The sequence below is a fragment of the Capsicum annuum genome, chromosome 4 (genome assembly GCF_002878395.1).
Source record: "Capsicum annuum cultivar UCD-10X-F1 chromosome 4, UCD10Xv1.1, whole genome shotgun sequence".
NCBI classification, from domain to species: Eukaryota; Viridiplantae; Streptophyta; class Magnoliopsida; order Solanales; family Solanaceae; genus Capsicum; species Capsicum annuum.
In genome coordinates this window covers 38,319,108-38,391,196 of record NC_061114.1, presented here as the reverse complement: position 1 = coordinate 38,391,196, position 72,089 = coordinate 38,319,108, and the positions used below count along the sequence as shown (strand labels likewise).

Here is a 72,089-nt window from a genome sequence, read left to right as displayed (position 1 = left end):
ACTATAAAAGGCAAGTAAATCCTCAAAATCTTAGTACCAAAAGTTCACATTGCACATATATTTATCCAAGTAGAGCTAAAGTTCATACTATCATCTTACACTTCCAAGACTACTCAAATATAGGTAACAACTTTTACTCCAACTCTAGTTAAAAGCATGTTCTTGATATTTAAAGTTGAAAAACACTACTTAATATAGCCTGAATATAATACTACATGATCACCTCTGAAATGTATGGAGCCTAAATTTATAAAAATTAAACTTTTGTAAGATTTATGATTAAGAATACCTATTATCATATCATGGGTGGGAGTGGCACTTTTGGGTCGTAAGTACCATCATAGGTTACAGACCTAACGCCTTAAAGTTTTACAGCTTTGTCTAACACTTACGAGGGCACCTACGACCCCTTTTAGTGGCACCTATGACCTGTAGGTGGGGTCGTAGGTACCCTGCCCTGGGTTTTTTGATTTTTTCCAAACTTTTTTATTCCCTTCTTTTGTTTCAACCAATAACAACAATTTTAAATTATGATGACACCGAAAGCAGCCTAGAAAAAGGGAGTTCAGTTGAGGCTTTGTGATGAGTCACCAGAATAGAGTGTCTCCGTATAGAAGTGCACCATTAGCCTAAATACCACTTCAGTGTCCCCATAATAGCCCAGGGATTGATCTCTGAGACATGCTACAGCTACAACAGTTGTGGCATCATTAGACACCCAGCCTACCACAGCATCAACTCAGTCGGGCATTTAACCCACACCAGCACAGGTTAGGACCCAGATGGTAGCACTTAAACTTATTCCCAGGCAAAGAATAAAGAAGTCTCAAACCTTACCACCATACTTTCCTAACCTAAGGAGGGAAAGGGTGATTCTGAGGATGGTTTAGAGGATAAAGTAGATTCACAGTTTGGGTCCAAATAGGAGGTTGATTCTATATCAGCATCAGGGTCTGTAGAGGAGGAGGAAGAGGATCTTGACTCTTAGTAAGAGAAAGAGTTGAAGGATGTTTCAAGATCGGAGAGTGAGTTGGCTTCTGGCTCGGTTGCACCCCGGTTTGAAGAGGGTGAAAGCTGAGTCCCATAGGAGATTTCTTCATCATCACCACAGGATGCTTCACTGATTTTACAAGAAGCCCAACCTCCTATTTCACCACCCACAGCACCAGGGTCTGAACCTTCACAAGTCTTAGCTGTTCCTATAACTGGTATAAACTCGAGATGGTATATAGAGGGGATATAACATATCTTTGATAGGTACATCCTTATTATGGAGCATGGTTAACCTAAGAGAAGTATTGCAGCTGGGAGGAGGATTGATTTAATGAGGCTAGTAGAGGCACAAAACCTGCGGGCCTTTTTTGACCGTTATCAATTGGGGTGGATGACTCCGCCCTAAGGATCATATAGCCCGGCCCTAGTTTGGGAGTTTTGCCTCTTATGCCTCCTTGATTTATTTAATTATTCTACGTGAGGGTAGAGGTGTAGAGAAGTGATAATGCTCAACTTATTCATCAATTTAAGTACAAGTCGGTCATCGTCAATATATTTACCCAACTTTAGAGTCGGGGTCGAATCCACGAGGAACAATGTGAGTGGAAATCGAGTTAATTCAAAATAGTTGATACTTACTAAGTTCAAACCGGTAGTACAAAGATATAAAAATAGAGGGTGAGAGAGGTATCAACACTAATGATTATTTTTGGGTTTTTCTAGTATAAATTTGGAGATACGAATAATTAGAGTTTAGGCAATTAGGAATAGATCTTGGGATTATGCTTTCATAGGAGAAACATATGCATAAGTGTGTGATAATTTGATGCAAATTCTAAGTGTTGTGATGTGGTAGGCTAGGTTGGAAATCCTTGAGGCTAGTTCATCAACAAAACCCCAAGGGTGTCACTCATTAACCCTTTAGAGCTCCTAATAAGTGCTTCAATCAAAACCATCTAGTACCTCAATTAGATACCCCTATTGCTAGGATGGTGCCCTAAGTATAGTCAACTTCACAATCACCCTTATATCAAAGTGAAAATTAGTCAACCATGCTCATAAATTATTTATTATTGCCTTGGTTTCCACATCCCTCTTTCAAGGATCATGTGGGTTCCTAAAGTTCACCCAAGCCCCTCTTTCAACAATGGTTTGAGCTTTCAAGAGCTTGGGATTTTCATCCATCAAACCCATTTGGGTTTTTGAGGCTTTCACCCACAAATCCCAACCAAGTTACTCAAGCAATAGTAAAATCCAACATCGCTAACTAATAAATGCACACAAAAATCACATCTCACACATATTTACACCACATTCTAGCATAATCCCAAGAGAAAAAACTAGCTACTTATAAGATAAATAAATAAAGATTTTACCCAAAATCTCTATTGATTTGATTTGAGAAAATCTATGTGATGTTTAAACTATGAGATCCAACAAGTCTTCAATGGGAGTTCACTAATTCTTCACTTGGAAGTGAATCCAAAATATTCTTTATCCAAAATTTATACAATATTTTCTTCTCCAAAAATTGGGGCTACAAACGCTAGAATAATATTTGAAATTAGGGAAGATGGAATATCATCAATAATAGGGTTTGAGTTTTCTTTTTGTCAAATTTGAGATCATCCACGTGCATTGATATTTCTGCCCTTGGGCAGCACATTTCCGTTTTGCCGTGATCCCATAGACTTGGCTGCGACCACGGCGACCGCAATCGCGATCAGCTCCCATGACTGCAATAGGTTGACCTTCTTTACTGACTGCGATTGTGGTCCTCAGACTACAACCGCGATAACTGAAGCCATTTTTGCTCCAGGTCTTCAGCTGCCCTTTCTTGCTTTATTTTGATAATTTTTATCTCCAATCCACATCTCTCTATTTAATCAAGTATGTGCCTGTAAAATATGGATATTAGTGTATTTAATCACAATTATGTCTTATTTATTCATTTATTCAAAACACAATAATGTGCATGAATGTTGAGTGCAAATGAGTGGTAAAATCACCACTCATCAAGAAGCCCCAAATGGATTATACTTTAGTCTGAGAGTTCAGACTAGACATTTATACGATGGCCATCTATAGGGTATTATTTGGGCTAGATTATGTGGTACCAGCATCATAGTAGAGTTTGAGTTTAGGATAAGACTGGTGCAGGATAGACGTGCTGTGAGGGATGCAAATTTCAGATGACAGAGGCTTGACTTGGATAGGCAGATAGCAATCCAAACTTTTGACTTAGGCATTGATGCCTGTTAGATAGAGGGAAAGGGGGAGATAAAGAAGGTAATGCAGTATTTTATAGCAAAATTTTGGTGGATCATTGTACAATTTAGGGTGAGTTCGACTGTGTCGGATGATATTGTTACATGGGAGAGAGCCACATTGGTTACAAATCTACTTGCGGTTTAAGAGATAGACTTTGTAACACTGATCTAACTAGAGATTCATGTCAGAGCTTTTAGTGAGACCACCACTCACCCTTTTCATTATCTTATCCAGTAATTATGTGATGTGACAAGTGTGATGGCCATTCTAGATGTTGGTCATAGGATTGAGGTAACGATCATAACAGATATAAGTTTGATCAAGGATCCAATAAACCTGGTCCTTACATAGAGATCTTAGCCACCTCCTACTATGATTTTAATCCATTTTAAAGAAACTTTAATTCTGGTCGAGCCTGTAGAGAGGCCAGACATTGGTGATGATATTAAGATGGGTGAATAGAGAGTTGATCTGGAGATGTATACTAGGGGAGAGTGCCTCGACTACATCTATATCATCCCTAACATATAATTTTGATTTGGCTAGGGCATCCACTTCCCTCCTTCACCCTATAGATACTAATCTTATTCTGGTGCTGTAAGAGTTTCTATAGTGTTTGGATGAAAGGAAGGATGAGGTGACCACCCAACTCACTAATGTAGACGCTCAACTTTCCATATTGTACACACAGATTCGACCTTGGGTGCGTACTACTCTAAAGAATACCGAGGCTCAAGTGAGAGTTGAGATGATAAAGTTTAAAAGAGAGTTGCATATACTGATTGATATCTTTGAGGGTTGGGTAAGTGAACAGTTTAGTGAGGTTCAGGCTCTAAATTTATCTAGGATTTAGGAGAAGATGGCCATATTACGTACAGAGGTACACTCTCTTGCAGAGAGACAAATTTCGATCATTCCTCTGATTATTCCCTTATTCACAAAGTCATTGCCTCCACATCTATCTATAAGATTTGATCTGTTTATGGAGGATGATATATTCTCGGTTGTTGGGACCACGAGAGATCGAGAGGAGGAGTTATAAGACCCCGCCATACCATTTGATTAGGCCCTAAAAATAGATGCCCATGAGTCCACGGTGACCACAGTAGTTGATGCATAGAGGCACACTGAAATAGTTTTTGGCACCTCTTCTAACTGGGCACCATCTCCTGTGGCTACACCACCTCATGCCCCAAATAAGGCGAGTTTGCTACAGATGCCTAGTGCATCCCAGATATGTCCTCATTTCTTTGTTTTATATTATAGCTATGCATTAGGGATAATGTATATTCCTTAGTTGGGATGGGGGTGTACCATATTTAAGGGTTTTTCTTGTCATGTTTCTTTTCTTAGTAGTTGTGATATTATAGCAAAATTGACATTTGTAGGTTGTTTTGTGTTTGTGTAGTATGTATGTTATGTGTTGTTTATGCTTAACTAGCAGAAAAAGAAGTGACTTAAGGAAAGTTGATATATTTTGTGTATTTTGAAGTGTTTTGAGAAGAAAATGATACTTCTCCAAAAAGTTTTATGAACTGTGTGATGTACTTGTATGCGTGACCATTGTGAATCTTGTTATGGCATTAGGAATAGGGACAATAAACATAGCTTAGCATTTACATGAACTGGATAGGTAGTAGTTGGTAATACATCCATATATTATGTGTGTGATATTCTTACTTAGTTACCTTTGTGCATTTAATCCAGAAGTTGCCCGATTAATCTTGCCAAGGTTGTAGGATAGTTGGTTAGAATGTGATCATTAGTTATCTTTTAAATTAGTCTCTTTTTAGTCTAAATGACCATCAAAATGTGAAAAATATCCCTTAATCCCTGATTTGAGCCTACATAGACCTATTTTCTTGTTTTTACTTTCTTCGTTTAGTTACAACAAACCCTTGTTGGTCCTGGTCCCTCCTTAGACATTATGCACCTCAACTCAGGCAAATCGCCTAAGTTGAGGGTGGCTATCATAGGGGTGCTTAGTTAGAATTGGGTATGAAGAAGGGTTTGAATAAGAGAAAAAAAAGTAGGGTTGGATGTGGTAAAAAAAGATAAAAATTTGAAAAAGAGAATAATAAAAAGAAAGAAAATATTGAAAAATAAAAGAAGAAAGAATAAAAGAAACCGCACCTAACCTAAATAAGCAATAAAAGAGAAAAGGGAGAAATAAGGGAGAAACAAAAGAGAAAAAAATTGCGGTTGAGAAGTGGACCCCAAAAGTGATTATAATATCAAGAAGGGTTTGTCACTATTTCCCAAATGTATCATACCAGCCTCCAATCCTTCATTACAAGCCAAATCAAGTCCTATAATGATCCTAGTCTAACTATCCAAAAAACTACGGTAAAGAAAATAAGGGCAAGCTTATACTCTATGCACATTGATTGGAACTTTTTTTGTAAGTATGAGTGTCGTGTTATCATCCCCACATTGATATGCATGATTATACTGTGAGAGTGGGACTTCTTTGTTATGAGGGTATATGGGTTGTGTTGCTAGCTACTTATTTGTTTGGATAGTGTAACTTGCGTACTTGCTTGGTTTTTGTTGCTAATGTAATTCCATCACTTGATTTATTTGTGTCACATTGTTATGCTATATAGATTTACATAGTTGGTTTAGAAAAGTTAAAAATAAGAGGGGGTGATATGTTTTGAGCTGAAATTAAGTTGGCTGTTGTAGGTACCTTAGTTTTCTCTTGGTTAAGCATCGTGTTGTGGTTTGTTATGTGTTTGTTGCCTGAGGACATGCAAACATTCTATGTTGAGGGTATTGATGTGCCATGGTTTTGTGGCACTTTTGATGCTAAAAACCAAAAAATATGCAAGTACTTAGGCCTGTTTTGTTAGATATGATGTGTTTTGTATTTATTTTGCAGGAAACTAGGTTTTGGAAATTAAGAAAAGAAAAAGATTTGAAGTGTGTAGAAAGCCCTTCATACAAGACCACTTACGGGCTGTAAGTGACACTTACGGCCACCGTAAGTGGCCTTAAAATTGTCAAAGGAGATAGTCCTGAGAAGCTGAAAGATGGAAGTGATTTTGACATTAACGGGGGACACTTATGACACATAAGTGCCACTTATGACCACCGTAAGTGGTCATGTAAGTTTTAGAAGTTGAAGGTTCTGAGTTTCTAAAAGTGAAGATTTTGCCTGACAATTATGAGAAAGTCAATTACAGGGCATAAGTACCACTTACATTGTCATAAGTACCATTGTGGGTAGCATCCTAAAGCTCTGAAGATTTTCTATCACTTACGACCCACCTAGGGGTCCGTAAGTACCATTTATGGCCCGTAAGTGGGTCCGTAAGTGGCCACCAAACCAGTATTCCTTATTAGTTTTGATTAGGACTTTTAGGGTTTTGATGTATTCTATAAATACCCTTTAGATGTTTTTGTATTTTTATGCACTCTTTACATTCACAAACATATATTGATTCTAATATTCGACTTTTGATCTTGGAAATTTGTGTTCTTGATTATTTGGTTGATTATTAAATTGTGATTCTAGGTTTTCTTCTTAAATTATTGTGAGATTAATCTTATGCTTTCTTTTATGAATTCCATGGATATTTTTGCAAACATGAGAGGATAAACCACCTAACTAGGGTTGTGGGAACTCGGGCGCAATAATGAAGTTGGAGAAGTGTGAGGTCCTTCTAAATTAGTGTTTATACATGTATTGTGATCTTCTTTGATTTGTTTGCTTTCTCAACTATTGCAGGGGTTAAGAGCTTGCTTGTATTCGAGATTATCTTCAAAAGAGAGGTTGATATTAGGAAAAGAAGATTGCAACAAAAATTCAAGGCTCCCAATTCTCTTCTAATTAACTTGACACCTAAAAGGAGATAATTAATCTGGAAAAAAGACAAAGGGTTACTAAGGTGACACTGTGAGACACAAGGTGAAGAGTGAAATTCACCAAAGGCATTCACAAGATGATTGGTGATACATATCTTATCAGATTTTGCATGCAGAGCATTGAGATAGTCGGATTGTGCACGATAAGTCTACGAACTTAGGAAGCCAGGGGAACACAGTCCTCATATTCATCTCAGATTGATTTCAACCGAAGCTACCAAGAATTGTTACTAATTGATACTATTCTTACCAAATCCCCCCATTTACTTTCCTGCTTTATTCCGGATCCTTCAGCAAATTCGTGAGATATATTTGTCCTATTCCCTATGGGTTCGACCCAAACCTCTGTTGGGTTACTATATTTTATAGCAATCGTATTGTTCTTTCTTTAGAGGTATAGCTTGGGAAACATCAAGCCTCGGGTTTAACAGGTACGGCATATGACTAACCAAACCCACCACCTGGCTGGTCTCCTGACCTACCTCCTATCCTAGCAGCTTGAGAACCTCAACAAACATCTTTGGTTCTACCCCTACGACCATATCTACCATCTTTATTTATATGATGTACCATCCTAACTAGAGAAATACTCTGAGCTAAAGGAATAATAGCTCTACGATTGGGGAATTTTCTTGAGAGATAGCAAAAGCTCCATAACCATAACATGCCACAGTCATTGCACTAAAACAAGAAGATCTGGCCGACCAAAAATCACCACCATGACTAGCGTAACCAGAAGAAGAACCCCTCAAAGAATACCCATAACCCTGGCCAGGACAATTATTAAAACTAGACTGGCCTCTATTGGTAATCTAAAGTGTGGCCTGGATGGGCCTACTAGATTGACCCTAATGCTGATACGTCTGACATAGAGGATACCTACCCTGAAAACCACTTATTTTGAACTGTGAGCCACTACGACTCCTATTGAAGCTATCCTGATATTGCGCCCTTTTATTGTTTCCCCTTTGGGCCTTGCGATGCATCTCCTCCATAACCTGAGGATGATAAAAAACCTCAGCAAAAGACCTACCCATAATAGCCAAACTCTATGTCGACATGTAAAGAGGGAGTCTAAATCCTCAAATAAAGCAACAAACCCTCTCATACTGAGTAGTCGGAATAGAAGTAGCATGCCTAGGCAACTAATTAAATCAAGCCTCATGCTCCATAAAAGTAATGGAGCCCTGCTCCAACCTTGAGAACTGATCTCTCAGATGATCCCTAAGATGACCTCTCCACCAAGGTCAAGCTACCAAATCCAATTAACAAGTAGTGTAGTCCATACTATGAGTTTCAATTAGGACTAAACTATGGAGCCTATCCTCACAAGCAATCAAGAACTTATATGCATTCTCGCCCAGTGCACCAGAACACCAAGGAGGATCCAATATAAAAAATCTACCCAACATCTTCTACTTCTCAGCCGACATATAAGGTTAGGAAACTACTGACTGAGCAATTACCGTCTCAGGAGGGACCTCAATTATGGGAACCACAACCACAGGTTGCGCCCCTGCCTATGTACCACTCTGATCTATAACTGTACACCATCATACGGTGAACCACAAACCAATACCAAAAGCTGAACCAAAGCATCCCTGAGCATTAAAGAAGAAATAAACCCCAATGGAGCTTGGGTTGATCCTTAGACCACCGCTAGCTGGGGCAAAAAAATCTGTGGCTCAGGAGAAGGAATAGGGTGTGGTGAAAGCCCTCTATCCTAAACCCTAGAGGGGGACATATACCTAGGTTTTCCATAACCTCTAGGTCATCCATGAATAATAATAGGATACTTAAGCTTGGTCTTAGGACCCTCATTTCGTGTAGTGATAACACATGTCCTAGCCATCTGCAAAAGCGTGAAACCAAAGGAATGTTTTAGAAACTAACTCAGACTCTAAGCTCAAAATAAGTGAAAGAAGTGATGAACTCTTAAGAATGTCCTATATCCTCCTAAAGATGAGAACAGATGTCATCGTTCTGATCTGCAGGACTCTACTAGACACTTGCTCTTGTACTAATAATATTGGTGATCCTAGGCTATGATTCCAATTCGTCATGACTCAATTTATGGGTCATGATGGAACCTACTTTATCCTACCAATAGGTACAAACCATATCCCAAAGTGTAAGCAATGGGCTAACTTGGTGGAAAATGGCCTAAAAGTGGAGAATCAACAACTAGAAACTTAAAATAGTAATAAAACAGTCATAATAGTCTAATAAATAGATAAAGATCAACAATCATCCTAGACCTAGTAATGTCGGTACAAGATCTACTACAAATGAAACATGAGTACTAAAATAGTCAATACAATCCATCTCAGAAAACAAAAGACTATATATGGATAATATAAAGAAAAAGGACAACTCTGACTCCAAAAGCTCACCCAATCTTTGAAATCAACCTCGTACGAATGTCACTTAATCAGCAGCTACTAGTGCTCGAATTTGCATAAAAAAGGTACAAAAGTGTAGTATGAGTACAAAAATCACAGGTACTCAATAGGCATTATCGGCCGACTAAGCTAAATCATGAACTAAATATGATAAGACACAAGATAAAATAATCTAAGCCAAGGTAAAAGAGAAAAGCTGGAAATACGCTCCAACATTGTAAATAAATAATCAGAACAAACATAATGTAAAAGAAATCGTAAATAATACTACAAAACTGCCTCTATAAGCCAGTAAGTATGGAAAAGTAAATAACCCAACGGGGGCCCCCATAAGCTCAAAGGATATTATCAAAGGAAAATAAATGGCCAAAGGTCTATAACTTTACTGAATATCAACTATAACTATCAAACCATCCATACCATATCATATTATGCCCAACTCTCAATACCGGATTCAAACCGAAACTCGTATTATCATCACCATAACATCCTCAATAGTATCAACGTCATACCATTATTTACTGGACTTGAATTAAAACTCATATTATCAATAAACCATACCAATAAACCATATCAATAAATCATATCCATCAATCATATCAATAAACCATACCTATAAACCAATCAATAAACCATACCTATAAACCATATCAATAAGCCATACCCATAAACCATATCAATAAGCCATACCCATAAACCATATCAATAAGCCACACCCATATCTAGCATATGTGATAATTATACTACAAATTAGATTAATATATAAAGAAGGTAATCCTAGTCTACCTAGACGCTGAATAAAAACCTAAAAAATCTACTAAATCACTGATTTTCCCTTCCGAGAAGTTTCCATAAAGTGCCACGCTATCAAAACCGCAATCTACATATCAATATGAGAATAATGATACCTATATTAAACTATTGTACTTTGGGTCCCAAATTAAGTAAAACTATCACGTGGGGCCCATTTATGAAATCACACTTTCAAAACCAATACAATGTCCCTCTATGCTCAAGGAACATTTGCCCTTAAAAATAGGTGAATTCGGAGCTCTAATGGTGCTACACTCAAGTCACTAAGCTTTTAGGAATTTTAGAAAAAGATGGAGAATTAAACCAAGAAATTGATGGAAGATTACCAAAAATTCAAAGAAGAAATTCATAAATTAACTTCACCAAAGCTCCAAAATCACCCAAAAATAATTCTCCCAAGTTTTTCCACTTTTTAGGGTTCCACACACTTGAATATGAAAGAAAAATAGAGAAAATCAGGCCAAGTGGGATCTTTTTACCCCTAGCAGGTATGCGGGTGTCGCTTAAGTGGACACTAGGCCACTTAAGCAGCAACTGGCATTTACACGGGTACTACTTAAGCGGTCCCTTGACGCATTAGTGGCTACTGCTTAAGGAGTAGAGGTTCCACTTAAGTGGACCTTTGTTGGGCCGACCTGATCACTTATGCAATGGGTCAACCATTTTAGTGTCCCCTTTGCTTAAGTTGCCCAAAAGGGTGCTTAAGCGGTGCACCAGTATCAGCTGAAACTTGAAATTTTTTCAAGTCTATGCCAACCCCTCGGAAATCATCTAGAATCTCGTATATGCAACCAAACTATGCTACCCTATAATTCAATGTTCTGGACTCAATGGAATAGTCAAAATTTCCATTCAAGGTTGTTTCGATAAAAAGTGAGTCCCACACCCATGTGCCATTTTTCTTAACTTTCGATCAGTAGCAAAAAATGAGTTCGAGAGCCTTGGGACCTGAACCAAGGATCTACCTAGCCTAAAATTGAATTTAGTTGTTGGAACTATTAGAATTGTTATACGAGGTCATTTGAATAAAGTTTCTGCCCGGTAGTCAATTTGAACCAAAGAAGGTTTCAAAACAGAAAATCGGCTCAAAAAAATAAATGAACTCCTTGGTAACCAAACTGTATGTTCCAAAAAGTAATAAATGACTTGAGGCAGCTATAGGAAAGCTCTACACAACAAAAATGAGAAGAATTATAGAAAATGACCTGGAGGGTCATTGGAGGTGACTATTTATAGGGTACAAGGACTACCTCTCAGGCAATAGGAGAGTTCCACTTTAAACCTATAGTACAACAATCAATAAACAATGGTCACTTGACATTGAGCCGTGGGAAGGTTCCAACCCAATATTATCTGTCTGACGTGGTTTAGTCATGGGTAGCTTGTGCACCTGAGTGTCTGATATGTTATCCTTATGTCTGACCTTCTATGTGTGCTCATCATTGTTATTAGTCTTGAGCTACTTTATCTTTGTTCGAGAGGACATTTTCTTATTCTGATTTTGTCCTTGAGATAATACAAAGTGTGGGTCGATTTCAGTCCTACTCGACTTGCATCGGCCCAATCGATATTTAGGGCATTTTACCCTATACAACCAAAGGTTTAAAGTTGTAAATTGAATTCAATGATTAAGTTCTAATATTCAATAAGTCTTGTTATAAATCATAGGAAATTTTGTTTTAGAAATTCGGTTGAAACTCCAAATTTTGCTAAAAAATTATTTCACCCATTTTATGTTATGTTGGACTACGAAAAAAGTTTGTGAAAGAAATATCAATGTATGGTTTGAGTAACTAATCTTAAACATAATGAAGTTTGTATAGATATAAAATAAGTCATCAAGAATAAAATAAGAAGGGCGGAACCCATCGACAGGCATCTAAACTTGCAGTGATCTTTAACTTTGGCTCCTAAAATAGATGGTGTTCATTTTTGGCACCTCAACTAGCATTTCAATGTGTCACTTTGACACTTTTTGCACAATCAGCAAATGTATATGTTGTGCGTGTATTACACGCACTATGACATGTAAAGGAACCAATTATAAGAGGACATTTGTCATTTTTATTAAAATAATTTTTATATAATTAACTTAAATAAAAAATATTAATAACCCCACCCCCACCCTATATTATCTTCCTCAACAACCTTACCCCACCCCATATCATATTTCTCAACCACCCCACTCTCAAATCATCTATCGCCACCCCTACCCCCACCTCCACCCCTAAATTGTCTTCTTCCACCCTTCCCCTCCCTCACCCACCCACCCATCCCTTCTAAATTATCTTCTCCAACCCACTAATCCCCGCCCCCAAATCCCCATTGCAACAACCCCATCCCCATCCCCACCCACCTACCTGAATTCAACGCCGTCCCCATCTCCCACCACCAGTAATCCACAATTATCTTTTTAGAAACTACACTCAAAAACTATTTGCACTCATATCTATTCCGTTTATACTCTTCTTGACCCTTAGACCTCTCCTGGGATAAAATACCATATAATGTTAAAGGACATGATTAATAATTGACAGTTGCACACAACAAAATTAGAAATGATTTGGGAACGAGATGTATAAATAGGATGCACACATAGTGCATTTACAAAAAATTATCCAAATCATAAACCATTCCATAAAAAATAAAGAGGGTTGCTCTTTCATTTATTTGTTTCTTATTAACATATTTTTGAGCAAATATACAATTCTCAACTTTAACAAATATTGTGAATGATTCAATTCTAGATACGCAATCTAAGGGATTGGAGAAGACGACTGAGGGTGGGGTAGCGGGAAAAGGGTAAGCTGGAGAAGACAGATTTGGTGGGTTGTGGGTAATTATAATCTTTTCTTATTATTATTTTAGTTAAAAAAAAATTCTTGGTGATGTTTTTTGTTTTAATTTATTTTAGATTATTTTTTGGAAGAAAAAAAAAAAGCTTACCGCACTCGATATTAGATCAAATTAATGAATGATATCAACTTTATTTATATGAGGGAATTTTTATTAATTATATGACTAGTTATTATTCAATTTTATAAATCATATTACTAGTTAAATCAATTTTATAAATTATATGACTAGTTAAATTTTTATTTTAGATTTAATTTAGTTATTGGTCATCCAATAAAATTAATTAAATTGAATATTATTTGCAAACCTAATTCATATGAGAAAGGATGAACCCATAAATGTGTATTTAATTTTAAAATTTCTTCCAATAATTTTCACCATTAAATAAGTTTAAGATTGATAAAGATGATGGATAAAAATGAAGCAGAATGTATAAATTAATGGGGGTGAGTTAATATATTACTTGTGGGCCAACTTGGATGCCCTATCAGCCAAAAAATACGTCTCACATGCCTTCAATCAAGTGTAATACACGCACCTCGCCAGTTGTACAAAAGGTGCCAAAATAACATAGTTAGACGTTAGTTGAGGTGTTTAAAATGAACATCGTCTACTTTAGGTGCCAAAGTGAAAGATTGCTGCAAGTTTGGGTGTCTGTCAATGGGTTCCGCCAATAAAAAAATAGATCATAAATGAAACAATTCATAAAAATCGGATTGGAGGGAATACTAAAGAAACACTACAAATGATTATTCTTCTAATCGAAAATGTTCAAAATGGCATGCATTACAAAAGTTATCAACCTAGTCTCACTCTTTTAGCCTTCACTTCTCCATCGTGCAACCTAAGATAATGTTGGGTAAATATGTCAACATCACATCATATTAGTCTATGAAGTAAAGTAAAGTTGTATTCACAAGGCACACAAACAATACCATTTACTCCTCAATCCCAAACAAGTTTAAATCACACGATAACACTTCTCGAGTAGGAGTTTTGAAATTTCTATTTGCTAAAAAAAAGGCCAGAAGATTTCAAGATCACAAAAAAGAAAGTAGTCGCAAAGTAAAAGATATTATTATACTTCATTGAATAAATATTTTGCCATTGCACAAGGAAGTAAGGTTTGTGTACACTCTCCAGACTCCACCTGTGGAATTTCACAAGTATAATATTATTGTTAGTTGTGGAATTTCACTAGTATAATATTGTTGTTAGTTGTAAACAGATGCCAATACTCAGAAAAGAAAAGTCCAAACATATTGACAACCACCTAAACTTGATACTAATTTTTATTTTGGCACCTCAAGCAACCATTATTCATTTTAAACACCTAAACTAGTGTTACGATGTGTCATTTTGACATGTTTTACACAATCAACTATAATATATCATGTGAGTGAGTTACACTCATGGATGGTGCATAGTGTTGAATTAAATGATGACATTTGTCATTTATGGCCAAAATAATTTTTAAATAAATACTTTTGATTAAAATAAAAAAAGTTTCCAATGCATCACTCACACTTGGCTTCTTTTGCCTAACTACTTATAAAAAAAAGGTTTAAACACTTCTAATAATTTTGCAACCACTCACCCACTCACTCCATCTGCCAACCCAATAGTCTTCTCTAATACCCATCATCCTCACTCCTCCAACCATTTTTTCTTACCCTCATCATCCTCACACCTCTACTTTTGATGTAATTATACAAAAATTAAGTTTTATGGAGCTCATCTCATAGAGCAGAAATTGTTATTCAGGGATGAAAATTTAAGATTCTAGCTCAAATAAAGAAGAAGATTAGAGATTAAGGGAATTGAAGAGAATCATTATTATCTTGGATGATTCTAAAGGATGCAAGTAGTATTACTTATAGTTAAGAATAGGAAATAACTACCACTAACTAACTAACTAACTACTATTTGTAATACAACTACAGTGGTAACTAACTGCTATAGTAAACTACATTAATAATAGTTTTGGGAAATAGTAAAAATAGCGTAATGCATTTGTTTGCACTAATAAACTAACTAAATCAACTACAATGCCACTTGATCATCACTTTCCACTTGATCAGTTGTGTCAATACCCTTTTCTAAAGTATAGCTTGTCCTCAAGTCTAAAAAGAAGGAAATTTATGCTGCACTTCAGATAAAAATTCCCAAGTGGTTGTTGCACATAAATATTTTTCTATTTCACCATTATGTGAGCAACAATTCTTCTGTCTCTCTTGACTATTCTTCTGTCTATCGCCGCCTTAAGCATAGGAAAATAGTACTAGATAAATTGAACACAGGAGGATGATTGATGGTAGAGGTAATTTCAAGACAACTCTTTAGTTGAGAAATATAGAAAATGGGATAAATCAACACATCAGCTGGAAAGAAACATTTGTAAGCATCAACACCTATTTTAGCATCAATAGGATAAGGCCCAATATACTTAGGTGCTAGCTTAATTAAAGGTCTCTCACCCGAATAAATTTGTCAAATATGACTACAACTTTAAATAGACCCAATCTCTAACTTGAAAGCTCCTATAAGAATGGTGTCTATCAACTATGTCCTTCATTCTCTGATGAGCCCTATGCATATGAAACTTTAAAAGTGCTATGATAGCCTTTATTGCAAGTAATGACCTATCCATCAACTTAGAAGAAGATTCACCACCTAATTATGGAAGGTGAAGAAAAGGTTGTAATCCATACAAAACCTCATATAGAGTACACTTAATAGTAGAATGATAAGAAGTATTCTACCACCATTCAGTGAAATAAAGATAATAGGTCCATTCTTTAGGCTTATCAAAATAGAAGTACCTCAAATACGTCTCTCGATATCTATTCACAACTTTAATTTGACCATCAATTTGAGGGTGATAGGTTGTACTTGCCTTGCAATAAACAAAATCTCTTACAAAAAGGTGCTGAGAAAAATAGGAGCTCTATTACTAGTCAATGTATAAGGCATTCCATATAGATATAAAACATTATCTAAGAAGAATTGAGCTACTATTTGAGAAGTATAAGGATATTAAAAGCTAAAAGAAATAATTGTATTAACTCAATCTGTCTATAAACACCAAGATAACATCCTTGACATTAGACTTAAGCAACCTTTTAATGAAATCTAAGCACATACCAGTCCATACATCATCAGGAATAGGCAATGTTTATAACAACCGAGGGTATGCAAAAGCATCATACTTGTGTCTTTGACAAACATCACAAATATTAATGAAGTATTTAACATCCTGAATAAGAGATTTCTAAAAAATAGTGATTATAATATTTTAATGGTAGAAACCATGCTTGAATGACCTTCTTGAGTACCACAAATAAATAATATTTCTTCGTAGTTGAATATATGTTCCCACGACCAGCCTCCCTTTCCATCTGTGTTGATCATTGCACTAAGTAAAAGTTTTAAAAGGTTGAATTTGTTATCTAGTAATAAGTGCCTAAAATGTAGGTTCCTTGATCTGAGAGTCCTTAATTTTTTTAGCTAGAGAGTCATTTGGGATTAACAAGGAGATAGACAATAGGTCTACATATGGATTTATAGACAAGGTCAACCGCCTTGTTATCCACACTCTTCTTATACTCAATGACAAAATCAAATGCCATAAGCTTAGAAATGCCAACCACTTAAAAATTTATATGAATGTTCTGCTCTAACAAGTGTTTCAAAGACTTATGATCAGTTTTAATGGTAAACGGTTTACCTAACAGGAAGTGAGACCATTTAGTAATAACAAAAGAAATAGCCAATAACTCTCTATCATACACAGGCATAGCTTGGTGTTTGGGGGCTGAAGACTTGCTGATATAAGCAATAGAAAGACACTATTGCATTAATACAACACCTATACCTTTATCACTAGCATCAGCCTAAACCATAAAAGGCTTGGAATAGTCAGGCATGGCTAATACAAGAGCACTAACTAATGGTAGTTTTAACTTCTCAAATGTTGTAGTAGCTTTATCACCCCATTTGTAATTGTCTTTCTTGAGTAACTCATGTAATGGTTTACAAGTAGAATCAAAACATTAAAAAATATTTTGTAGTATCCAGCGAACCTTGAAAAAACCCTCAATTATTTGATATTATCTAGACTAGGCTATTATTCAACTACTTGAATATTTTTTTGATTTGTACTCAATCCTTTTGCATTGATGAAATAACCTAAATGTTCAACTTTAGGTACTTTAAAGGCATATTTAGACATCTTGGCATATAGCTAAAATGTTGCATTAACTAAAAAACTGTCTTAACTTGCTCAATCTTGTCATTTATGCTTTTATTGTAAATAAGAATATCATCAAAGAAAACTAGTGATAACTTCCTAAATAAAGGTCTGTAAATTAATTTATAAGGCTTTAAAACAAAAAGGGAGAATTGATTAATACAAATGTAATTACCAAGAACTCATAGTGCCCTTATGAGTTGTAAATACATTCTTGAATGTGTCCTTGTCATACATCCTCAACTGGTCATATCCAGCTCTAAGATCAATCTTAGAGAAAACTACTGCACCACCCAACTCAATATTCTATGATAGAAATAGGAACTTTTCTTTGATAATAAACTAATTCAAATCTTTATAGTCAACATACAACCTCCAACTACTATCCTTTTTCCCATCCAATACTACAGGTGATGTATATGGGCTATTACTTCGTTGTATGACTCATTGATCTGACATTTCTTGAATCAATTTTTTTATGATGCCTTTATTAACCCCTGTATACCTATATGGTCTTTCATTTACTACAGTAGCATTCTTAATTAAGGGAATTATATGATCAAAAGGCCCTTTTATGTGGTTGTGTAGGCATCTAGAAAAATTCTAGTATATCCTTCTATTAATAATGATAATTCAGGAGCAAGTGATTTACTTTGAGTAGCTTGAACATTGTAACACTACATACTTCTTTCTGATCTTAATATTAAAAACATCATATAGAATTGAGTATTCTCAACATCAATCTTGCTTATGGTCTTGGTACCAGTAGATTTCAAAGTGTTGTTTTATCCTCTTAGTCCATGTTTTTTGCCATTGTACCTGAACTCAATGGTTCTTTTTGAAAGTCAAACAATATTATTCCTAGAGTATTCAACCAGTGAACCCCTAGGACAATATCCATGTTTCCTAAAGGAGGAAATAAGAAATCTAATGCAAATATAGTGCCTTGTAATAGCCACTATAAATTCTTGCATACTGAAGTTGTTTGTACCCTATTTTCATCAGCAACACTGATTGATTATGTCATTATTGTAGTAGTTTTATAATCCAACCTCTTATACACCTCTTGATCAATAAAATTTAGGGTATTAAAAGTGTTAATTAAGACCTATAATAGCCTCTTTTCATAATATCCAGTCACTCTTATGGTTTGATATACCGCTACTCAAGTGAATGCTTATAATGAGATAGCCATTAACTTATCCAATTTAACTCTTCCTTCTTGACTGTAAACCTCTGTTGTTTCTTTCATAGTTAACTCATCTTTTATGACATTTACCATGAAAAAATTGTCTATTGATTTTACACTTATGATCCTATAGACATGTTTCTCATCACAGAAGAACCAAAGACCCTTAGCCCTCTTCTCATCCACCTTTATTGCAGGTATTTTCCTCTTATTTTTGTTACTGTTTAATCTAGTTGGAGGTTTGTTACCACTTAAATCCATGGGATTCTTGAAAGTGTTATTTTCTACAAATGGCTTTTGGATTTTGGTAGTTTATTTTGAATAGGAGTATGCAATATGGGACCCTGTGTGTACCTTACATGAGCCTTTAATGCACATATCTAAACTTGAGCTTCAAATACAGTTTCTTGTAATCTTGTAATCTTGTAAGCCTATATTAATATTCTTGGTTCCTATATTATAGTAGCTTTGTTTAAGTCAGGTTTCCCCCCTCCCCTACCCAAGTAACAATTAATAGCATTTTCATTTGATAAATTCACACATGTTAACAATTTATCAAACAAAGCTTGATATTCTTTCACACTATCAGTTTGAGTTAAATTCTTCAATTCTTCCATAGGGTCTTCAAATTCATCTCCAAGTTTTTCATTCAAACCCAGTATAGACTCAGTCCATGAAGGTTCTACCCCCAGGACTCCTAGATTTCACAAAAGAACTATGTCAAGCAATGGTCTATCCCTCTAAATAAATTGTTGCTATCTTGACCCTATGCTCAAATGAAGTTTCATCCACGAGAAAGAACTTATCAACTTGATACAACAAAGTTCTAAGATCTTGGCAAGAAAATTTTCAATTTAGAAAATTCCACCCTAGAACATTGAATGAGGAAGTTATCAAAATTGTTGTAATTATCCTTGCGCCTAATCTCTTACTAAAATTCAACAAAACAAGCCCTATTGTTAGAAGATTAAGCTCTTCCCTGTTCCTTATCCTTTTCTCTATCACCTATTCGATTCATGGCCTCTTTGATTTCTTTTAGCACACTTATTAGTTCTTGAGTTATTATCTTTCATGGTGTTCATTTCTTTCACCAATTTCTGCAACAGCTCTTGAATTTGTATTAATTTGTCATTCATTTCTTCTGAATTCCTATATCGACTCTTATTTTTGAAAACTATCATGCCGAGAATTGTGAAGCTATGATATCAATTGGTGAACTTGTACGAAAATTAAGTTCAAGGAGTTTAGCTCGAAGAACAGAAATAGCTGATCGGAGATGGAAATTTGAGATTCAAACTCAAATGAAGAAGAGGATTAGAGATTAAGGGAATAAAGGAGAACTGCTATTATCTTGGATTCTTAAGGATACAAATAATAGTACTTATAGTTGAGAATATGAGATAATTGTTGCTAACTAACTTACTACTAATTGGAATACAACAAAAGTAGTAACTATAAGTAATCCCACACCTCGCCAAACCAAATATGGCGACATTGGAAAACGTCAATGGCATACATCAAAAATAAAACTAAAATAAATTTCAAATCCATTAAGTGGGTACACAAGTTCAAGCTTATTCGGAGCTTTCAATCATGTATTCATATTTTTTTAATTAAGTGGGTACACAAGTTCAAGCTTATTTGGAGCTGTCAATCATGTATTGATGTTTTTTATTTGGATTTGATTAATTATCATCTAATGACTTTCAATTCAAAAATTGGAAGAAATTTTCACAATCCAATTTAAGAATGGGCAAAATTAGAGAAACTCTTTTTTTTTTTGAAAAAAGACAACACTAGCTATATGTAAGGCAGCTTGGGATTTCATTATTGGAGGAAATTATTGAATTGCATTTAATATTGTTTAGTTTTTTATGTTAACTCCAAAATTCATCTCAATGCTTTTGACCATTGATGAAGCTTAAAATTGGGAAAAATAATGGGTTAAAAATAGGGAAGAAGAAGAAGAAAAAATAAAATAAAAATTGGCTAAATAAGCTGTTAGAGTTGTGACCTGAATTTTGTTGGTCCGGGCCTAAAATTTTCACAGTGCGACCCATGTTTATGATTTTCAATGAGGTTTGTGGTGATAGCGTACTTGGAGCCCACCACTGGTCTCGATGGGGGTACACGGGCGAAGCCCCACAGTATTGACCTTTATGTTTTTGGGCCTAGGTCTTTTTTGTACGCACATACTATATAAGTGAAATTTAGTGGGCTGTTTTGGGTCATTCAGAAAAATACACGAAATTGAGACATAGTCTCCTCATTGTACTCCTTTCTATTATAGTGAAACTCCTCTGCCTCTGTTCGTGGTTTTCCCCGCAAGGGTTTCCACATAAATTTGTGTGTTCTTATTTTTCTTTCTGCTTGTGGTTTGCTTTATTCTATTTGAATCATAACTATCACGGCCCGATTTTTAAGTCATGATGGCACCTACCATATCTCACCGATAGGTAAGCCACTACCGTAACCCGAAGCTATGGCAATGGGTTACCTCGGTAAGAACGTCCAATATGAACTCCATATATGAACACAATATATAACAACAACATTTCACAACTAAGGAAAACCGATATTCAAACACAAATCTCATGACCTAATAGTATTAATAGAAGAGCTTCTAAACATGATAAGAGGAATTTACAATCCCAGAATCTAAAATATCTTAAATAATCTCATACATTTGTCTCGAAAGTAAAAGACAAATAACGATATAGGGGAAAGAGGTAAACTCGATCTCCAAGAGCTCACCCTGTCTTCGAATAGTCAACTCGCACGAACTAGCTCAACGGCAGCAACTAAAACCTGGGTCTGCACCAAAAAGTTATAAAAGTGTAATATGAGTACCAAAATATGGGTACTAAGTAGGCATCATCGGCCGAATAAGCTCAAATATAATGTAAAGATAATATAAAGTAAAACAATGATCTTAAATTCAAGGGGTAGGATCGGACCTGAATCTGCTTTGATACTACTGTAACAATATCTATACTACTAAAGCAATAACATGACACTATTTCAATATACTCCGTAATCACCATAACAACTGTGTATCATTTCAGAAGCATACAACCATATACATAATAGAAAAACATCTACTTGTGATAATCATTATCAACTATCTTTAGAACATATACACAAGAACATACCACGACGTCCCATACCGCCGGGAAGTACACAGAAGAGAGCATAATAAAGAACTCATCACGACGTCCCATATAACTGGAGAGTACATAAAAGAATACAACAAATAATATCATAAAGCACAACTACTCCATCAATTTACCAAAAACCGCGGGTAGCACAACCCCGCCATGACTCATTACCGAAATGCTCTTCCAAATAACCATACCATAATTCAACATAAAGAAAGAAACTTTGTCATAACATAGGTATGTAATCATTAATTCTATAATTCATTGATAAATACCACAAATTCCATACTAATTAACCTTATTTTTTCAAAATTCAAAATATTACAAGTCTTAAAATCACTAGTCATCAAATTGGGGAAAGACTACTAGCCACCCATTGTATAGGTTATTCAACTCTCATATGGCCATTCTTTAACTAGAATCATCATGACATGAGTTATCAACTAAGCCATCTCAACTTCACATGTTAGGAGATAATTTAACTAACCATCACGTAATACTAAATCCATCATCATAAGCATGTCACAACCTTAAGGACTAGTTTCCATATTTTAATCAAGTAAAGTCCAACAACTAGTTTACTAGGTTTTTATGTTCCAAATAATAATCAAATATTTTAGAAGTAGCTAGTTATCATATAAGCCACCTTCCGAGGCAAGATTTCATAATATAACCTCTTATTCAAGACAAGTATATATATATTAAGCTAGCCCTTGAATTGTTTTATGCAAGTTTACATATAACGCTAAGCCTTAACTCAATATTAGGTATAACTTTCCTCTAGTAGCTAATTTAGCATCAACAAGGGTCACACCTCTTATATAGTGATTTGGAACAAAAAACGAATAAAAATCTACCAAGAGAGATCTTATAATTCAAGCACATAGGCGCTTGGCTCCACACAGCCTAACCTTACAAATATTAATGAATATAAGTAAATTTTCCCCACACGGCATCATAATGTTCTTACCTCTTTCAAATTCACCGGGTATCATCACAATATCAATATATTCCTCCAGATTCATCGAGCATCATCAGAATATGACACGTTCCTCCGAACTTGAATTGGGTATCATCATAAAATCACATATTCCTTTAGACTTACCAGGCATCATCATTATAAGACCCCAAAAAAGTTTCCTCATAGTATGAGCCTTAGAGCGTGTCAAGTGAAGTATAATTCTGGCCCTAAAAGATTGAGAAGGGATTTCCCAAGTGATTAGTATTTTAAACCGTGTAGAATTTTCCTAATATTGACTTTTAATTATGTAGAAAATTGAATTATCTTTCCAACGATACCAATTTTTTCCAACTTCGGTATTGGGGTGAGAAGTTATGGCCGTTTTACTGAGAGTTGTCGAAACTGCCCAGGTGCGACGAAAAAGTTGATAGACCATTGAGTTTGCGATGGACCATTGCCCGGACCATCGCAACCAAGGCAGTGACTCCCTCTTCTATCCCAAGTGTGATGGCCAAGATGACATACTATCAAGATAGCGACGGACTATCCTAAGACTGTCGCAACTAAGGTAGTATGGCCTTTTTCTGACCAACGTGTGACGAAAGAACCGACGGACTATCAGACTAGCGATGAAATGATGGTCCGTCACTTCGATCATCACGAATCCTGTTCAGTATTTTTAAGTCATTTTAAAAGGATATTTTAGGTCTTTTCCCTTTTAATACCCTGATATATTCAAAACGAAGCATATGACTTCATTATCTCCCAAAACATCCAAAAGCTAGGGTTTCTTTCTTAAGAACAAACCCAAAACCCTTCTCCAAGAAATTCAAGAACTCACCATAGATTATACAAATTGAGTTGAGATTCGAGTTCCCCATGTCTATGGCTTCAAGAACCCTCTCTCAAAGAGTAAGAAGAAGAGTTTCAAGTAAACTTGTTCATCTAGTTTCACAATCTAAGGTTTGTGGGTTTTGAACAAGGATAATTCTTTCATCCTTGTGCCCAAAACTTGTTTTAAATTACAAAGATATATGACTTTATGAGTTCTCCTATGAATTTAAAGTGTAGGTTCATACCCAATATTACTATGCATGAGATTTTGAGATTTGCCAATGTTCTAAAAATTGAAGTACATGAGTATGTTGAGATTTTAAGACAAATTGCTGAACATTCCAGATTTCTATATGATCTGTGTATCCTTATGACATCTAGTATGCATTTTGATGAGTCTTAACTTGAGATTTAATTATTGGTCATTAAACCCAACTTGAGATTTTAGTTTTTATGAACTTTTATTCTATAAGCACCCATGATTTGAGTATTTTGAGATCATTGAGAAAGTTTTGACCTTAATGGCCATAGTAGCTTTGAAATTCACTTTACCAAATGAGACTACAGATTTTCTAGTTGGGTTCCATGAGATTATTTTAAAGTGGATTTCCCTGAGATGAGTGTAGATAACTAAAGGGAGTATTATTTAGCACCGAGTTGGGTAAGTTGCAATAGTTTCATACCACAGAACTACGTGCCACCATAGGATTGAGATTTATGGGCCTAAGGATGAGATAAGTGATCACTGAGTTGAGGTTATACTCCCTGGCAAGAGTATGATGCCTCTCCCCAACGTGAGTTTTCTTCCTTAGAAGGACAATACGTTGGACTCCATGTAGCTCACATGGTTTATGTCGGTTAAGAGAATCTCCCTAAAGTGTTTTTCCTTGAGATAGAATATTTTCCCTAAAGCTTTGAGATAAGTGGTTTTTCCTAATAGTAAGATTTTCAAAATAGTTTCTTGAAGTAAAATTTTCCCAAGAAGAAAGTAGTTTTATCTACTAGTAAGAGTTATAGAATTCCGAGTTCCAAATGTCTTGGGTTTAAAAGAGTTCTAAGTTATTGAGCATTATAGAAGTTTTACTCTCCATGAGATATATGCATGAGTTGGAAAGTATTGTTTAAAACTTTCTTTAGTCTTCGAGTAATGAGAATAAGAGAAGAGTTCAGATTTTAAAGCTAAAGTTTAATGACTCACGAGATTTGTGTTACATGCTTCATTCTCCACGATTTATGAGCTTATTATATTAGACTTATTCAAGATATGTGAGTCATTCATATTTACATGCATGATTTGATTAAAGAGCATGGATATTGTTTTATGTACATGCATACGTCTATGTGCTACATTGTCTTATAATGTAGGTTCAGGTTATCAGTCCCAGCCTCATTAGTGATTTCCGAGTACCTTTCTTTACATCTCTACAGTGGTGAGTCCTCATGATTCGAGGACCTATCTTCAGACATTTCAGTATTGTTCGTAGACATATTATTGCTTTCAGTTCAGTTTGAGTCAGTTGGGGACCTGTCCCAATGGCTCTCTAGTAGAGTTGAGTAGTAGAGGCTTTGTCAGACTAGTTATCAGATTGTTAGTATGTTGAGATTTCCAGTTTTGTAGTCATCTGGATGGAGTATTTTCTTCATATTTCCTATGATTTGATATACAGTGCCAATGTTTTGTTTATTTCATCTCAAATTTAGTTATTATATGTAGTAATAGGCTTAAAGAGTTAGCTTAGGGCTACTTGTAGCCTTAAGCACAGTGTGACGTTCTGGGAGGAGATTTTGGGGCGTTACAATCATAGTATCAATATTTCCTCTGGATTAACCAGGCATCATCATAATATCATATATTACTCCGAACTCGAACCAGGCATCATCATAATATCACATATTCCATCGGACTTACCGGGCATCATCATAGTATCAATATTTTACAACATAATAACATACAAACATAAATGGCCCCAAATCAATAAACATACATAAGTTCACAATAATTGAGTAATAGAGATGTAAGATACATAAACCATCACACTTTATTACTAATCATCATAATGATATGTGAGTAGGAGCATAGGCATGAGTATCTATGACGTACACAATTACCATATTTCCATGGCTATCCATAACACGATAATAAGACAACAATTAAGTATACACATTTTCAAACCATCGACCTTATTCATAAACCGACAATCGGGTTTAACCCTTATAATCTTAATAACATAATTTAAACTCTCATCAAGTATGTAGGTTACCAAGGAGTTGCATAGTTCAAGCTTAAGGTGGGTCAAGCCCCACTTCTAACCCCCAATAATACTAAAGTCACTTCTACAAGACTAACTTCTACGCGGATTTAGGCTAGGTTATTTAAGTCACACCATAAGGGCTTATCAATCCTTACAAAGCCTATAGGAGAAATATTCTTCAAATATTCTTCAAAAGTCAAATCAATACCAAGGTCATCTCCTATCTAGGCTTTATATAGGTCAATACACTCCTAAGGTGTAACGCCCCGAGTCTGGTACCCCGAACGCTACACGATGCTCATAATCTCGAAGGACCACAAGTTAACCTATGACGGGTACCTATTGCAATAACTAAGTAATAATACTGTATAATACAGAATAATGGGCTAAAATGCCATAAGGTTCAAAACTGTAAAACTGATAAAGAGAAATGACAAAATCTGATAAAATATCAGAATTTAACATACTGAATACTGTCTGAACATCTAGTCTGAAAAGCCTCTAAAATTATTTGAACTGTGGAGTTGATGGGACATGTCCCCAACTAACTCCTACTACTGAAATAGACTAAAATACTGAATACATAAACATTTCCTCAAACTATGAGGACTCACCAGTACTTTGTCTGCTGAATATTTAAACCGCTAAGAATGCTCTGGGGCCCGTGCATCTGAACCTATGGTATAAAATATCATAGTGTAAAAGAAAAGTATGTGCCAGTACGTGTTAATGTACTGGTATACAAAGTGAGGTAACGCTGAATGCAAGGGTTCATATGCATGAACAGTAACAACTAAATAATATGAGTATGGCTGAATGAGAGTACATGCATGAATACGTGAACTATAACTGAAATCGTGATAATACTGAATACTGAGTCTGAATACTGATTAACTGATATAATTGATAACTTATATACTGTGTCTAAAGGTCCTGATTCTGGTGGAACTAGCTAAGTTCCGTACTAAGATGAGTGATTGTATCTGACAGTCCTGAAATCTATAGAACTATCTGAGTTCTTTACTGAAGACAGAGACTGAGACTGTGGGAGGTAATCATTTAACTAATATGCCCCTTTTTCTAAATAGATTTGGGGTCCAACCTGTAACCCCTGTTGAGAGGGTGTTAGTACCGTGCCACAAGTAAAGACACTAAAAGGATACCTTTATCTAATAGGTACTCAAATGAAAATGGTGGGACCCTCAACTAACAGGTTAAGCCACATCATCAACCCTCATTTAGCAGGTTTTGATATCTCAGCCTATGCTGGCTACATAGTTCTGGAACATAAGGACTACTTCTAAGGATCACACCCTCTACTAACAGGTGAGTCCCCATCCTTGGGTTCATTCGGTACTGAATCCTGCTCCCAACTGCATAGACACTAGACTGGTTACCTTGTTTATACTAGGAGTGACTGAGCTGTTACTAATTGTACTAATTTATTGAGCTGAACTAAGTTTACTGAGATCCATGGACAGATAAATTACTAATGAGTTCTTAACTGACTGAGTTTACTGAGGACTGAACTCAATACTGAATGAGACTGGATTGATACTGAGTTTACTGAGTTTTCTTGAGTTCTATAACTAAACTAAAGTACAACTGATCGTGACATGATTGAGACTGTTCTGTAACTGACACTGGCTCTAGGCACATAGCTAAATTGTCGGGTATTATATACCCTCAGGACTCGATAGCATGAAAGTAATAAGATATGAAAATTCTTGAATACTTGACAATAGTCAACAACTTACAATACAATCTATGAGGCATTTCATCAATCACTTGAAAGTTATGAACTTGCACATGATTAAGAATGCATGCTAACACATCATAATTTCATTAAACTAATCTCCTGAGCATTCCATCAAACATATGCAAGGTATAGCTTAAGTATGGAGGACATTGTGAATATGTAGGTGTAGCAGAAGTTCATCATTTAGACCACCAAAGGATCACAAAAGCAACATAATCTCTATTTAGCATTTTTTTCAAACACATGGTAGGTGTATCTTTATACTTGGGCATGAACAACAATGATAATACATCATGACTTCATAATTCAAGGGCTTCCATATAAGAGAATCAAAATTCAACTTACATGCTGTCATAAAATCAAGAAATACATAAAGATTTCAACTTGGAACACATACCACAACATTAACATGATTACATTCAAACCCACAACATGGAATCACAAGTCATGCTTTTAAAAGCAGTTTCTTGAACTCCAAGGGTGGAAGGGAACCTTGGATGAACACTTTACATATCTTTGTTGAATAATTTTTGGAAGTTAAAAAAGAAAATCATGAGTTCTTGATTTGAAATTAAAAATCCTAAGGCTTGTTTTTGAGAGAAATTAAGAAAGAAAGAGTTTTATTTGCTCCCTAGGTAGTAAATTTCATTTTTTGAGTGCTGAGGGTCGAGAAAAAAAAACAAATACCCCCAAGAATGTGGTCTTTTAAGGACTGATAACTGGGCTACCGATGAGTAGATCAACGCGACATCCAACGCATCGTGCCAAGATCGCACCGTCCACTGGAATTGCACGCTGGTAGCTTGGGAAGTTATTAATCAACATGATAGTCGACACGGCATGCCAAGATCGCATTGGTTCACTATTTTGGGATTCCAAACATGGTATAAACGAGGTCTGAAAAATCCGAAACTCGTTCAGGAACACCTATTGACCCTCTTGATCATTAATTAACTAAAATATCAATATTTAATGGACGAATAGATCGTGAAATGAGATTGCCAACTTTCAAAGGTAAAAAATAAACTTAGTCTGAATACTTAGCTATAATTTTCTAAGTCTGGGACCCCTCATCAAGCTTAAAGGACTTAATTAAGCTAGAAATTTTGTGGGGTCTTACAATATCTCCCGCATGGGAACATTCGTCCTCAAATGGGATGGACTAAACTGAGAATACTAGTAGGCTGAATCTACTTACTGGACATGAACATCTGGAACATAATTATAGGATTGATATTACTGATATACTAAATTATCACACTAAATATGCATATGTGATGCATGAGTACATAATTGAGCTGATTCATGAATGCACGACTGGGAGTACTGATAAGCTGAGTTTTCTCATACTAATCATACATATCTGATGCATGAATACATGACTGAACTAACTTATGAACATATGACTGAACATGCAATGGCATTTGATACCAAGTTTGTAACTGAAATCTGACCATGAAACTGAATAAGCTTAGGGAAAATTATTACCTTGGGCTGATTCTGAGTTTGCGGAGAAGAGGTAAGGATACTTGGTCCGCATGTCTGCTTCTGCTTCCTAAGAAGCTCCGTCAACGGACTGATTCTGCCAAAGAACTTTAACTACAGTGACTTCTTTGTTCCTCAATCTGGGAGTCTGATAGTCAAGGATTTCGATTGGAATCTCTTCAAAGGAGAGGTCATTCTGAATATCTATGCCCTCTATAGGGACAACAACTATTGGGTCACCTATGCACTTCTTTAGAATGGAGACATAAAACACTGGATGGACTGAAGCTAGATCTGAAGGCAATTTAATCTCATAAGCTACTTTGCTGAAACGACTGAGAACTTTGAAGGGACTGACATATCGGGGACTGAGCTTTCCCTTCTTGCCGAAACTCTTCACTCCCTTTATGTAAGAGATTTTCAAATATACATAATCACCAATATCGAACTCGAGATCTTTACTGCGTAATCTGCGTACGACTTTTGTCGGCTCTGAGCTGTCTTAAGCCTTTCTCTGATCAACTGACCTCTTTCTAAGGTATCGAATACTAGGTCAGGCCCTACAACTGCAGCCACACCCACTTCGAACCAAGATATTAGAGATCTATATCTCCTACCATAGAGAGCTTCAAACGGAGCCATCTGAATGTTAGAATGATAGATGTTATTGTATGCAAACTCTATCAAAGGAAAGTGGTCATCCCAAGTACCTTTAAAATCTATCGCACACGCTCGCAGTATATCTTTAAAAGTTTGAATGTTCCTTTCTACTTGACCATATTTCTGAGGATGACAGGTTGTACTGAGATGAACTCGGATACCAAGACCCTTTTGGAAAGCCTTCCAGAAATGAGAGGTGAACTAGGTACCTCTATCTGAGATAATAGATAATGGAACAGTGTGCCATTTGACCAACTCCCTGATATAGAGTTTGGCATAATCCATGGATGAATAAGCGGTATGAGCTGGAAGAAAATGAGTTGATTTGATCATTCCGTCTACAATGACCCAAACCGAATCATGCTAACGACGAATATGAGGCAAACCCATCACAAAGTCTATGTTTACTTTTTCCCATTTCCAGGTGGGAATACTGAACTCCTTCATGGACCCACTAGGCTTCTGATGCTCAATCTTAAACTGCTGACATGTTGAGCACTTAGCCACAAATACTGCAATATCTCTTTTTATCCCACTCTACCAATAGATCTCCCACAAATCGTGGTATATCTTAGTGGCCCCTGGATGAATAGAGTAGCGCGCACCATGCGCTTCTGCAATAATTCACTACCTCAAGTCATCTACACCTGGCACACATAGAAAACCTTAATAACGTAATACACCATCTCCCTCTTGGGAGAAAACCTCCACCTTTTGATCTCTAACTGACTCTTTTAACTTGACTAAACTGGGATCTCTATCTTATTTTTCCTTTACTTTGGAAACTAGAGATGATTCTGAACTGTTTTGAACCCACACATTACCTTCTGCTGAATCGACTAAGAGGACACCTAGTCGGGCAAGATGATGAACTTCCTGAACTAACTTTTTCTTACTGTCCTCGATATGAGCAAAACTACCCATAGACAGTCTACTAAGAGCATCAACCACTACATTGGCCTTGCCCGGGTGATAAAGGACACTCATGTCGTAGTCTTTCAACAACTCTAACGACCTTCTTTGGTGGTGGTTTAAGTCTTTCTAAGAAAACACATACTAAAGGATTTTGTGATCTTTGAACACATCTACATGCACCCCATACAAGTAGTGCCTCCAAATTTTTAAGGTGAATACTACTGCTGCTAACGCAAAATCATGAGTCGACTAATTCTTCTCATAGGGCTTAAGCTGCCTGGAGGCGTAGGCTATGACCTTATCATCCTGTCTGAGGACACAATCCAAACCTACTTTGGATGCATCACAGTATACCACAAAGCCATTCGAACCATCTAGAAGAGTCAAAACTGGAGCTGAGGTGAGTCGAGTCTTCAACTCCTGAAAACTCTTCTTGCATAAATCTGACCACTGAAATTTGACTTTATTCTGAGTCAATCTAGACATAGGGGATGAAATAGATGAAAATCCCTCAACAAATCGCCTGTCCTGATATCTGATGGAGAGATGGGTCTAGGCCATTTTCTCACCGCTTTGATCTTATGGGGATCAACCCTAATGCCATCACCAAAGATGATATGACCAAGAAATGCTACTGACCTTAGCCAAAAGTCACACTTACTGAATTTGGCGAATAACTGATGGTTTCTGAGAGTCTGCAATATTATTCTGAGATGGTCTGCATGATCATGCTCATTACGAGAGTAAACAAAAATGTCATCTATGAAGACTATGATGAACATGTCCAAGTACTACTTGAACACATGGTTTATCAAGTCCATGAAGGCTTCTGGGGCATTGGTAAAACCAAAGGACATGACTAAGAATTTGAAGTGACCATACTGAGTTCTGAAAGCTATTTTTAGGATGTCACATTCTCTGACTTTGAGCTGATGATAGCCTGATTTGAGGTCTATCTTAGAGAAGTAACTAGCTCCCTGAAGTTGGTTAAACAAGTCATCGATTCTGAGAAGGGGATACATGTTCTTGCTTGTGACCTTATTGAGTTGACGGTAGTCTATGCACATTCTGAGAGAACCATCTTTCTTACGCACGAATAAAATTGGTGCACCCCATGGGGACAAATTGGGTCTAGTGAATCCCTTGTCTAAGAGATCCATCAACTGATCTTTTATATCTCTGAGTTCTGCAGGTGCCATTCTATATGGCAGAATAGATATGCGCTGAGTGTCTAGAAAAAGGTCTATTCCAAAATCAATTTCCCTTTCAGGAGAAACTCTAGGAAGATCTTCTGGAAACACATCTGAATATTCATTCACCACTGGAACTAACTCAAGACTGAGAGTTTCTGAACTAGAGTTTCTGACTCTCACAATATGATAGACACATCCCTTAGATACCATTTTTCTTGCCCTTAGGTAGGAAACAAGCTAACCCTTGAAGGCTGAAGTACTACCTCTCCACTCTAGGACAGGTTCATTTAGAAATTAGAACTGGACAATTTTGTTTCTACAGTTGACTGAGGTATAGCAGGAATGAAGCCAATTCATGCGAGAATGACATCAAAATCGGTCATCTCTAATTTGACTAAGTCTGCTAAAGTGACTTTCTGAGATATCATAATTGGACAGTTCCTGTTTACCCACCGGGCTATGATAGATTTACCCACTGAGGTAGAGACTGGGAAAGGCTCTGCTAGAATTTCGGGACTAACTCTAAAATCAACTGCTATTTAAGGAGTAACAAAAGACAAGTAAGCTCCTGGATCTAGCAAGGCATAAACATGTATATGAAAGATCTATAATGAACTAGTTACCACATCAGGAGAATTTTCCTGATCCTGTTGGGACTGAAGAACATAGAGTCTATTTGTGCGCTGCCTACTAGTGGCACTAGATGTGGCACCCTGCTGATTCGAGCAACTGGACTGAGATAGAGGACCGTTACGCTGACCTTAAGAACCTGACTGGGACAATCTCTTACTCTATGGCCTGGCTTTCCACATCCGAAACAAACATCACTGCCAGCTCTACAAATACCCTGATAGTTCTTGCCACAAGTCTGACAAAAAGGATTGGTTCGAGCACTGCTGACACTAACCTGAGACTTAGATCCTAGCGCCCTATCTTTATTGCCGTCTCTAAATTTTATCACTAGAGCACTAGCTGAGGATGGAGCTGGAACTGAAGATTTCAAGTGAAACTGAGAATGGTTTCCACCCCCTGACTTAGGTTGAACAAAATGAAAGGTACCCGTTCTAGCTCTCTTATTCTTCTTTTCTATCTCCTTATTCTTTTGCTCCTCTATCTGTTGAGCATGGATCATCAGCCTAGCCAAGTCCATCTCACTGATCAACATTGTGGTCTTGCACTTTTTGACCACACTATCATTCACTCTAGACATAAACTTGCTTATTCGAGATCTGCTATCTGCCACCACATGAGGAGCATATCTATCTAATTGAGTAAACTTGAGATAATACTCTTTTACTGTCATATTGCCCTACTTCAGATTAATAAACTCTAACACCTTAGCTTCTCTCAGCTCTAGGGGAAATAATCTATCTAGAAAAGCAGTGGCAAACTCCTCCCACTCAATGGGCCATGCATCTACTGTCTTCTCTGTTTTTCACTATTTGAACCAAGTATGCGCCACATTCTGCAATTGATATGCAGTTAACTCAGCACTCTTACTATTTGTCACCCTCATAATATCTGTAACCTTCTGCACCTGATCAAGGAATTCTTGAGGGTCCTCATCTGACTTAGACCATGTGAAAGATAGAGGGTTCATTAAGGTAAAGTCCTAAATCCTGGCTGCTGAAGCATTGGCCACTGGGTTGGCTGGAATAGTAGCTAGACGTTCATTCTGAGCAGCAACCAAATGAACTAGCGCGGTGAAATCTGCTCTGAACTCAGCATGGGAGACATGTTCGCCTAAAGGATTGGGCTAGTCGGGCTGAGGGGTTGGCTGATCTCCCGTTCCTCTTCCCTGAGTCCTCTTTGGAGGCATTTTTTGTAAACGAAAGAGAAACTTGGGTTAGAAAGAGAGTTTAACTGAAGCTCATGCTCACTCGCACGACATGAATACTGAAAGAAAGGAAACTATTCCTAAAACATCTCGTAGCCTCCTGCCCATAAGTGTGGCGCGCTACATACCCATGCATAAGACTCTACTAGGTATAGCTTTCAGACTTTCTAGGACTCTATTGAACCTTAGGATCTGATACCAAGTTTGTAATGCCCCGAGTCTGGTACCCCAGACGCTACACGATGCTCAAATCCCAAAGGACCACAAGCTAACCCAAGACTGGTACCTGCTGCAATAACTGAGTAATAATACTGCATAATGCAGAATAATGGGCTGAAATGCCATAAGGTTCAAAACTATAATACTGATAAACAAAAATGATAAAATCTGATAAAACATCAAAATCTGAAATACTAAATACTGTCTGAACATCTAGTCTGAAAAGCCTCTAAAATTTTCTGAACTGTGGAGATGATGGGACATGTCCCCAACTAACTTTGACTACTGAAATACTGAATGGATAATTATGTCCTCGAACTATGAGGACTCACCACTACTCTGTCTGCTGAACGTCTGAACCGCTAAGAATGCTTTGGGGGCCGTGCGTCTGAACCTATGGTATAAAACACCATAGCGCAAAAGAAAAGTATGCGCCAGTACGTGTGAATATACTGGTACGCAAAGTGAGGTAAGGCTGAATGCAAGGGTTCATATGCATGAATAATAACAACTGAATAACATAAGTATGACTGAATGAGAGTACATGCATGAATACGTGAACTGTAACTGAAATCATGATAATACTGAATACTGAGTCTGAATACTGATTAACTAATGTAACTGATCACTGATATATTGTGTCTGACAGTCCTGATTCTGGTGAAACTAGCTGATTTTCGTACCAAGCTGAGTGACTGTATCAAATAGTCTTGAAATTTGTAGAACTATCTGAGTTCTTTATTGAAGACTGAGACTGTGGGAGGTAATCATCTAACCGACATGCCCTTTTTTCTGAATAGATTTAGGGTCCAACTTTTAACTCCAGTTAGGAGGGTGTCGTACCGTGCCACGGGTAAAGACACTGAAGATATACCCTCATCTAGCATGTACTCAAATGAGAATGGTGGGACCCTCAACTGACAGGTTAAGCCACCTCATCAACCCTCATCTAGCAGGTTTTGATGTCTCAACCTACGCTGACTATGTAGTTTTGGAATGCAAGGACTGCTTCTAAGGATTACACCCTCTACTAACAGGTGACTCCCCATCCTTGGGTTCACTCGATGTTGAATCCTACTCCCAACTGAATAGATACTAGACTGGTTTCCTAGTTCATACTAGGTGTGATTGAGTTGTTACTGATTGTAATGATTTACTGAGCAGAACTGAGTTTATTGAGTTCCGTTGACTGACGGAATACTACTGAGTTCTGTTAACTGAATGAGTTTACTGAGGACTAAACTAAATACTGAATGAGACTGGATTGATACTGAGTTTACTGAGTTCTGTAACTGAACTAGAGTACTACTGATCATGACATGACTGAGACTATCTGTAACTGACACTGGCTCTAGGCACACTGCTAAATTGTCGGGTATTAGATACCCCCAGGACTCGATAGCATGAAAGTAATAAGGCATGACAATTCTTGAATACTTGACAATAGTCAACAACTCACAATACAATTTATGAGGCATTTCATCAATCACTTGAAAGTCATGAACTTGCACATGATTAGAAATGCATGCTAACACATCATAATTGCATTAAACCAATCTCCTGAGAATTCCATCAAACACATACAAGGTATAGCTTTAGCATGGAGGACATTGTTAACATGTGAGTGTAGCGTAAGTTCATCATTTAGACCACCAAAGGATCATAAAAACACCATAATCTCAATTTAGCTTTTTTTTGTTTTTTCAAACACATGGTAGGCGTAGCTTTATACTTGGGCATGAACAACAATGCTAATACATCATGACTTCATAATTCAAGGGTTTCCATATAAGAGAATCAAAATTTAACCTACATGCTATCATAAAATCAAGAAATACATAAAGATTTCAACTTGGAACACATACCACAGCATCAACATGATTACATTCAAACCCACAACATAGAAATTACAATTCATGCTTTTAAAAGAAGTTTCTTGAACTCCAAGGGTAGAAGGGACCCTTGGATGAACATTTTACATACCTTTGTTGAAGAATTTTGGAAGTTAACGGAGGAAATCTTGAGTTCTTAATTTGAAATTAAAAACTCTAAGGTTTGTTCTTGAGAGAAATTGAGAAAGAAAGAGTTTATTTGCTCTCTAGGGTATTAAATTTTGTGTTTTGGGGGCTGAGGATCGAGGGAAAAGGACCCAAATAACCCCAAGAATGCAGTCTTTTAATAACTGATAACTGGGCTACCGACGCACAGATCGACGCGGCCCATTAATGGCATCGACGCGATATCCAACGCGTTATGCCAAGATCGCGCCGATCCACTAGAATTGCACGCTAGTAGCTGGGGAAAATATTAACCAGCGCGATAGTCGATGCAGCACGCCAAGATCGTGTTGGTTCACTGTTTTGGGATTCCAAACATGGTCTAAACGAGGTTCGAAAAATCCGAAACTCGTCCGGAAACACCTATTGACCCTCCTGATCATGAATTAACTAAAATATCAATATTTAACGAATGTATAAGTCGTGAAATGAGATTGCCAACTTTCGAAGGTCAAAAATAAACTAAGTCTGAATACTTAGCTAGAATTTTTTAAGTCTGGGACCCCTTAACAAGCTTAAAGGACTGAATTAAGCTAGAAATTTTGCGGGGTCTTATATAAGGAGAGAGAAGTATACCATCCATGTCTACTTAAAACAACTATAGTGTTCTCACACTAGTCATGAGACCACAATTAAGCTAACCAAGGTCTTAGACTAAGGGTCAAATATCATACCTTACAAAACCATAGCATATAGCAGTTAATAAGTCCCAAGTTCACCATTTAATCAACTACCGTCTAAATTCCCCGCCCAATCTCGCAAGATGTCAATGATTACATTACAAACAAGCTCAATCTATACTATGGGTAAGCCTAACCTACCTTGAATCCAAGCAACTCACGAACCAACGAGCTTTTCCTTTCCTTTTCGAGAAGCTTCCTCTTCCACAAGCAATGCTATCAACAAAACAATCTAAGCATTACAACAAGAATGACACCACCCATTATAATACCATTGTACCATGAATTTCAAATGGATACCAAAACCCCAATTGGGTTTCACCCTTGGAAAGGAGTTTCCAAGACCAACCCATAGCCTAATTATCTTTGGGGAGTTAAAACCCTAAAGTAATTTTAGTCAATCACTCAATTTTGGGGCTACAATTGATCCACAATGATTTAGGATTTTGTGTCAAGAAACCATGAAATCAATATCAAATTAGAGGAATTCTTACCTTAGATTTGTAGCAAAAGAATGGATTACACAAGTTACTAAGCTCCTAATCAACCCACAAGATCAATTTTTTGAGTCACCAATCTCCTATGGTTGCTAGGGTTTTAATAGAAATGAAGAATGCCTAAAATCTGCCAAAAAACCCCTTTTCACGGTTTTAGATGGGCCCGTAAGGTCAAAACTTGGTTTTTACCTCCTAGGCTCATTCGGACTCCGTTTTTCGTAAACTAACTATGTAACCCCACTAAATTCGACATTTCGGATGCATTGGTGAAGTCGAATTTTCCATCCGAGGTCATTTAGTCCACTTGTGGGTCCCACACCCATATATTTTGATTTTTATCTTTTCGACTAATGGGTCGAAATGAGCTCGGGTGCTGTAGGATCCGTACCAAGGGTCTATCTATCCTAAAATCAATGTTACATAGTTGTTGGCGCAATCGAAATTCGCATCCAAAATTATTTTACTGAAGTTTTTGCTCGATGGCCATTTGAAATCGACGGAGACTTTAAATTGAAAAAGTGGTTCTAAAAACCAAACAAATCGTCAGATAACCGAACTATCGATTCCAGCAAGTCACTAATGACTTGAGACGGCTATGGAGGAGCTCTATCGGTGAAAATAAGCAAAAACACGGTTAATGACCTAAAGGGTCATTACAATAACATAAACCTCTCATGCATTGGTAATGAGTTTATTACATTCACCACGCCATGTCAGCGGAAAGAGCCAAAATGATACATCAGAACACTAACTTAAATGTTTAAAATGAACAATGACTAATTGATGTGTCAAAATGAAAGTTTGTGCCAAATTCAGGAGACTGACGATGTATTTGGTGAAAGGAAAAAATTCTAGCTCAAGCATGACCTCCATATATTACATAGAATGAATATTGGGTCCAGCTGGAAATGTACAAACTTACACCAATGATGATCCTTTTTAAATCAACAGTAAATAACAACACATGCTGTGGATCAATACTTTTTTTAAAAAAAAAAAAAAAAAGAACATATTTTTACAACAAAATCAGAGTTTAGAATCCCTATTTACATTCTTCACTGCTACCTATAAGGAAGTCTCCATTTCTTATGCCAATATATTGACAGTCTAGACCACAAAGGGATCCCAAAATTGTTCTGAGGACGACGGTCTAAAGGCCTGCCCACTGTTAATGGTAGCCACACATACCTCGAATCCTTCAAGTCAGCCGGATTCCACCTATCTGCCATAAAAATAAACAGACCAGGTAGCCCAGACAAAGGAACCACAAATGTACCTTGAGCAAAAAAAGTAGTTAAGCGGAAAATCTTGTTCCCACCCATGCATGGGTTTCCAATGGTCTCCCATGGCCCCATAATTGATTCAGATGCATGAGCAAGGGCCTCATTTGGAGACCAACTAGTGCAACCAGACGTGATCATGTAATATGTTCCCTGGTGCTTAAATAGAGTAGGTGCTTCTCTGTGTTGTCCGATGAGAATCTTTCTCATGCTTTGTGTCACATCTGTATATTCTTCGTTAAGTGAACTAATATGAAGGTCTTTGTTGTGTTCCGACGAGTAAATCAGATATGCTACACCATCCTCATCTTTAAAGAGTGTCATGTCCCTGCTATCATATCCATGAGGCTGTTTGCTATACAAATAACGGAAGGGGCCAGTGGGCAACTCACTAATGGCAACACCCACAGAAGCTTTGGTATAGTTTGAATCGTCGATATGCATCCACATTACGTACTTACTTGTCTTGTCATTGTAAATTACTTTTGGCCTCTCTAACACATTCGATTTGTATAAATCATGTATCTCGTTTTTTTCTTCAGCTGCTAAAACGATGCCTTCATTTTTCCAAGTCCACAAATCTTTAGATGAATAGCAACTTACACCAATGACATCAACCTGCAAGGACAATAGCATGGAGATGAAAAGCTGAAAACTTCAAGGCACAACTGACAGGCAACCAAGAAAAGAATATTTGGCCTTTCTTGAAACAGCTTATAAGAGCATCAATGTTAGGTAATGGATAAAAGATCAACCATGAAGGAACTAACAAAATTTCCAGATGCCAACCTGATTCAGCTATATTTGAGGAAAAGGAGGTAAGGAATTTGTGTAACGGGCTAGGGACATGAAATACATTGTCATCAGTCATCATTTCACTAAAGCACTAAATGTCACATTTACCTAGGAACTATATCTCTACTGTAGGAACTATATGTCTACTGTCTGAGATTCCCAAACTGAACTTCCAATGCTCATATCCTGTCTGTGGACACCGGGATTAGAAAGTAATCTCAAACATAGTACCATTTCTATATTTAAAAAAGAAAGCATGAAAATGATAGAGCAGCCAAAAGCTAGGAAGAACTAGTATGTGTTCCTTTCTTTCGGATTATAAAGGGATATACCTCTATCTTCATACGCAAGCTTTCGCAATTCTTTTCCTCAATATTACCACACTATAATTGTATAAATCGCAGCAATTAGGGGAACTTTTGAGAGAAAATACACCTCCTACCATAATCAAGTTACAACTCTGAGAATTCATAGGATAAATAAATCAATGAGACAAAGAGGCAATAGAATTCATGTTCCAAATTTAAATATTACATCTCTTAAATTTCGGCGGTTAAAAGGGAATGGAAGTATAGAACAATGCTCAATTTAAAATTTCAGAGATCAAGCAAATAATCTCTCCATTTCTCTGATGATTTATTTGATCAAGATACTGAAATGGTGTAATGGAAGTATAGAACAATGCTCAATTTAAAATTTCAGAGATCAAGCAAATAATCTCTCCATTTCTCTGATGATTTATTTGATCAAGATACTGAAATAGTACACCATCGGATCCTACACGCATCAATCTCACTTCCTACTCACTGCATCTGTCATTTTTTTTCCCCATGTCTCTTCATCTCTTCAAGCTTACACCATCTATCATTCTATTTGATCGGAATACTAAAATCATAGACCATGGATCCTTGATGCATCAATGTCTCCTCATACTCACGACATCTATTATCATTCTTTTTCCTTCCTATTTAGTTTATCCTGTCAATTTTGGTTGGAAAATGGGTTTCGCAGAGCACTATCATAGCCAGGGGCGGACCCACGTGTATTTTTCGGGTGCTCCGGCACCTACTAAACTCGACGTAAATTAGGTGTAATTATATAAGAAATACAGAATAAATGATATAATATACTAAAATGCACCCAGTGAACAAACACATGGTTGGGTGCAATGGCTTGAGGTGTGACTTCTATGTCCAAGGTTCTGGGCTCGATTCCCTTCAGCTACACACTACTTTATATAAACTTTTTTGAGCACCCACAACCTTGAAAACCTGGGTCCGCCACTGATCATAGCTTATAACCAACCCCTCCCCCTCTCCTGACCATACAAGGACATCATGCTGCTGATATTTAAAAGATACTAAACATGCTCGACAACCTCAAAAGGTGATCTGGTGTATCAATTAAATTGGACTTCTCTACTGTGCTCTCTTTTCCTTCTTGTTTTCTTATGCTTTTACTTGAGTCGAGGGTCTATTGGAAACATCTCTCTAACCTCATAAGGTAGGGCAAGACTACAGGCACACCACATTTCCCAGACTCACTATGGGATTTCACTGGGTCTGTTGTTGTTTGCGTGTCAAATAAACAGCTTTCACGAGGTGTAAGTTCATCAACTTATGTAATTGACTAAAGCATTGTTGTGGCTGACAAATAGAATTGCAGAATTGACAAAATTAATACAACACGATTATATCCAGGAAAAAAAAAAGGAGAGCGATAGTATTTATTGATGCATTATTGTCTTACTTTCATAAAAAGACACAAATAGATGGTTAACAGGAATGGAAGTAAGATAGTTGCAAGGAATGCAGATGCATAACCAATGGAACAGAGAAAAAAGACCAGGAGAGCATTAGCACAGATTCTTCACAGGCGACTAGATACTGTTCTGTCTAAAGAAGAATACGAGAAAAAAAAGCCCATGCAGATTTATTGAAGAGAGCTCTTGGAGAGGCTGAAGATCTCTTCTCATTTTTCCATTTTCAGTATAGTTGATTCAAGAGCACAGTATATAACAGAAGAGGGGAGGACAATTGCCTAGGCTACAAGATGTAGAAAGCAGTTTTAGAAAACATAGCAATTGAGTTAAATCATAAAAGTTATTAACCTATAACTGATGCAAAAGGTCTGAAACTTACTCTTGCTGCTCCTTTTTTGTGAGCATGGTAAGTGGGTCCATCTTTATACTCTCCATACCAATAATACATTTTTGTCCTCGCATTGTAAAGAATGCCTCCCCCATGAGCTTGTATAGGATTTCCCTCTGTATCCAACCATATTTTTCCTGGGTGGTAATAGTAGGTATCATTCCCATAATCCTTCCTAGGATCCACAGCAGTCCTCTGATCAGGGAAAAACACATTCCTTAGCTGGGAAGACTCGTCAAGGAATTCATCGATGAAGGTGGCTGGCCGTTTAGGCTTCCGTTTGGCAGCACGTGCGGATCGCTTCCTGGGTTGAGGAAGCTGTATATTCTCCTCCTCGACCTTTTCAAGTATGTGAAACTGTGTGCTCTGGATTGCACTTAAGCGAGTCTCCCCGCTTTGCCCATTTCGTTGATGAGCAAAGGAGAAAAGATGAAGTAAAAGAAGGCTCCCTACAACAAGTGGAAACAATCTGCCTCCTGCATTGCAAAGTAAATTGATTTGATTTCCTGAATTTGTTCCTGACCCTCATTTGGTATCCTTTCTATCTTGAAAAGCTATGGAAATTCAAGCTAAAGTCACAACTACAAAAAGATATATACAACAACAACAAGCCCAGTGTATTCTCACACAGTGGGGTCAGGGGAGGGTAAAATGTACGCAGTCCATACCACTACCTCCGAAGAAGTAGAGAAGTTGTTTCCGATAGACCCTTGGCTCAAGATAAAGAATAGTAAACAAAGTCGTGATGAAACGTGAAGCAGGATGGGTGGCTTAACAGGAGTAAAGAATCAAAAATAGTAAAATAGAACTCAGAGCAATACGGAATAGAAGAACTAAGAGCCATAAGCAATAAGAAATAAGAACTATGAAATAAGACACCCGCCTAGTAGTAACCTACACTCACAAACCAAAGCCACCCACCACACCCAAACTCTCCTCTCCTGACTAGCGACCCCTACCTATTGACACAGTCTTACGATTACTAACCCGGCTAAACAGGGGCTCACCTAACTACTTGCTACAACCCATGCACTCACCCTAGCCTTCTACCCTTATCCGCGACCTCCACACCTTCCTATCTAAGGTCATGTCCTCGGTAAGCTGGAGCTGCTCCATGTCATGTCTAATCACTTTCCTCCAGTATTTCTTCGGCCTACCTCTACTCCTCCTGAAGTCATCCAAAGCTAGCCTCTCACACCTACGAACTGGGACATCCGTGCTCCTCCTCATCACATGCCCAAACCATCTCAACCTTCCTTCCCGCATCTTGTCCTCCACCAAAGCCACTCCTACCTTCTCCCGGACAATCTCATTCCTAACTCTATCCCCTCTAGTAAGCCCACACATCCAGCGCAACATTCTCATTTCCACCACCTTCAATTTTTGAATATGGGAGTTCTTGACAGGCCAACACTCCGCTCTATATAGCATGGCTGGACGGACTGCCACTCTATAGAATTTGCCTTTAAGCTTAAGGGGCACCTTCCTATCACACAACACTCCTGATGCAAGCCTCTACTTCATCCAACCTGCTCCAATATGATTAAAGACATCCTCATCAATCTCTCCATTCCCCTGAATCATAGACCAAAACCCAAGATACTTAAAACTATCCCTCTACAAACATCTTGGGAATCCAACCTCACCACCACTTCGTCCTTCTGCCTCAAGTCACTAAACTTGCACTCCAAATACTTCGTCTTGGACCTACACAACCTGAACCCCTTAGATTCTAGGGTTTGCCTACATACCTCCAATTTTTCATTCACACCCCTTGCGTCTCATCAATCAGCACTACATCATCCACAAATAACATACACCAAGGCACCTCACCTTGAATACTCCACGTCAACACGTCCATCACCAACGCAAACAGGTACGGACGAAGAGTCGAACCCTGATGCAACCCTGTCTCGACCGAAAAATGCTTTGAATCTCCTCCCGCCATTCTCACAAATGTATGGATACATCTGTATACTAACATATATCTCGTAACTAGTTTATCAATATTTCAAATTACAAAACTTAAAGGAACAAGAAAGAACACGGAAAAGAAAAAGTGAATCAAGTTTTGTGAAGTTTAACAAGTCATTTGTTGAGACATTTATAACACAATGTACAAGTGTAACCAATGAATTTTTGACCAAAATGGTCCCTTTAAGATTCGGAGAATTAGTCTATCTGACACTGACGCACAAACAGCCTCCAAGTTTATAAATTTCGAGCAACTTTGATCCAAGTGAAGAGATGTCAGAGGTTGGCCATAGTGGGAACAAGGAGAGGTAGAGGTAGGTCGACAAAGATTGGAGAAAGGTAAGACGTGACACTAGATAGGAAGATTTGGAGATCGCAGATTGGGATAGAAGATTGGTAGGTACTCGAGGGTTGCCTAGTACTGTATCAATATAGTTTTATTACCCTCCTATTATCTTATTCTTTGATTTTATTATTTCCTTGGTTTTGATTATCATATTATTTATTGTTGTTACTGTTGTTCTCCTTTGTTTCATTATGGATTGTTCACTATTGTACTTGGTTTACATGATTGGTCTTTGTATTGCTTTACTTGAGCCAAGGATCAATGGAAACAACCTCTACTTACCTTCCTGAGGCAGGCAGGGGTAAGGCCACATACATACTACCCACACCAGACCCCACTCGTGGAATTACGTTGGGTATGTTATTGTTGTAGTCATAGCTTTGGTCCAAGCAAACTACAACCAAATGAGAAAATTACCCAAATCAACCCCAAATTCTATAGATTGGACTAAAATCATCTCTCAAAAATTACACTAACCAATTTTTCTGTCCTTTTTATTTTGGTAAAGATTATGTTAAATCAAGATTATAATCTAAATTACACAAATTTGATCCCTATAACAACTATCCTTAATCTGAAAACAGCTCAAGATCCACAATTTGCACCATTGGGTAACCAACCTCTAAAAACATGAACCAAACAAATTCCAGAAATATTAGTAGAGCATTTAACGCATATTATTATTGGTCTCTAAAAAAAGGGAGTGAAATTAGAAGGGAAAAAGATGGACATCTTAGTATTGAGTTGATTAGTTATCTGAACTTTCAGCTTGCTTGTGAATTGTGAGGTTCGATTCCCCACCTTGTAATTGTTAAGAGTTCTATAGAAAATCGAAAAGAAAAGAAGAAAGGAAAAAAGCTTACCAGAACATAACCTTGAAGTGGATTGAAGAAAATCTCTCGACATATGGTAAAATGGTGTGTCAACTCAAAAAACAATTGTTAAAACTAATCATAATAATTCTGTGTATATGAATTTTCACAAAACCAGTTACTACTATACAAGTACTCAAGAACCCATTTTGGGCATTTCATTTCTGTATATCAATATCACTAAATCAGATATAGGAGTTCAAAAGAACCCACTTTTGGGTACAGGGAATTAGAGAAAAGGAGAATAGAGTAAAAGTTAGGTGTTGGATCTTGAACTAATGTTCATGAAGACTTTAATTAATAATGATAATGATTGATGAAACATCAGACCAAAGTTCCTCTGTCGGTCCCCATCTGTACAGCAAAATTTTACAGTGACCAGAAAAAAAAAGTTTCCTAAATAGAACAATATTCGTTGTGTTTAATGGTCGTTTGACTTTGCCGAGAAGGGGAAGTGGTGCAATGATACTCCAACCGAACCTATTTTATATTAAGAGTGAATCGCAACTAAAATTTTGAGAATTTCTTCTAAATATCAATTATGCTCAAATATTAATGCTTACCCCAATATCATTCAATTAGTATTAGTTTTCTAAAAAAGTTATTTTATATTCTAAAAATTATTTTCTCTCTTAATTGGCATATCATATCATTAATTTTTTTTTGTTTAAATACTAAATCTATTTAATTTATCAAAATCATTTAATCAAAATTATGAATTTATTCTTTTTCTTCAAAAAAAAAATGCACTAGTTAATTTTCATGCTTAGAATTTTTTTATCATACTTAAATTTTATCATATTATTTATATGCTAATTAAAATTTTTAGATAACTTATTTAATTTAGTGCTATTATTTAGACAATTATATATAAAAAAACATGAATGACCACACAGGAAAGTAACTCTAAATAAAAAAAGGTAAGTACCTAAGTATGAGAATTTCTTCTTAATAAATTAATATAAGCTTTTCTAAAGAAATATAAAATTATAATTTTGATTAAATAAATTTGATGAGTTAATAGGTTTATTATAAAAAGAAAATGATGATTTACTGATATGACATGCGAAACAGAAGAGAAAGAAACTTTGGAGGTAGTTAGTATTTTTTTTAGAAAAAAATTGATAGTTCAGTGAAATAATTGTCCTAGCAAATCAAAAATATTTTTTGTATGCAACTCTGAAAACATGAATGACCGTCTAAGAAAATAACTTCAACAAGCATAGAAAGTTTAAGTACCGATAAAAGATTTCTAAGTATGAAAATTACTTCTTATCATATATATATATATGTGTATAATGGGGGTTACAAAGATGCCTATGTGGCATCTCTCTATGGTCTCCATTTATATTTTTTTTCCTTAAATTTTTTTCCTTCATTCTTTTTATTGAATAATTTGTTTAATAATTAAAATAAATAAATTATATTTATTATATATAATTATGAGTTACAAAAAATATTCATCCATGTTCATTATATTTTCTATTATTATGCTATTAATAATATTCATAACTCTTATTTTTTAATGTTCATAATTCTCAAAATTTAATTTATAAATTTATGAATACCTTATGGTATTCCTCCGCTTTGCTTATATAAATTCATGTTTTGTTTCATGAAAATTTTCATTCAAGGTTATTTTACCTCTTCTTCATTACAGTAGCATACATAAGGGTGAGGAAGAACATGTTAATCATCGCATTATACGATTTCTTTCACGTGAAGAACTATAATTGACTAAGTCGTAAAGAATTTATGAATAGGGATATTTCTTTTAATTTTTTAGATTATACTCCTCTTATTTGAATTTTATGGTTTTATTTATTTTTCAAGAGCTAGCGTTGGCTGATTTTTAAAATTAAATTGCATTAGATAAATTCAAGACCAACAAAAGCAAAGTGCTAAATTACCAATCAAATAATGATCATTTAAGTTGTATGAATATTCTTTTAATTTCTTTACATTAATTTTGGTTACATAAAAGTTACAATATCTTGTTTTAGGTGCTTAAGGATGAAAATTTTACGTAAGTTTTTTAGAGTAACTAATAATTTAGTATAAGTATATTCTTTATTTGCTCTTGTAGGAATCAAGAAGAAGGTGAAAAAGATACAAAGGGAGAGAAAATCAAGCAAATTCAGAACAAAATGATATGGAGTCTTATAATAAACTTATAACTATGATAATTTTATCTATTTAATTTTCAATCCTCTTCTTCTCTGTTATTCATGTATGTGCTCTATTGATGAACTTAAAAAATATTTTTTCTCTTTTTTCTTAAAATTATATTTTAGAAACATAATGACGGCAAAAATAGAATGATAGATAAGGCAAATTAGAATGTTGAGAAAGAGAAATGACTTTCTTTTATTTTTTTTCTCTTATATGACTATAGTTGTACACACATATTTTATTATGTTAAGTTTAGAGGTGGAACTAGAATTTCAAGCTTATAGATTCTGGATTTTAAGACGTGACAACGAATCCAAGCTAATGTATGACAACCGTTAAATTAACAAACAATTATGAATATTTAATAATGGTGGGTGACGACAATGAAATCAATAATAAAATTACAACCCTTAACTTTTTTGAAAATCAAAATTTGGGTTTAAAGATTTTTTATGCGTAAAAAAATCAATAGCCATTTTTGTTATGGACTTGTCACGACCCGAGGCTACCCCCTAGTCGTGGCACAGTGCTTAAGGCCACAAGTGACCCCAAGCTAACACACGAATTGATACCTGTTGTGAGCACTGAATGAAATAATAGTAACATAACATGTGCGGAAAATAAACCAATAAGGTACTATCAATCTGAGTACTGAAATATATAAAAGACATATCTAAAGTATCTGATAAACATTGAAAACTAGCCTATCCGTCTAAAATAACTGATAGAACTAAAAACTGACTGACTGTCTGAAAGCCTCTAAGAATCATAATGAGTTGATGGGACAAATCCCCAACTAACTCCAACTGACTGAGCATAAAGAAATACTAAAATAACTGTAAAGCATATCATGTCCTTGATAGAGGAGGACTCACCACTACTGCTGTTGGGTGATGCTGGACGATCTATGAATGGTCGGAAAACTAAGCGTCTGAACTTATGTTATACGACAATATAACACAAGAGAAGAGTATACGATCAGTACTTTAAATTTACTGGTATGTGAGATAAGGACCAACTGAAATACATATAGTAACTGAACATAGATGCATGAACAAGTAAAACTGAGGATGCAAGACCAAGCATAAGCATGTACTGAAATAACTTATAAATCTGAGTGACTGAATTACCATAATAACATGACTGGATAACTGAAGTCCGTATACTTGGACAAACAAGCCTGAACTGATCTAGTTGAATGCTACACTGAAACTGTGGGCGCTAGCTATAACCGACATACCCTAATCTGAGCTATCAGGGTCCAACTTGAAACCCCAATTCGAAGGGTGCTGGTACCATGCCAGGGGTACCAACACATGAATGATGATATGAATCTACAAGGCTGATGTCCCAAAGAACAAGGGTGTCATGCCTCTACTGATGGGGGACCCCTCATAATTTACGGTGGCACCGTAGGTCTAGAACTTAGGGACTGCTACTAATGACTCATGTCTCTACTGACGGGGGAGTCATCATCCCTGAGCTCGCTCGGTGCTAAGTGTTACTCCTAATTGAATGACACTGGTGTTATTAGTCGTTTAACATAACATGATATTGTACTTGTAAGTGCTCAGCATGAATATGATATTCTAAATGTAAAATCATGGTCTGACTGACTTGTTACCTGAAAGTAGAGACATAAAAACACATAAGTATCGAGTGTTCATAACTCTTCAGCACTGAATAATTACAAAAAATATAATAACAATGCTTAAAATAATGGTATGAAATTATAACTCAAAGACCCAAAAGCATAAGACATTTTAACAAATAGGTGAGTAACATGAATTTTGAACATGAAAATGTGTTAAACATGAGAGGGCAACATATTTACATAATTTAATACATAATTTGATATTGTAACATAAAATCACTTGAATATGACATGGGAACTTGAAATTTTAAAGCATGATATAACCTAATTTTTGATGGGGTCATATGAGGACATGAATTGAGTCAATTTACTTTGGAAAATCATGGACCGAATTTATCTTGAACATGTAAAAATTCTATAATAAAGGAAAAACTAGCACTTTAATCAAAGAGAGGGTTTTTTTTAGCTCAGTGGGTGAAAGATACCCATTGATGAATACCCCACATACCTTAACTGAATGGATTCTTGAAGAAATCTTGAAATGAAAGCTTAAATTCTTGAGTTCTTGAGAGATGATAATTGGATTTTGTTCTTGGGAGAGGGGAAAGGTTTTTGAATTGCGTACTGAATGTTGGGTTAAGGGAGTGGAATTTATTTGTTTAAAGACCCCTTTTTTCATTTGGGAGTGATTAGAGACGGTTTAAGGGTGTGAAAAGACTTTAACGCCCTTGATTTAAGTCAAAATGGAGCAAATTTTTAGCGTTATACCTTTGCTGTACGGATCATGCCAATCACACACCTTAGGTTGTGCAGAGCATCCCAATCGAACACCTTAGGTTGTGAGGCATATGCCAATTGCACACCTCATCTGGTGGCCATTTGCGATTGTTATGCGATGCACGACCTTTGTATAGTCATAACTTTTTGCTCGGATATCGAATTAAGGAGAAATTGGTATAGTTGGAAAGCTAATTCAATCATCTACAATTTGGTGGGTCTTAAGATATGAAATTCCGCACAGGTAAGAAGTTATACACGTTCAAAGTTAATTCTTTTGGAATTAAATACAAAAATTTAGTCGAATCCAAGGCTCTTAACTCACTTTACTCTAAGTGATTTCTATGAACATTTTTCCACCTCATAAGCTCTCTTCACACTAGGACAACGATCATGACACATGCATTTGAATATAAATCATAGACTTAGAGTTTACACATATAGAAACAATGATTCGAATTCTAGCTTAAAAATACGGGGTGTTATATTATCTCCCCCTTGGGATCATTCGTCCTCGAATGAAACTATTTAAGATGAAGCACTAAGAAGGCTGAGATTGTATACTAAAAACTTTTAAGATAAACCATGATTAGGTAACCGAATTTGAAATATGATACATGGACTGAACTGAGTTTCGTGAATACACACTATGCCATGAGGATAGTTATATAGCTAAGATAGAGAATGAGTGAGTCAATTTAATAGAAATCATTACCTCAAGTTGAGTCTGAATTCATAAGGACAAGAGGGGCATACTTGGCTCGTATATCTACTTCTGTTTCCCAAGTTGCTCCCTCAACGAACTGATTTAACCAAAGGACCTTAACCAAGGAAACTTCTTTATTCCTTAGCCTACGAATCTGGCGATTTAGGATCTCAACATGGACTTCTTTGTAGGAAAGATTATCCTTAACATCTAAACTTTCTAAAGGAATAATAAAAGTTGAATCACCAATGCATTTCTTTAACAAAGAAACATAAAACACCGAATGCACTGACGTTAAATCTGCAGGCAACTCCAGCTTATAAGCTACCTTCTCAAAATGGCTCTAAATTTTGTATCGACCAACATAACGGGATTGAGCTTTCTTTTCTTGTCAAATCACTTTACTCCTTTCATAGGCAAAATTTTTAAATAGACCAAGTCACCAACCTCAAACTCAAGATCCTTTTTTCTCACATCTGTATAAGATTTCTGATGACTTTAGGGTGTTTTCAGCCTTTCTCGAATTAACTAAACTTTCTCCATCGCCGCAAACACTGAATTTATCCCTATCAAAGAAGTTTCACATACTTCAAACCAACCAATAGGAGATCTACATCTCCCCCCATAGAGAGCCTCAAAAGAAGTCATCTGAATACTGGAGTGATAACTATTACTATAGGTAAATTCAATCAAAGGTAAGTGGTCCTCCCAGCTACCCTTAAAGTCAATAACACACGCCCTCAACATGTCCTTTAAAGTCTGAATGATCTTATCTACCTAACCATTTGTCTGAGGTGAAAAGTTGTACTGGGGTGAATTTGGGTAACAAAAACTTTCTAAAAAGCCTTTCAAAAGTAATAGGTAAACGAGTACTTCTATCTAAAATAATAGACAAAGAAACCCCATGCAGCTTCACCAACTTCCTAGATAAAGCCTGGCATAATCCTCAGCTAAGTACGAAGTATGAACTGGCAAGAAATGGGCTGACTTGGTCATTCTATCTACAATGACCCAAATTAAGTCATGCTAACGAGGCGTACATGCAATCCTATCACAAAATTCGTATTCATCACCTCTTACTTAGCTTCCACGTGGGTATGCTAAACTTCTGAAGTGTACTAATAGGCCTTTGGTGCTTAACCTTAACCTACTGACAGTTCGAACACTTAGCCACAAACTCTGCAATATCTTTCTTCATACCACTCTACTAATAGATTTCCCGCAAAACACGGTACATCTTAGTGGATTCGAGGTAAATATAATACCCCGCACCATGCACTTCTGCTAATATTCGTTATCTCAAACCATCAACACACGAAAGACATAACCTACCCTGATAATGAAGCACACCATCTTCCCCTTAGTAGAAAACCTCCACCTTCTAATCTCTAATTGCCTCCTTCAACTTCACCAAACTAGGATCCATGTCCTACTTTTCTTTTACTTTAACGATAAATGAAGATTTCGATCCATCCTAAACCCATATAATACCTTCGACCGAACCAACTAACTAGACTCCTAACCTAGCAAGATGATGAACCTCACGGACTAACTCTTTCTTATCACCTTTGAAATGGGAAATACTACCCATAGACAATCTACTAAGGGTATCCGCCACTACATTGGCCTTACTCGGATGGTACAACACACTCATATCATAATCTTTTAATAACTCAAGCCATCTTCTCTGGCGAAGATTAAGGTTATTCTGCTTGAAGACGTACTGTAAACTTTTGTGATCCGTGAACACATCGACATAAACTCCATATAGATAATGCCTTCAAATTTTCAAGGAAAATACAACAGCTGCCAACTCAAGATCATGGGTCCGATAATTCTTTTCATAGGGCTTAAGTTGTCTAGAGGCATAGGTTATGACCTTACCTCTTTGCATCAATACACAACCCAACCCAACTATAGAAGAATCACAATATACTAGGAACCCATCTGTGCCATCTGGCCAAGTCAAGACTGGGTGGAAGTGAGTCGAGTCTTCAACTCCTAAAAACTCTTCTTGCAAGAATCTGACCACTGAAATTTAACCTTCTTTTGGGTTAGCCTCAATATGGGGTAAGAAATAAATGAAAACCCTTCAACAAACCATCTGTAATAGCCAGATAAACCCAAGAATCTCTTGATATCTGATGGAGTGATAGGTCTAGGCCAGTTTCTCATTACTTTGGTCTTTTGAGGATCAACTCAAATGCCATCATCAAAAATTATGTGACCAAGAAAAACTATTAATCTCAACCAAAATTCACACTTGCTAAACTTAGCAAATAACTAATGATTTCTAAGGGTCTGCAACATAATTGTCAGATGGTCTGTATGATAATTCTCACTATGTGAATATACAAGGATGTCATCAATGAATACTATGACAAACATGTCCAAGTACTTCTTGAACACCATATTCATCGAGTCCATGAAAGTTGTAGGGGCATTTGTTAGTCCAAACGACATAACTAGGAATTCAAATTGACCATACCGAGTACTGAATGTTGTCTTCAGAATGTCACATTTTTTGACTGTGAGCAGATGATAGCTGGATCTGAGGTCTATCTTAGAGAAATAAGTTGCACCCTGAAGTTGGTCGAACAAGTCATCAATTTTGGGAAGTAGATACTTATTCTTGATGATGACTTTATTTAACTGACGGTAGTCGATGCACATTTTGAGAAAACTATCTTTCTTACACATGAATAGAACTGGAGCACCCCATGGTGAAATGCTAGACATGATGAAACCCTTATCCAATAGATCCTTTAACTGCTTCTTTAGCTTCTTAAGCCCAATTGGATCCATTCTGTAAGGTGGAATAGAGATAGGTTGGGTATCTGAAAGAAGATCTATTTCGAAGTCAATTTTCCTTTCAGGATGAATTCTAAGAAGATCTTCGGAAAATATATCTGGAAATTCCTTTACTACTGAAACTGACTTAAGACTCGGAATTTTAAAATTTGAGTCCTTTACTCAAACGAAATGGTAAATACACCCCTTAGATATCATTTTTCTTGCCTTAAGATTTAAATAAACTGACTCTTAAGACTAAAGTACCACCTCTTCATTAGATAACTGGCTTATTAGGAAATTGGAACTGGAGAATTCTATTTCTACAATCAACTGAGGCATAACATAAGTGGATCAAATCCATGTCAAGAATGACATCAAAATCAGTCATCTCCAAATCTACAAGGTCAACTGAAGTAACTTTTTAAGACACTGTGGCAGGTTAATTTTTGTATACCCATTTGGCTACAATAGACTTACCCACTGGGGTATACAAGGAGAAAGGCTCTACTAATGTTTCTAGACTGACACCGAAGTCTACAACTATGTAAGGAGTCACAAAGAAAAGTGAAGCTTTGGGATCTAACACTGCATGAACATAGAGATGAAAAACTCTCAAGATACTTATAACCATATCAAGAGAACTTTTCTGATCATGCCTAGTCTGGAGAGTATATAACCTATTCTGGCATGGCCCACTAGTGGCATTGGACGTTGCACCCTGCTGAGTTGAGCGACCTGCTAGTGCTGCTGAAGAATTATTCTGGCCCTACTAGCAATCATTTCTACCCTTCCATAGGACCACAATGCAGTTCTTTACCTTGTGACTTGCCCTACCCAAAACACCTATCACTACCGGCTCTATACTCGTTCTGATGATTCTTACCACACATTCTGCAAAGTAGATTGGTATGACCACTTTCTACTCTATCCTAGGACTTAGATCTTGGTTCTCTATCCCAACTGTCCTGCCTGAACTTAGGAACTGGCGCAGTGGCTGAAGATAGAGCTAGGGCTGAAAATTTCTGGAAAAATTAGGAATGGTTACCGCCTTTTGACCTTGGTTGAGAAAAGTTGAAACTACCTATTCTGTCCCTCTTGTTCTCTCTTTCTTCTTAAGTTTCTCCTCCTCAATCTGCTAAGCATGAACCATAAGTCTATACAAGTCCATTTTCTTAATCAATATGGCGGTCCTATACTCCTTGACCATATTATCAAATACACCAAAAATAAACTTACTTATTTTGGACCTACTGTCGGCCACCATAGCAGAAGCATACCTCGCCAGTTGAGTAAACTTGAGCAAGTACTCCTTCACGCTCATGCTTCCCTTGTTTAAGTTTATGAACTCCTGAACCTTTTCTTCCCTCAACTCTAGAGGGAAGAACTAGTCTAGGAAAGTCATGGCAAACTTCTCCCACTCCATAGGCTCTGCTTTCACACCCCTATCTTTCTTCCACTGCTTAAACCAGATGTGAGCTACTTCTTGTTACTGATATAAAGCCAACTCTGCACTCTCATTTAAAGTGATAACCATGATGTATGTCACCTTCTGAACAATATCTAGAAACTCCTGTGGATCCTCCTCAGACTTGGATCTAGAAAACAAAAGGGGATTCATCTGAGTGAAATCCTGAATCCTAACTGCAACTATATTTTCCACTAGATTTGCTGGGGTAACAACTTGTTGATTGTTTAGAGAATCTATAAAATGGGCCAAGGCTGTAAAAGTGGCCCTAAACTCGGCGTGAGAAACATGGTCATTAAGGGACCTTCTTGAACAGGTTGTGGTGTGGGATGATCCTTATTCTTTCTTTTGTTGTTTTTTATACGAGGCATTATTTGTACATGGAATGAAGGATGACTTAGAAAGAGCGATTCAATAGAGCTCATGCTCTTTCGCATGATATAAACACTGAAAGAAGGAAACTTTTCTAAAAATATCTTGTAGCCTTTTGCCCATAAGTATGCGTACTTCATACCCATGCACAAAACTCTACTCAATGCGACTTTCAGATACCCTAGTACACTTTAAAACCTTAGGTTTTTATACTAAGTTTTGTCATGACCCGACTGAATAGACATTGAACTGATTTTCCTAGTTTACTCTAGGCATGACTAAGCTGTTACTGATTGTACTGATTAACTGGAATAAACTGAGTTCACTGAGTTTTGTTGACTGACGGAATACTACTAAGATATGATAACTGACTGAGATTATTAATATTACTGAGATTACTGAACTGATACTAAATTTACTGAGTTTTCCTGAGCCATGTGACTGACTGAATTCTACTGATCATGGCTTGAGTCAGATTATCGTGAAAACTGACACTGGCTCTAGGCACAAAGCTAAGTTTTCAGGTACAAGTACCCCCAGGACTCGATAGCATAAAACTGAAAAGACATGACATTTTTTAGCACATAACCATATTTAATAATTCATAGTAAAATTATTAGGGATTTCTATAAAGTATTTGCACATTATAAGCTTACACATGAATAGGAATTGCATGCTACAGTAACGTAATTTCACAAACCCATACTTATGAGTGTTCCACTAAATCCTTACAAGTCATAGCTTTAGAATGGGAGTCAATTTGAACATGTGGTTGCATCATGAATTCATCATATGAATCACAAATAGGTCATAAAACACAACTCTCATTCACTTAGGCAATTTTAACAAACACATGGAAGGCATAACCTTTTCTAGGGCATAACTTGACAACTAATACATGATGTCTATATCACATACTTAAATTTGTAAGGATTTCAATACACATACTAACATGATGTCATGAGAATTCAATAAAGATTTAATCTTGGAAATCATATCACAACATAGACATGCGTACAATCAAACCCACAACATGAAATTCAAAATTTATATTTGAAAAGGTTTCTTGAGATTCATGGGTGAAAGAAACCATGAATCAACACTTTACATACCTTAGAACGTAAATCCTTAAGGTTTCTTAAAGAGATTCTTGAGCCTTGCCCTTGAATTTTGAAACTAGGGTTTCCTTGCTTTTGAGAGAGAATGATGAAATTTGAGTCAACTTAAGTAAGGAATGAGATATTTTGGTCATTTAAAGATTAATTTCGTGTTTGAGGCTGACCTGACTCATGGAAAAATGACCTATTTACCCTTAATGACGTGGCCATTTAATGAATAAAAATTGGGCATCGATGCTATAAGCGATGCAACGCATCAATGGCATCAATGTGATACCCAATGCGTCATACCATGATCACGCTAAGCCTCAGTACTTTTGGCTCTGGCAATCTGCAACAATGTTAACCAGCACGATAGGTGATGCGGCACACCAAAATCACATTGGTCCACTATTTTGGACTTCCAAATGTGGTCTAAATGAGTTTAGAAGAATCCAAAACTTGTCTAGGAACACCTATTGACCTTACTGATCATGAATTCAGCAAAATATAGTACATTTAAGAATATTAAGGTCACGAAATGATATTGCAAACTTTTGAAGGCTAAAATAAATTAAGTCTGGAAACTTAGCTAGAATTTTCTAAGTATGGGACCCCCTTAACAAACATAAATGGACTGAATTAAGCTTAGGATTTTGTGGTGTCTTACAACAAGGCTGATGTCCCAAAGGATATAGGTGACATGTCTCTACTGACGGGGAACCCCTCATAATCTACGGTGGTGCCGTCGGTCTAAAACTTAGGGACTGCTACTAACGACTCTTGCCTCTGCTGACGGGGGAGTCATTATCCCTGAGCTCATTGGGTGCTAAGTATTACTCCTAATTGAATGATACTGGTATTATTTGTTGTTTAACATGACGTGGTACTATACTTGTAAGTGCTCAGCATGAATATGATATTCTGAATGTAAAATGATGGTCTAACTGACTTGTTACTTGTAAACAGAGACCTACAAATCACATAGGTATTAGGTGTTCATAACTCTCCAACACCGAATGATTACAAAAAATATGATAACAATGCTTAAAATAGTTTTATGGACTCATAATTCAAAGATCCAAAAGAATAAGACATTTTAACAAATAGATGAGTAACATGAATTTTAAACATGAGAATGTGTTAAACATGAGGGAAACATATTAAATGATTTAATACATAATTGATATTGTAACATGAAATCACTTGAATATGACATGGGAACTTGAAATTTTAAAGCATGATATAACCTAATTTTTCATGGGGTCATATATCGACATGAATTGAGTTAATTTACTAAGGAAAACATGGATTAAATTTATCTTGAACATGTGAAAATTCTATAATGAAGCAAAAACTCACACTTTAATGAAAGAGAGGGTTTTTTTGGCTCAATGGGTGAAAGGGACCCATTGATGAATACCCCACATACCTTAATTGAATGGATTCTTGAAGAAATCTTTAAATGAAAGCTTAAATTCTTGAGTTCTTGAGAGATGATACTTGAATTTTGTTCTAGGAAAGAGGGGAATGGTTTTTGAATTGTATACTAAATGTTGGGGCTAAGGGAATGGAATTTACGTGTTTAAAGATGCCTTTTTTCATTTAGGAGTAATTAGGGATGGTTTAGAGGTGTAGAAAGTCTTCAACGCCCTTGATTTAAGTCAAAATAGAGAAGCTTTTGGCACTATGCCTTTTCTGTATGGCGCATGCCAATCGCACACCATAGGTTGTGCGAAGAATGTCAACCTCACACCTTAGGTTGTGTGGCGCATGCCAATCGCACACCTCATCCAGTGGCCGATTGCGATTGTCATGTGACGTACTACCTTTGCATGGTCATAACTTTTTGCTCATGCATCGGATTAAGGGGAAATTGGTATCATTGGAAGTCTAATTCAATTATCTATAATTTAGTGGGTCTTGAGATACAAAGTAAGAAGTTATACATTTTCAAAGATAGCCCTTATGGAATCAAATACAAAAATTTAGCCGAATCAATGGCTTTTAGATCACTTTGCTCTAGGTGATTCCTATGAGTATTTTTCCACCTCATAAGCTCTCTTCACACTAGGCCAATGATCATGACACATGCATTCAAATATAAATCATGGACTTATAGTTTATACATATAGAAACAATGGTTCGACTTCTAGCTAAAAAATGTGGGGTGTTATAGGACTTCACGCTATTTTATTTTGCTTTTATCAATAATTTTTTTTTTTAAAAAAAGAACTCCATAAAAGGTAGAGATTTTTAGAGCTATAGACGCTATTTTGTTCCAATATGTAAGTTCATGTAAAGCTATGTAAATAATATAGATTAGTTGGAACAAATTGTTATGATTTTTTCATTATTTGTAATGATTGGCTGGTTAGTGGAGATAATTAGCAAGTTGTTAGACAGCTAGCGGGTGGATTAAATAGTTGTTAGTGAGCTAGCAATGAGCTAAGATATTTCTCCTAGCTTAATTTCCTCGTCTATAAATAGTGTGGCATCACCTTGTACAAAGTCAGTTGAGATAATACAAATTCAGTTTCATCTTCTTCTTCTCTACTTTCTCTGTATCCATCAATGGATATTTAAGCTAGATTGCTTGTTTTCATATGGTATCAGAGCTTGTGACCATTAAATTAAGAGGATTTAGATTCCTCCTCTTCTATTAACTCTGTATTTTCTATACCTGCTTTAAATCCAATTTCGTGCATCGAGATTAATTACAGTGTATCTCTATTTTTTTGGCTGCGTGAGCTATGGTGCCTATTAAAATTGATCAAAATGATCCTCTTTACATCAGTGCTTCGGATAGGTCAAGTATTGTACTAGTAACTATCAAGTTAACTGGATCTGACAATTATAACTTATAAAGTCGATCGATGCGCATTAGTCTTTTAGGCAAGAGAAAGTATGGCTTTGTCACTAGATTCTGTAACAAGGCATTGTAAAAGGGTGAACTCTATGAACAATGGGAAATATGCAATACCATTGTGCTTTCCTGGATCATGAATACAGTTAGTGGAATCATATATGCTACTAGTGCCATTGTAGTATAGAAGGACCTTAAGTAGTGTTTTGATAAGGTTAATCATATGCGTATTTATCAACTAAATCAATAAATAAACTTGCTTTCTCAAGGTATTGATTCTGCTTTAGGCTATTTTACAAAACTAAAAAGCTTGTGGAGTGAATATGATATTTTAGTTCTAAATCCTAGTTGTGATTGCCCTAGATCTAAGGAGTATGTAGATCACTTGTATCAGTTAAGGTTACTGCAATATTTGAGTGGGCTGAATGATTCATATGATCAAGCTCGTAGATAAATTTTATTAAAGCACGTGACTCCTAATATCAATCAAGCATATGCTATGATTATCGGTAATTAAACTCAACACTCATTGTGTCTAATTACTGTGCTAGACAAATTAGAACCAATAGCTATGCAGGTGAATCGTAGTACCAATCCTAGACATGGGAGCTCAAATTATAGAGGGAGAAGGTATGAATATTATCATTTCATAGGCAACACCAAGGAAAATTATTACAAATTAAAAGGGTATCCTACTGATTGGAAGCAAAGAAAGAAATCAGTATACAACACTAGTTCCAACAAGTCATATGGTAGTGGACATAGTAATGTAGGACATGGTTACAAGTACTCTGGTAATGGTGAAATACATCCTTATAACACTCAGTATCATAGTTCAAATATAGTGATGGGATAAACTGATGTAGCCAGCACTAGTCAAGAGATAAACCATCCATATATAGCTAAGGGTTATACCTCCACTGAAGAAGAATACAATCAAATCCTAAACATGTTGAGCAAAGATACTACAAAGATGAAACAAGTCAACATGATAGGTATTACTACTTATTTTCTATCCAAAAATTGCAGTCAGAATTGGATTGTGGATTCAAGTGCTACACATTATGTATCTGCAATAAGGCATATGTTTCAAGATGGTAGAAGGTTATCTCAATGTCACAAGGACAAATTGCATTTACCTACTGGAGCTGAAGTAGACATATCACATACTGGAGAAGCTTACATATTTGGAGATAAGCTGATCAAAGATGTTCTATTTGTCCCATAGTTCAAGTTCAACCTACTATCTGTAGCTAAAGTAACTAAGGAATTATCTTGCTTTATTTTATTTTACCCTGATTTTTGTGTATTTTTAGGACCTCTTAAGTGGTAAGGTAAAGAGAATTAGTAGATAAGAAGGTGGACTTTATATCTTCAAGAATGACTAGAAAGAAAAAACTAAACATGTAGTTGCAGTTCACAGGCCTCATAAAATAGTTACATAAGTGGCTCTTCAAAGCAGTACTCTATGGTACAAGAGACTTGGGCATCCATCACCACAGGGTTTAAGAATTTTGGATATATTAAAGAATAATAATGAAGTAGAGGTTCTACACAAATGTACAGTATGTCCCCTAGCTAAGCAAACTAGGCTGTCATATCCTGATAGTGATTCTAGATCATTTATCTACTTTGAACTTGTACATATGGACCTTTGGGTGCCTTATAAAACTCCTACCTTTGATAATAAATGTTATCTCCTGAGTATGGTGGATGATCATAGTAGATATACTTGATTTCATTTATTACAATTGAAATCTGAAACTATAGTAGCTATTAAGAACTTCATCTCTGTGATCAAAACATAGTTTAGTAAATTGATTAAGACTATAAGGTTTGATAATGGAACAAATTTTCTTAAATCATAATGCAAGTTGTTATTCCAATCCTTTGGTATTGTGCATCAAACAAGTTGTCCTCATACACCACAACAGAATAGTATTGTGGAGAAGAAATATAGGCAGAACCTAAACATAGCTAGGGCCATTAAATTTTAATCATATTTACCTACTAAGTATTGGGGTTATGTGAAGGTTGTTGTATACTTAATGAACAGGCTGCCCTCTTCAGTTCTGAATGGTAAAAGCTTATTTGAGCTTCTATTCTCCAAAGCAGTTGTATGTGTTATGTGACTATAGTTCCAAAGAGGTAAGTTCTCAGAAAGGACCAGACCTGTTGTATTTTTTATTCTGAAACTCAAAAAGGCTATGTTTTGCTAGATATTCACACAAAAAAGCTTTTGGTGAGCAGAGATGTTATTTTTCAAGAGTACGTCTTTCCTTTTGCCCAGTTGTAACACATGAAAGCATCCACAATGGTGTATGGATGCCTGAATTTTTGGTCTCACTAGATGATGATGACATTGATAGTAATAATACTCATAAGGTTGCTTCTCATGCACCATCTTCTCCAGTTGAAGATGGTGATTTCACCCCTGTAGTACTACCTACTACAGATGTAGCCACTTATGATGATGCTACAATAACAAATGCAGATTCGCCTGATGACAATATAGATTTTCCTACTATATCCAACAAACTTTCTAGAGCTATTAAACCCCTCATATGGATGTAGGATAATGTAAATCCCACCAAAAATTAGAAGTGTAAGCATCCTCTAGCCAACAGTCCATCTTATAGAAAATTAGTAATGCTTATCAAGGTTACCTGACCAATTTCTCTAACTACACTGAGCCTCAGAGTTTCAAGCAAGCTGTAAAAGATAAAAATATGGGTAGAGGCAATGCAGTTAGAAATTCAGGCTCTAGAAGCTAACAACACTTGGAAAGTTATGGACTTACCTAAAGGTAAGAGCATTTTTTATTCCAAATGGAACTACAAGATTAAGTTCCAGGTAAATAGTGAAGTAGACAGGTTCAAAACTATACTTATAACCAAGGGCTATAGTCAGCAGGATGGATTATACTATTTTAAGATATACTCACCTATAGTAAAGATGGTAATGGTGAGATGTATCATTGCAGTAGTTATGTCCAGAGGTTGGTGTATTTAATAGATGGATGTGTACAATGCTTTTTTACAAGTTGATCTTAAAGAAAAATTATATATGGAAATGCTAGAAGGATTTAAATATTGAGGGAGAAGAAAGATTGCAAGTTGCTCAAGTCCTTATATGGACTTAAACAAGTATCCAAACAGTGGAATATCAAGTTTACCAATGCTTTTCTTGCAGTTGGTTTTACACAGAGTGCACATGATTACTCTCTATTTCCACTTAAGAAAGCATCTGATATAGTAGTTATTCTAGTTTATGTTGATGATTTACTCATTAATGGGAGCAGTGCTTTCTTAATTACTACCACAAAGGAGGTATCAACAGTTCAAGATGAAAGACTTAGTGATCTCAAGTATTTCTTAGGCATTGAAGTTCTCAGGTCAGATACAGGAATCATTCTAATCCAAAGGAAATATATTCTTGAATTGATATCAAACACTGGCCTAAGTGGTGCTAAACCAACTTCTACCCTTTTAGAATCAAATCTTAAACTAACTACTACAGAATATGACCACTCAATAGGTGCACATGGCTATGAGTTACTTAAAGACATTTCCTTATATCAAAGACTAATAGGTAAGGTCATGTATGCTACTATCACTAGACCAGACATTAGTTTTGTTGTGCAAACTCTTAGTCAATTCATGCAACAACCTAAAAGACTCATTTGGAAGCTGCTACTAGAGTAGTGAGGTATCTCAAAAGTATACTTGGGCAAGGAGTTTGGTTGAGAGTCCAACCTTCCATCCTACTTACTTGCTGGTGCAATTCAGACTAGGCTGCCTTTCCCGATACTAGAAGGTCAGTCACAGGCTATGTAGTTTAGTTTGGTAATTCTTTAATCTCATGGAAATCCAAGAAACAACACACTGTATCCAGAAGTTCTGTTGAGGCTGAGTATAGAAGCATGGACATAGCTATTGTTGAATTGACCTGGTTAGTTAGCTTATTCCAAGAACTCAGTGTTCCTATTGATATGCCTATCTCAGTGTTTAATGACAATAATTCATCTATTCAACTAGCCAATAACCCTGTATTTCATAAGAGAACCAAATATATTAAAATTAATTATCACTTCATTAGGGATAAGATTAAAAGTGGTCTGATCCAGGCAGTATATGTTCCTACTCATGATCAGGTTGCTGATCTGCTCACCAAAGGGTTGAGTCATGCTCAGCATTCCTATTTTCTTAGAAAGCTTGGTGTGCTTAATATCATGCACCCTGTAGCTTGAGGGAGAGTGTTCCAATATGTAAAGTTCAAGTAAAGCTATATAAATAATATAGATTAGTTGGAATAGTTAGTTATGATTATTTCATTAACTGTAATGATTAGCCAATTAGTGGAGATAGTTAGCAAGTTTTTAGACAATTAGCTGGTGGATTAAGTAGCTGTCTGTAAGCTGGCAATGAGCTAAGATATTTCTCTTAGCTCGATTACCTTATCTATAAATAGTGTGCCATCACCTTGTACAGAGCCAGTTGAGATAATAAAAATTCATTTGATCTTCTTCTTCTCTACTTTCTCTGTATCCATCAATGGATATTCAAGCTAAATTGCTTGTTTTCACATATTTTTAGCTTTTATTTATCAAGTATCAATTTTTTGGTGTTTTTTAAATAATACAATAGAAGAAATCTACATGTGGAAAAAAAGGGAGGGAATTTTCGCCAATGGGTTTCGAGCCCACAATGACACAGGTTAGGCGCTCTCATGGACCTGCACGTACCATTGGACTAGCTGCTTTTTTTTTATGTGTGCTCACATAAATTATTTATTAAGTAGTTTATTCATTTTTTTAGTATAAATATAGAATTTATGCAAAAGTTATTGGGTTCATCCAAACCCTCCTATAGTATTGTAGCTCTGTCTCTGGTTAAGTTATGATTAGATTTTGTAATTTTTTATTGTGATATTTTTTGCAACATTTTAAAGTGTTATTGTTTTTTGTATGTTAGTGAATTCCTAATTCCTAAATTTGATATTGACATTAAAAACTATCATTAGAAGCATTTTGAAGAACAAAAATTTAATAATTTCAATAACTTTGAGAGCTTTTGAATTAATTTATTTTAATTTTTTTTTCTTTTAAGCTCCTTTTTTTGTGGTGTTTGAAGAAAATAAAAAATATTTAAAAACATTTACTATTAGGTCAAAAATTATAAAAATAAGCTAAAGGTCAAAAATAAATATGTCCAATTTATAAGTTATAGCACTTAGATTATTGATTATCTTTTAAAAAAAAATCAAACCTCACACCCTCTTTGTTCAAGCAGTGAATTAAAAAAATTGACAACAAAATAGAGTACTTGAGCAGTAGAAAAACTAAAGAAATTAAATATTATTTGCAATATTTTTTTTTTTGAAAAGAAAAGAAGAAGGGAAATAGCATATATGGCCATAAATTTATATTTATGTAATTGTATAACCTCTTTTAATTTATATAAAATTTCTTTTAGTTTAGATAGTTATTATTTACTCTTACATTTTAGTACAGTACCTAACTTAATTTTTTCCCAGTCTTTTGGAATTTTTTCTATTTTCTATGTAATTAATGTAAAAATTAATTTCTTAGTTATCACTATTAGTAATATTAACCCTATATAATTTATAATCTATATCTATAATCTATCTATATCGATAATATTTTAAAAGTGTGAAGGGCCTTAGAAATGTTGTTTGAACTTTTTGTCCTTCATATAAAGCCTCTGCTTTAGATAAAATCATCTTTTCACTATTTTTTCCTAATATTTAAGAGTTGAAAACTAATTAAATATATTTATGATAAACCCTTTTCTTATTAGAAGTCATCAAAATTAATGACAGTTAATACTTTTTTCATTAGTTTAAGAATTCTAAATCAACTAAATTTGATTTTAAGAAGATTTGAGAAATCTAGAAATAAATATAAAAAAGTTAGAATAAGAAAAATTTAAGAAATATCATTTTTTGCTAAGTTTTAAGTACATGAGAAGAATGTAATTAATGATTTTGTAAAGATTTGATTTTAAAAATAAAGAAAGATTTTAAATATAGGAAAAAAATAATTTTACCACAAACATGGTTCAAATTGATGCGTCTTTCTTAAAACTTCAACCAAATGCAAAAGTGATGATCCAAACTTCAAATATGGACAAGCGCAAAAGTAATGATCTATCAACCACTTAAAACTTCTGGAGGTAAAATATATATGTGCTTACACTTAGATATATGTTTATGTTTATATTATTATATTAAAGTGTGAAGAATATTTGAAAAGTGATTTAAACTTTTACACTTCATTAAAAATCTCTACAATAGATAAAATCATTTAATTTTAAATAATCAAACATTACATGTGCGGTTAAACTAGTTGATGTAAAAATTGATTCCTTAATTATCATAATTCGCAATTTACTATCCTTTTCCTTTTTCCTTAGTATAATTATTGGTAGTTACAACTCAACACCAAAACATATACTTACAATTAGGTTGATGTATATTGTGATCATGTGGCATGTGCCTTCAAGTTCTTTATGAAGAAGCATTAGTGCAAGCATATATTTTTGCACCCCCTTAAATTCTAGTATTAGTTAATTGCTAAAGTTAGTTTCGAAGTTTTAATTGTTTTTCAGATTTCAAATTAATTAGAAATTAATACTATAACCTTCTCACATTGAAATACCCTAGTTTTATTTGAGCTCTCTGGAAATAATACGACTTATGCTTATTTGTCCTATGATGTGGATACGGTTTAGAGTCTTTGGTCGCATGATACTCAATATGGCTTTGGTTGGTTTTTGTCCAAGGTAAGAATGGACATCATACTAGTCATATGTTAGGGTACGAGAAGTATAGTGCCAAATCGTATGATGTCCTATGTCTAGCCTAGATGATTCTGCCTAGGGTAAGATTCTAGGGTACTGATCGTATTATTGGATATGAGTTACAATATGAAATCATATGTTGGACAAAATTAGATTCCAACATTCTTTCTAGGGTACAAGTGGTGTGTACCACTCATATGATTGGTGTATGAGTTAGGGAGGAGTCATACCCTCCTGCGCACATGTAATACCCAATATTTTCCTAGCTTAAATTCTTCCCTAGAATGTCAAGAATTTGCTTTAAAGATAAATATCATTTATTTCATGCAGTATTTTCAAAATTTTGATTTTTTATTGTTTGGAAAATTGAATAAGCTTTCCATCGATACCAAATTCAACTAAATCCAACATTCGATGAAGGAGTTATGGCATTTTTAAGTTGATAGTGTGCCACTTGGGCACTTGGCGTATCACGGAGAAGGCAAAATTCATAATTGTCGAATTCCAGTGGCCCTCTTCAATAGCCCCACGATGCGGAGAAGCCTATTTTCCCAATTGTCCCATTCCAGTGAGACTCCGCGATGCTGGCGCATCACGCCAATGGTCAAAATGACAAAAATAAGGGCTCCGCAATTGTGGCACGTCACAGAGGGAGCCCAGTTCCCGATATTCCAAATTCCAGTAAGCCACGGCGATAGTGGTGCGTTGCGGTGGCCACCCAGTTTGCAAAGTGTTGTATTTTTCAATTTTGTTTGGGGGTTTAAAGAGGGCATTTTGGTCATTCTCCCAGCCCCTAGTCCATCTTAAACAGTGAATTAAACTCCTTCAAAGTACTTCACATCCACTTTTCATCAAATCTCTCTCAAGTAAAACCCTAGTTCATTAAACTTTCTCCGTAAGAAATCCAAATTTCTCCATTAATTCTCCAAAGAAATTCAAGATTTAGGATTCCCATTACAAGAACTCCAAAAAGTCATCTCCAAAACATCAAAATAGATTCAAGATTCAAGTTCTAGAATCTAGATCATCAAACTAAGGTATGTGGGGTCTGAACAAGGATAATTCTTTCATCCTTGTACCCAAAACTTTATTTTAAATACAAATTTACTGCAAATTATATGAATTCCTATAAATTTCAAGTTAGAGTTTATACCCATTATCATTATTTTCAAGATTATGAGATTTTCCATGATTTAATGGTTGAATTACATGATTAGGATTATTCTTCGTTTTAATTGGTTTTCTTGCAAACATTTGTGCTAATTTAAAGTGGATTTCCTAATGTTTTAAGCGTAAGTATGGGAGTAGTATTTACCACCGAGTTGGGTATGATTCCAAGGTCTCATGCCCCAGAACTACGTGCCACCATAGGACTAAGATTATTCCTACTTCTAAGTGGATGGCTAAGATTTTGATCACTCAAGTTAAGGTTCTATTCTGATGGCAAGGGTAGAACAACTCCCCCCAACGTAGGAAAGATGTTGGACTCTATGTTAGCTCATATGGTTTATGTCGGTTAGAAGAAACTCCTTGAGTCCAAAAGTCCCAAAGTTCTAAAATTTCTAAAGCTCCTAAAGTTTCTATGTCCTAAAGTTTTTAAAGAATTCCTTACAACTTAATAGTAAAGATTTTCAGAATAGTTTTAAGGTATCTCCCTTCAGATAAAGTATTTTCCCTAAAGTTTTAAAGCTTACAAACTACAGATTCTAGAACGGAAAGAGCAACATAAAAGCCTTTAGAAAAACTAAGTGTATTAGCTATAATTTTTAGCTTTCAGCTTACAGATTAAGAGTGAGTCCTTTCTACACTTAGACAGTATTATTTAAAGGGAGAATACAAGTACAAATTTTAGAACTAAATTTTATGGCTCAAAAGATTCATAAAGTATGTTTTGCTTCTTAAATCCTTATATTGCAGTAATTCAGATATTCCAGTTTATGTGAGTCATTTACATTTAGCATACAATTTTTTTATAAATTATGATGATGAGATGATATTTTACTTATGCATTTCACCCCCATATACTCAGTATATCCTCAAAGTACTGATCCACATATACGACTATGTGCTACATTGTCTCATAATGTAGGTATCAGTTCAGTTGTAGCACACATACCATATTCAAACAGATTGCAGCTTCCAGTCGGTAGGTGATGATTCCTCTTGATTCAAGGGCTCGAGTCAGTCATATTATTTGAGTAGTATCTTATTTTTATTTATTCAGTTGTATTAATTTGGGATAGCTGGGGGGTCATGTCTTAGCTACTTATACTCAATACTAGTAGAGACTTCATAGACAGTCAGTAGAGTTAAGGTATTTGATTCCAGTTTTGTTTGTAAAAGTAGAGTTGTAATTATTTTAATTTAGTTTTGTATTGATCAGATTTAGAAAAGAGTTATCTTCTGCTTATTACATTCAAATTTATGTATTTTATTCAGTTATTTATGAGTTATGCCAGTAAAAGGGTTGGCTTGGGATTACTTATAGTCGTAAGCACCGTGTGACATCTCTGGACCATTTTTGGGGCATTACAAACTTAGTATCAAAGCAAAAGGTTCAAGTGTCCTAGTGTGTCTGTGAAGCCATGTCTAGTAGAGTCTTGCGAAATGGTACGGAGACGTCTGTACTTTTCTTTGAGAGGCTATGAGGTATTTAAGAAAATTTTCTCTCCTTTCATACTTTAGGTAGTGCAGTAAAGTTGTTTCTTAAGAATCTTCTATCTATTCATGTGTTACCCTTAAATTCCTCATCTATGTATTATTCTTGAGCTAACATAATTAGCAAGTTCTAATTCCTCCCCAGATAATGTTCTCAGATTTGGTAGCAGAAGTTTCAGAAGTCACACAAAGGGCTTTAAAAATGCACTATGGTGTGTAATGTTCCTTGAGTTGAAAGTTTATGTCCTTATCCTTATGAGTTATTTAGTTGAGTCAGAATTAGATATGCATTTTGATCCCTCATTATTCCTTCAGTATAGATAGTACTCATGAATAGAGATAGTATGAAACTAGATTGTTAAATATAGTATGCATTCGAGGGATACTATGAACCTCAGATTTATGATTTATAAATAGTAGAACCCTATTATAGTTGGAAGTATGGGTATAGAAAAGTAGTGATAAAAAAGGTGGGAATAACGATTGGTAGAAAGTATAGAGATAAACTTGTGCACATTAGCTAGTTGTGTTAAAGTGATATGTTCATATGCGTTAGTTTGGCGGAAGAAAGAGAATGAGTTATTAGTTAAGGGGAATTGTTGTTTGCTTGAGGTACGAAAGGAGTTATTAAGGGTATTTATCATAGTTGAAAAAAAAGGTATAGGATATTAATGAAGTATTTGGTGGTTTAGTATTGTTAATATATGCTTCCCTTGAGGCTACAAAAAGAAGTTTAGTTGAAACCTATAGAGCTATAGTAGTAATGATGTGTAGAAGGAGGATGTGTTAATGGATTTTGATAAGATAGGCCATATGATTATGATTGGTTATTGTTGTTATAAATTTCTAATGGACTAGTGTTTCTTGATGTTTTATTTTATAACTTCCAAGTGAGAATAACAATAGACATTAAGTTTGAACAGATGATGGTCATCAAAGTGGATGAAATAATTTCTTAGTTAGTGATGCTAGGAAGTGATCTAGTAGGCCTGAACAGTGTATGTAAGAGTTTGAGTTTAGTTATCTATAATTAAGTATGTTTTATGTATGGTGAAGATACATGCCCAAGGTGATATGGGGTTGTATTATTTTCCCATGGTTATTACGTGTTATGTGTGGTTAGTAGTATTGCTGAGTTTCTAAGAGGAAGGAGACTAGTGATATAGTATATAATGTTCTTAATAGCTAAGTTAAGGAGTTATGGATAGATAATGTGGAGCCTTTTTGGTATGATCTTGGTCTCATGGTTTAGAAATACAAGTTTAGAGATATGATATTAGTAAGCTATGACAAGAGTAGTTTGGTTTATTAGAGGTTGATGATATCCGTGTTAAGTGTTAGAATCTAAGATTGACTCTTTGAAGAATGAGTGAATAGAAATGAGAGTTGAAGCTGTAGATGGTGTGAATTCAGGATGTGGTGATACTTATGAAGATTCTAAGTTAGTAAGTGTTCAAGATATAATGTGATGACAAGTGAGGCTATAGAAAGATAGAGTTGTATCTCAGAAGGAAGTATTAGAAGTGGCTTTTACACTTCCAGGTGTAGTCTTCCAGAGTAAGTTTATTACTTATGTGTATTGTTGTGTTCTAGACTCAAGAGTAAAGTGATTGCAGTTTAGATTAAAGTATATTTAGTGGTTCACATACTTAGAGTGATGGCTTAAAGCTAAGGGAGAGATGATAGAACAAGTACCAAAGTCAGACTTCCAGATTCTTGTGAGTGATGCCAAGTGTAGTATAGAAAGTTAGTAGGAGAGGATGATGCTCGACCTATTCTCATTTCCGTACAAAGTTTCATATTTCAGATATCCAGATATTTATTCATGCCTTAAGTGTTAGTCCCATGATTGTTTTTCATGTTCATGTGTTTAATAGAGAATCATGTACTCTCTCAGTTCCTAGTAAGAGGAGTTCCAGTTTATCCAGAAGATGGAATCACATTCCATAAGTTATGAACTCCAAATTCAGGTCATGCTGCTCATAACTCAAGTACTCACGCAATACCCTTAACGATCAGCAAAATTCAAAGCTACATCATGTACGTCCTCAGATTAGATCTCCTTAATAAACCTATGTCGTGAATACTCTATTCCTCAAGCCTTGGTAAAGTGTTATGTTATGCCTAGCATCCCTTCATGTTTCGGGCCTGGGTATTCCAGCCTTTTGGTGACCTTCCCCCAGATCAAGGTAGTGATGATGAATACTTGTGTAGATGGGAGAGAGTAAATGTATTATGTTTAGGAAGATAGTTGTATGCTTGTTTCAGGTAGGTATATAAATGAAAGCATTTTTGAGATGAAGTTTATTTTCTTGTGTATAACGTGGTTAGTTGAGAATATTTTATGTGTATAATCCTAAGAATTTAATGGTGCATGGAAGTTGCTATTGATAGAGGTGTTAAAGAATATGAGAAAGATGCTCTTATGGGTATTTGTTTGGAAGTGCATATGTGGTTATGGAGATAGGCTTGAACGTCATGTTGGTGTATAAGAGGATAGGTGAGTAGTGCATTAATGAATTTCCTAGTAAGAGGTTGAATTTTTTATAGAAGTGAAAAAAAGAATTATCTTAGAGAGGAATAGTTACGACAATTCTTGGGGTATTAAATCCATGGTTCAAGACTAGTATTATGGCAGTAGCTTGTGATTTTGAGTTAGGCTTGACCATGATGAGAGAATTTAGTACAATTTAGACTTTAGTAGACAGATTTATCAATGCCATGTGAGAATTATAAGCTGAGTCAAGTGAGTATGGTATTTGAAGGGAATAGTATAGTCGAGGGAGTGTTTAACAAGTGTTGCTAGGCTTGAAAATAAGAAGTTGCATTGCTTAATGCCTAGCAATTCAATCCTATCCTAGTGTATGGTTTATAGGTCAATGTTCCATGCTATAGAGTGATAGCGATGTTGTAATCTCTTATTCAGAGGTCTTCTTCAAATCATGCCCGAAGTCCTTTACTCCCTAATATCGTTAGAGTTTCTTAGAAAAGTGTTGAATAAGTACTCCATCTGGGTATGATCATTCAGTGTAGCTAGAAATCCAGTGTATCAGTCAGACAGACGAATCTCTACAGTTTTTCCATCTTTTGATTTAGTTTAGTCTCACTACCTGAACTTTTGTGAGTATGGCCATCTCAGTATATGCATCAATTTCAGATTCAGATATTAAGTCATGATTCAGTTCATAAGTATCCTGCGTATCATCTCAGACTTTTCCTAGTATTTCAACCAAATCAGTATCATTCGGGGACGAATGATCCCAAAGGAGAGATATTATAATGCCCTGAGTTTCATGAAGTTTTTATATCATAAACCTCTCATTCTTTCCTCATGAAATCAGATCCAACCTAAAGTAATGGTTAGTCATAAGTTGACGCTCTCGTTTTGATCCCAGCCATATAGCTATTTTCATGAGAATTCATGCACTAGCAGATCAGTTCAGTAGCCTACTCGTTGGGATCCAGTCATATAGTTTATTTCAGTTGTGCATGATAGCTTATAGCCTTAGATTCCTTAGTAATTTCTATCTAATTAGCCACATTCGAGGATGAATATTCCCAAGGGGGAGATATTGTAATACCCATATTTTTTCTAGCTTAAATTCACCCTAGAATGCCAAGAATTTGCTTCAAAGATGAATACCATTTATTTCATGAGGTATTTTCAAGATTTGACTTTTTGTTGTGTAAGAAATTGAATAATCTTTCCATCGATACCAAATTCGCCTAAATCCAACACTCGATGAAGGAGTTTTGATATTTTTAAGTTGACAGTATGCCACCTAGGCACTTGGCACATCGCGGAGAAGGTGAAACCTGCAATTGTCAAATTCCTGTGGCCCTCCGCGATATCCCCACGTCGGGGAGAAGCCCATTTTCCTAATTTCCCCATTCCAGTGAAACTCTGCGATGCTGGCATGTCACACCAGTGATCAAAATAACAAAAATAAGGGCTTCACGATAGTGGCACATCGCAGAGGGAGCCCAGTTCCCGATCGTCCAAATTCTAGCGAGCCATCGCGATAGTGGCTCATCGCGGTGGCTACTCAGTTCACAAATTATTGCATTTTTTAGTTTCATTTAGGATTTTAAAGAGGGCATTTTGGTCATTCTCTCAGCCCCTAGTCTATCTTAAACAGTGAATTAAACCCCTTCAAAGCACTTTACACTCACTTTTCATCAAATATCTCTTAAGCTAAACCCT

The 72,089-nt window shown here is 35.9% G+C and overlaps 1 protein-coding gene across 1 annotated transcript; it reads right to left on the bottom strand.

Moving 5' to 3' along the window:
- Positions 1-37,996: 37,996 nt before the first annotated feature.
- On the bottom strand, positions 37,997-45,030 carry LOC107868011. The gene is made up of 3 exons (XM_016714548.2): positions 44,556-45,030; positions 41,364-41,848; positions 37,997-39,045 (listed from the first exon to the last, which is right to left on the bottom strand). The coding sequence occupies exons 1-3, from the start codon at positions 44,596-44,598 to the stop codon at positions 38,209-38,211; spliced, it is 1,365 nt and encodes a 454-aa protein (XP_016570034.1). The 5' UTR covers positions 44,599-45,030; the 3' UTR covers positions 37,997-38,208.
- Positions 45,031-72,089: the final 27,059 nt, after the last annotated feature.

What these genes read in the sequence shown, in the direction of transcription:
- LOC107868011 (XM_016714548.2), bottom strand. Translation starts at nt 44,598, where the DNA reads ATGTCGAGAGATTTTCTTCAATCCACTTCAAGGTTATGTTCTG. An exon ending in CACTTCAAGGTTATGTTCTG is followed by an intron (nt 41,849 to 44,555) that starts GTAAGCTTTTTT and finishes TTTGCAATGCAG; the next exon opens with GAGGCAGATTGTTTCCACTT. An exon ending in ACAAAAAAGGAGCAGCAAGA is followed by an intron (nt 39,046 to 41,363) that starts GTAAGTTTCAGA and finishes TTGTCCTTGCAG; the next exon opens with GTTGATGTCATTGGTGTAAG.